The sequence below is a fragment of the Oratosquilla oratoria genome, chromosome 41 (genome assembly GCF_046742065.1).
Source record: "Oratosquilla oratoria isolate Oo_2021 chromosome 41, ASM4674206v1, whole genome shotgun sequence".
NCBI lineage: Eukaryota > Metazoa > Arthropoda > Malacostraca > Stomatopoda > Squillidae > Oratosquilla > Oratosquilla oratoria.
In genome coordinates, this window is record NC_134817.1 from 27,323,490 (window position 1) to 27,395,578 (window position 72,089).

The 72,089-nt window shown below is 38.6% G+C and overlaps 1 protein-coding gene across 2 annotated transcripts; it reads right to left on the bottom strand.

Moving 5' to 3' along the window:
* Window positions 1-6,894: 6,894 nt before the first annotated feature.
* LOC143021072 (two pore channel protein 1-like) lies at window positions 6,895-46,404 on the bottom strand. Of its 2 annotated transcripts, XM_076178313.1 has the most exons (16): window positions 46,043-46,403; window positions 39,480-39,667; window positions 31,727-31,891; window positions 29,871-29,999; window positions 28,802-28,932; window positions 28,236-28,418; window positions 23,494-23,593; window positions 22,276-22,456; window positions 19,463-19,681; window positions 18,173-18,292; window positions 17,060-17,228; window positions 13,972-14,142; window positions 13,668-13,816; window positions 11,546-11,698; window positions 9,800-9,915; window positions 6,895-9,084 (listed from the first exon to the last, which is right to left on the bottom strand). In XM_076178313.1, the coding sequence occupies exons 1-16, from the start codon at window positions 46,131-46,133 to the stop codon at window positions 8,860-8,862; spliced, it is 2,490 nt and encodes an 829-aa protein (XP_076034428.1). In that variant the 5' UTR covers window positions 46,134-46,403; the 3' UTR covers window positions 6,895-8,859. The 2 variants fall into 2 exon arrangements, with proteins under 2 accessions (XP_076034428.1, XP_076034429.1); XM_076178314.1 differs by lacking the exon at window positions 28,236-28,418 and having other exon boundaries at window positions 46,043-46,404.
* Between the last annotated feature and the right edge of the window lie 25,685 nt (window positions 46,405-72,089).

The window sequence follows — 72,089 nt, forward strand, 5'->3', positions numbered from 1 at the left end:
AGGCATTTACTTGCTTCTCTCAATCTACATTCTACCTCCACCTCCATTCCTCCCTTTCCCACCACATTTGTACCCAAGTATCTAGAGTTATCCACTTCCTCCAGTCTCTCTCCCTTAACACTCACTTCCAATTTGCTGTCATCCTCTCCCCTTGTACATCTCACCACCTTACTTTTAACCACATTTATCTTCAACTTGCTTCTTTCGCACACCTTCCCAAACTCCATCACTAACTTCCTTAATCCTTCCTCTGATCCTACTACAAATGCAGTGTTGTCAGCAAACAACAACTGGCTTGTCTCCCTTTTTTCTCCATTTTCTTCAACCATCTCCAATCCATGGCCCATTACTCATGCATTTACCTCTCACACCAACCCATCTATGTATACATTGAACAGCCATGGCAACATGACACATCCCTGATGAAGTCCTACCTTTACCTCAAACCACTTGCTCTTTCCATTTCTAATTCTAACACAGGCTCTACTACTCTAGTAAAAACTCTTGACTGCTCATAACAGTTTTCCTCCTATCCCATATATCTGCAATACCTCCCACAGTGCCTTCCTGTCCACCTTGTCATAAGCCTTTTCCAAATCCATAAAGCCCCAAAAAACATCCTTGCCTTTTCCTAAAGCCTTCTCATATTATCTGCTTCACCACAAAACTCTGATTTACACAACCCTTTCCTGTCCCAAACTCATACTGTTCCCCACCAATCACTCCTCCTGCTCTTTTCCCAATCCTCTCAATCGAGACCCTCCCACAAGCCCCCCAACCACACTCAACAAACTGATCCCTCCAAAACTACCACACTCACACTTGTCCCCCCTCCCTTGCAAAGCAGAACCACACATGCACCTCTCTAGTCCTCCGGCACTCCACACTCTTTTAGACAAACATTAAACAACCTCACCAGACAGTCCACCATCACTGTACCTCCCTTCCTCAGACACTCCACATGACACCCATCCAATCCACGTGCCCCACCTGCTCTCATCATCTCAACAACTGCCCTAACTTCATTCCTTACTACCTCTCCTCCATTTTTCTCACTCATCACTGTCATTTTCTCAGCACCTCCCACTGTAACCACTTTACCCTCCCCATCCTCCCCCACACCTAGCAACTCCCCAAAATACCCTGCCCATCCTCTCACACTGCCGTCTCCCCATCTGCACCTTTCACCCTTCTCCCCTTGATTTGCCTCTCCTTCTTCCCCCAACTTCTTTCCAAAACATCTTTTTATTACTTTCAAAACCTCCTCCCACACTCCCACCCCACTCCACAATTGCTCTCCTTTCCACCTTCCCATCCCTCTCCTCTTCCCTCCTTGCACCTCTCAAATGATTCTTCCCATTCTGCAACCAACCTGTGAATGCTCACTTCCTCTACTTTTCATTATCCCACTACTCATCCCTCCATCTACCTCCTCCTGTCCTCCCCATTCCACATGCCATCCCTGCACACCTTGTGACCCCCTTCCCAAAACATCCCCACTCCTCCAATCCTAGTTCTACTCTATCCTTCACTCCCTCCCACTCTTCTTTCAGCTTCTTCTTGCACTCCTTTTCTTCTCATTTAACATCTTCAATACGAGTCAAATTCTCACCCACAGCATCGGATGCCTGAGGTACGATGATTGATGCATCACAATACTCATGTTATAAAATAGAAAGTCACTGCTGTATTACTCCTCTTTCACTGAGTAGAAATGTGATAAAGCCAGTTCACAGAATTTGAGGGTCACTCAGCTACAACTACAAAATAAAATATCAAGATGCCGACACCAGCATCCTAATAAACCCACTTGTGCCTCATGACACCTACATAGGCGTTATTGTATGGAAGAAATTAAGCAGTTTATTCCAAGCACCTCCCCATCTTCTGTCCATATATATGTATGTATACATACATAAAACATACATATATTCTATCTATATACCAAGGGCCTCATTCCCCTTATAAGGGAGGTACCCACCCAAGGCAATCCACCTCTACCCATTCCACTCCCATCCACCACCCATTTGTTTTCATCTCATCTTGGCTCCTTGTGGATGAAGGGTCATCCCTGTCTCCTGCCCACTGCCCAGGTCAGAAACAATGCAGCAAGACACAGCACATCCACTGCAAGCCCAGCCATTTCATTAAATGGTAAAGAGTTCGAAGCTGAATTTAATATTGCGGGATTTAAACACTTTCATCAGGATAGAAACCACAAGAAAGGTGGGGGTGTTCTATTGTACGTTAAAAACAATGTTCATGCTTGTGTTTTAGAGAAAGTGAAACAGGATGCATATGACAGTTTGTGGGTTGAGTTAACCCAAACAAATGGACAAAAAATGAATATAGGTGTAATATATAGGCCAAAGACATTATCATTAGCAGACGACAAACTGTTATTTCAAGAACTGTCTAGTTTCTGCAACCGGGATTTATTGATAATGGGTGATTTCAATTTTACTGACATTGATTGGATGACCCTTGAACATGGCCATATAGGTAGTCGCTTGATTGATTTTCTTGGTGACAATTACTTAATTCAGCATGTAAAAGAGCCCACAAGATATGGAAACTTACTCGATCTTTTGATCACTAGCCGCGAAAGCATGGTAACTGATGTAGAAGTTGGTGAATCTGTTGCAAATAGCGATCACAACTTAGTCAGATTCAAACTCCTAAACAATTTTAGAATAGATACTTGTGCTTCTAAAATACCCGATTTCAGTAAAGCTCAGTTCATAGGACTACGTCAGGAGCTTCAGCTTACAGATTGGGAGGCAAAATTAAACGAAAGGCCTGTAGATCAGATGTGGGAAATATTTCAAAATACGCTCACTAAGATGATTCAAACTTACATTCCTTTTAAGGACAGATGTCCCCCAAATCAGGCTCGCCCAAAGTGGCTCGACAAAGAAACTGAAAAAAGTATTGCTAAAAAGAGACAGGCTTATAAGAAATATAAGTGCTCGGGTGCACATAATGACTATGAAAGTTATGTATCAATACAGAGAGATTTAAAAAAGACAATAAGAAAAAGAAAACGACAATACGAAATGAACATCGCTGATAAATCCAAAGAGAATCCCAAAGAATTCTATAGTTACATTAGAGATAAAAAGGTTGTTAGGAATCACATTGGTCCACTATTATCTGCTGATGGTCAACTTGAATATTCAAATGAAGGAATGTGTAATATCTTAAACAATTATTTAAGCTCGGTATTCGTAAACGAAACACCTCAAGTGAATTCCAACCTGAAACCTGTGAAAAGTCTGGGGTAAACTTACTCACTACGGTAGATATAACAAAAGAAAAAATTAAAAGGTGTATAGACAAACTCAGTTAATAAAACACCAGGGCCTGACGGTTGGCATCCAAGAATCTTAAAGGAAATGAAAAATGAGATTGTTGTTCCATTAGAAATTATTTTCAAGAAATCCATCATATCCAGAGATGTCCCAAGAGAATGGAAGCTAGCTAACGTTACTCCCATATTCAAAAAAGGTGACAAAAAGAAACCAAATAACTATAGGCCTATAAGTTTGACTTCAATCATAGGAAAAATAATGGAAACTATCATCAGAGATGCTATCGAATATCATTTAGAAAGTAACCGTTTGATAAATGATAGCCAGCATGGTTTCAGACGGAAACGTTCTTGCGTGACTAACTTACTCGAATTCTACAACACAGTTATCTCGAATTATGACAAAAGAAACAATATAGATTTAATATATCTAGACTTTGCAAAAGCTTTTGATACCATCCCACATGAAAGACTACTTACTAAATTAGCTTTGCATGGAATAAGTGGTAGCCTATTAGGTTGGACTAGTAATTGGTTGAAAGGTCGAAAACAGAGAGTTGTTTTAAATGGAAAAACTTCTGGATGGAAAAGTATTGCAAGTGGAGTTCCTCAGGGTTCCGTTCTTGGGCCACTTCTATTCATAGTATATATAAATGATATAGACCATGGACTATAATCTACTGTTTCCAAATTTGCTGATGATACAAAACTGTGCGGAGTGGCAAATGATCACTTAAACCAATTAGATATTCAAGAAGATTTAGATAAATTACAGCAATGGTCTGAAAAGTGGCTAATGAAATTTAACACAAGTAAATGCAAGGTAATGCACATAGGTAAAAATAACAGTAAGTACGATTACAAGTTATTTGGAAATTCGTTAACAAAAGTGGATAATGAAAAAGATCTCGGCGTAATTATCAGTAACGACCTCAAATCATCCAAGCAGTGTATTTCAGCCTCTGAGAAAGCAAATAAGATTCTGGGATTGATTGCGCGATCTTTTGATTTCAAAAGTCCATCACTCATTGACAAGCTATATAAATCGTTAGTTCGTCCACATTTGGAATATGCTGTTTCCGTATGGTCACCGAATCTCATTAAAGACATTGACAGGCTGGAAAAAGTACAACGGCGAGCCACAAAACTGATTCCAAATATCAAAAATAAATCATACGAAAATCGACTTAAGCACATGAATCTGTTTTCCCTAAAAAAGCGTAGACTCAGAGGTGACTTGATACAGGTCTTTAAGATTTTAAAGGGAATTGACAACATCAAAAGTGACAAAATTTTCACATTGAATGAGAATCAGACAAGAAACAATGGTCTCAAACTGTCCGGAAATAGATTCAATTTGGAAGTAGGTAGAAACAACTTTGCCAACCGTGTAGTTAATGAATGGAATAAACTTCCTGCACAGGTAGTGCAATGTATTTCAGTTCGAAGCTTTAAGAATCATTTAGATAAATACCTAAGTAAGATGCTGTAATGATTATAATTTATCTTATATTATTTGTTTTTGTTTTGTTATCATTTGTCTGTCTGATTTTCATTTATTATTAGTTATATGTCAATTTATTATCATTTACTATTTACCTGTTTGTTTATTATTTTAACTATACCTATGCATTTATTTGTGTATTTTATTTGTTATTTACATTATTATAGTTTTTATTTATTATTTTATTATTAATATGATTTTTTTTTTTTTTTTTTTTGCATCCGACCTAGATATGGATCAAAAGGTCTCCTGTCAGCATGCTCCGCCTTTGTAATCCTTTGTAATCCTTTACACAGCAACCCTCGCTCCTTATCCCTTCATGCAAAAATAGAGGTACCATCTCATCACTCCCAACACTCCCCAGCAAAGCCTCTCTTTCCTCTTCTTTTTTTCTCATTACCAGGACCATATGCCATCACAAAAACCCACATCTCTCATTCCAGTTTCATCTTCACCCACAGGAACCTTAAAAATATTTCCTCCACTCCATCATGCACTTTCCTATTTCTTCACTTACCAACAAGCTACTCCTTCCCTCCCTCACTTCCTTATCACTCCTGATACTCTCCCCACCATACTCCCAAACTCTAAATCGCCTCTCCCTTCTTAGTTACACTTAATGCTAACACATCCATCTTCCTTCTCACAAACATAATGCCTATCTTCTCTATTACTCTCATCTGCACTACAACCATGGACATTTAATGACCCAAATATTTAGGTTCTGCTTGGAGCTTTCCTCTTAGACCCTCTTATGCCTTGACTTCTTGTAGGATCAACATACTGAGAGCATGATCTCTAGTTCCATCATTCTGTCCCACTTTGTTGCCTGTTACAACTCGCATGGGAATCACAGTGGCAGAAATAACCCAACCCCCCACCACAGGGGATAAAATGTTTAGCTATGGAAGTGATAAAGGACAGTTTCAAAGGAACAGCATAAAGGAGGGACAGTTGTAGTACAAAAGGCATTAAACTCATCACCTTGTATTGCCCCCACCTTAGTCATACCCAGTCAAAAACACAATACAGTCAAACCTCAGTTTTCATACACATTTTCATTCAATTTTGTTTTTGACAACATTTTTCGCCAAAATTGTCATCATCAAAAACTAAATTATATGAAAAAACTGGGCATACAAAAACTGCATTTGACTGTATTTCTTTCATGAGTGACTTAATGGGCCAATGTGGTGGCCCTTCACCCTATCAACCACATTCTTGACTTATGTCTTGATCATTTTATCATGTGAAGAAACCTTTTATTTCATCCACATACATGAGGTGTCTGAGAAGTATGGTGGGGGTTACTAGGCTAGATAGAGTGAGAAATGAGGAGGTGAGGAGGAGAACAGGGGTGAAAAAGGATTTGGGAGATAGGGTTGATGAAAGAATATTAGGATGGTTTGGACACATGGAAAGAATGAGTGAAGAAAGACTAGTAAAAGAGGTATGGAAGGCAGATGTGGAGGGAGTGAACATGAGGGGACGTCCTAGGATGAGGTGGATGGATGGGGTGAAGGGGGCTTTGGGGAAGAGGGGAATGTCTGTTGAGGAAGGAAGGGAGAGGACGGAAGACAGAGGTGAGTGGAGAATGGTTGTATATGGATGATGTTGTGACTGCATGAGGAGGAATGGGCGGGGAAGTGGGGGGTGGGGTACTATGTGTGAGTAAATTTTGACGCAGCCCGAAGGGATTTCTCCCCGTCCTCGCCTTATATGCAAAGGGGGACGGAGAGGGGGGGGTCGCCGATTAAATGAAGCGGCCTCGCTGTGGATGTACTGTGTCTTGCGACACTGCTTCTGACCCAGGGCGGTGGGCAGGGTGCAGGGATGACCCGTCATCCAGGAGGTGCTCAGATGAGAGGAAGGGTGGGAGGGGTGTGGAGTGTATTTAGGGATGAAATGGGTGGGAGTGTTTTTATGCCTTTCCCTTTTTGGCTACCTCCCAAAAATGGGTGATGGATGGGTGGGGGTGGGTGCATGCCTTGGCTGGCTCCTCCCTTATAACTTTTGTACAAAGCTATAAACTGTCATTAGATGGATAAGTACATTATTGTATGTAATCAATATAGGTAGCTATGTAATGTAATTTATTATAGTCATTTGTAGAGTATAAATTCAATATTTTTGCATATACAAAATGGATAAAGAAATTATTACATCACTTCTAACCTCATCACCCAACTCTGATACTCCTTAACCTCTTCAATAAATCAAATATTCACCCGCACATTGGCTGCCTAACGTACATTGATGCATCATAATACACACATTATAAAATATAAAGTTACAGCTGTTATACTCATTCTCTTTCACCCAGAATGTTTGTAACCACTGAAAAAGTGATCAAGCCTGTTCACAGAATAAAAGGGCCACTCAGCTACAACTGCAAAATAAATATGATCAGGAAGCTGACACTGGCATCCTCATATACTCACTTGTGCCTCATAAAGCTTACGTAGGCGTCATTGTAATCAATAATGTCTTTCAAAAATTGCATAGATGGAAGCACTACCTGCTATCAACTAATTCTCAAGCAGCCATCAGGAGGATGCCAAAGGTTGCTGGTTAAGGAGTAGTGACCAAATGATAAGTGCAGTACTCTTTCAAACTCAGCTGGACAATATTTTTCAATAACTGTTTATATGGAAGCACTATATCATCAGTTATGTCTCAAGCACCCCCTATATTGAGCTAAGGGTTAGAAGTATATAGCACCTATCACACCTTTTGATAAAAGATGAACTTACCCTTAGTTACTATGACCACCAGAAACTGTCATTTGTATGAAACTGTGTCAGAAATTGTTTCAGTATATTCCCTGCTCAGTTATGTGGTTGAATAAGTAAAGAATGATGTATGCTTCATTTGAATTCCATGATTTAATATATTATTTAGAATCCCATCCCATATTATAAGGAAAATAGGCAGTCCCCTTGTCAACTTTCTTAATGAATAACAGTGATCACCTTGATAAAACTTTGACATAAATCATTAATGATGTGAAGGTGGTGGTGGTAGTGGTGGTGGGGTTTACTATATCATATGCACATTATTGTCATTTGTAATCAAACATTATAAAATGGGTAGTGGCAATAGTAATCCAGCATATCAAAATTATCATAGTAATATCAGTTAGGAAAAAAACAAACACAAAAACAAAAAATCTCATATCATCAGAGAGCTCAACAATTTCAATTGTGAGGTCAAATTGTACACCAGAACTAACAACAGGTACCTCCATATGGTGATCCTGTGAGAGATGTCAGAGAAAAACAGCTCTGCCATCTGTCTCAAAACCTGTCAACATCCTCATCTTCATCTGGAGGTGCAGCCCTGAGGGACTGACACTAATCTTTGGACCAAGCCCAAGATTTCTCCCAATCAACTTAGTATTTCTTTTATCTTTTCACACAAGAAAGCTGACAACTGGCAAGTGTTCCACTCCTATTATGGCTATAAGCCAATGACAATGAAACAGTCCCCTACTAGTACAAAAGACAATAATCAAATGTTTGTTGCCAGAGATCTATGGGAGGGCCCAAGGACCAATGCCAAACATGGTGGGCTGTAGGTTTACAGTCAGTGAAAATTGAGGCAACAATTATTATCATAACTCACTGATCAACCTTGATTTGTTAAAGATTACCTATCAAATAATATCACAGATAACTATTCCTATAAATTATATATACATATACATATACATATATATATATATATATATATATATATAAATATAGATATATATATATATATATATATATAATGTCTCAGTGTCTCAACAATGTCTGTGATCAGTCCTAAAACTTGAGTAAAGATGCTTTGGTCTTAGTTATACTCATTCAGTGATAAACTCTGGTTGCTGATCATACAGACTGGTGGCCAACTGCTGTGCAGAGTGTAGTTTACATTGAACATCTGTGCCTTTTAGTATAATCAAGGCATTTTGGTTGCAATCAGACCTTTGACTGGATAGACACTTGGCCTATGCGTTACAGCCTCCTACTGGATGACAGCAACAGAGATCTAATTACTTTAGTCACACAGAAACACTTCTTGGATCTGATGCTGCACCACCAGTACTGATATAATCACTCCTTCTACTGCTTGTTGAGGAAAACCGCCGTGGAAATGTAGCATCATGCCGTTGTCTCTGATCTTCCTCCTCTGCTTCCCGCAGCCACTGTCGTATCTCATCATGGTACATGCGATGCTGCAATAACATCTTTGTACGTCGCCGTATCCCCTCATACCACACAGGTCCCTGAAAAGAAATGATAAATAAATAAAATAAATTGTCTTTGTCAAAGAACATGCTACATGCATGTAATCAATCAATTAATCATTGTCCCAGGTCTCTCCTGCAGGAGACCTATGGTTCCCATGTAATCAACACAGGACTGGCCCATAGGTCACTTAGGGAAGAAATATTGTGTTGTTGTCTAGAGATAGTAAGTGTGGATCAAGGTAAGATGGGATTCTCAGTATCCTGTGTGGTGGTTAATCCATCTACAGCAGTTGGATTCTGGGGCCACCAGGCCTATTCTGTAATGGTACTGTCTTACAGCTGGATGGTGTCCTGAACACCATATAAAGGAGAAGCCAGGGGATAAGGGTGAGTGGAGAATGGTTGTGTACAGATAATATTTTGATGCAGGTCAAATGGATTGCTCCCCATCTTCTCTATTTACCATTTACCGCATGAGGGGGGGTGGAGGGGGGATTGCTGTATGAGTGAAGAGGCCCTGCTGTGGTTGTACTCTGTCTTACTGCACTGCTTCCACCCCAGGCAGTAGACAGGAGACAGGGATGACCCTTCATCCACAAGGAGCTGAGATAAAATGGAAACAAGGGTGGTGGGTGGGAGTGGAATGGGTGGGAGTGGATGTGCGTCTTTGGCTTGGATGCCTCCTTTACAAGAGGGAAGAAACCTATGATATACAGATAAATAGACAGAACTTCATGATGAATCCACTAACCTCATTTTGCAAATCTGTAGCATACTGCTGTAGTGCTGAGTATGATGTTGCACTGGAATACATAAAACTCAACTCTTCTTTAACCACACTGACCTCAATGTGGACATTGTCTTCATCTGGAAATAAATTACGTCTACATTTGCAAGAGCAATTTCTGAAACATTAATAGTAGCTTGTAAAGTTAAACACAAATATTAATCATGTCACCAATCCCATGCTTTCATAATTTTGCTACATCTAGCTACACTGAAATGAAAATTCCACTAGGTCACATAAATAGACAATAATGAATAGATAAATCTATCTATATCTATAGATAGATTTATTTATATAGACTTATACATACATACTAATGGCTTTTTTCCCCCTTACAAAAGAGGTAGCCAAAGTCAAAGGTATAAATCCACTCCCACCCATTTTATCCCCACTTATTCCACTCCCATTCACCATCTCTCCCTCCCTCTTTTCTTGGCTCCTCCTGGATGATGGTTCATCCCTGCATCTTGCCCACTATCCTGGATCAGAAGCAATGCAGCAAGACAGTGCATTCACAGCATGGCAGCTTCATTTAATCGGTGACCCTCCCTCTCCAACTTCTCATGCAGAAAAAGAGAAGATAGGGATAAATTCCTTCAGGCTACATCAAAATATCATTCACACATACTACCTAACTGCCCTCCCATCCCCCACTCACTCCCTTCCATGGATCACAGCATCATCCATACACAACCATTCTCCACTCACTCCTATCCTCTGATTTCTCCCTTCCTTCTTCAACCCTCTTTCCCAACGGCCCTTTCACCCCATCCATCTATCTCATCCTTAGTCCCTACACCTCTGCCTTCCACACTTCTTTTACTAATTTTTTTTTTTCACTCTTTCTTTCCATTATTCCAAACCATCCCAATACTCTTTCAAGTCTTTCATCAACCCTACCTCCTGACTCCTTTTCTACCCCCGCTCTCCTCCTCACTTCCTTCTCAGATATTTCATCTCAAACACATTTAAACTCTTTCTCTCTTATGTTCCATGTTTCTGCCCCATACATACATATACCAAAGCCTTTTTTCCCCTTACATGGGGGGGTAGCCAAAAAGAAAAAGGCATAGAAACCACTCCCACCCATTCCATTTCCTATATATTCCACTCCCCTCCACCCTCCTCCCTCCCTCTTATCTTGGCACCTCCTGGATGACGGGTCATCCCTGCATCCTGGGTCAGAAGCAGTGTCGCAAGACCATAAAGTGCTATATAGGTTTAGATAATGATTTTACTATATTTAGCTACACTGAACTGACAATACCACTAGGTCACATAAAAAGTAGACAACAGTAGATGAATAGACAAACACATAAATGAATAAATGAGTAAATTACTAAAAACACATCCACTCCTAGCATTATACACTTTCAGTGTGTAATTTTGCCATTCAGCAATGTTTGCCCAAAAATGCTGCCCCCCAAGTGCTCATGCACAGAAAACTCAAAAGAATATATACAGACAGTGAACACTTCACAGAAAATATAAAACAAGGCATATGGCAATGATTGTGATTACAAAGGATTATAAAGGAAGAGCATACCAACAGAAGAACTTTTGATCCATAACTAGGTCAGATGCTAAGAATAAATAGTGAACACTAAAGTACTCTGTGTGGGTAAAATATTCATTTTTGAGCTATTATTGCAACAAGTACAATACAGTTCCTGATTAATATTTGGAAAAAGTAAGCAATTGGACATTTACCTTCATCTGATTCCTGAACCTTCTGATTGTACTGCATGCGGAAAGTGAATGCCTCAATGATGAAAGCTACCACAAGGGACATAACAACCATCATCACTAGATAAAAGAACATGAAGTAGAGACGTGACCAGTCATTGGTGACAGCTGTGTAACCTGAATTGAAAGATAAATAAATGTGATTAGAGTTGTTGTTGTTATCATTCCCTAGGCTAAGCACTCCTGTCTCCCTGAGGAACGCTATGGCTGGAACAAGGTTTCCCCACAATTCATTATAGTGTATAGTGTTGTTGGCAGGCATGATTGTGTACAATGCAGTCTTCCATAATGTATTGTATATATGGGGTGAAGTGTTACATTCTGGAGTTATCTGTGATGCAGTCATCCAGCCATTTTTGGTAACCTAGAAGGGATGCTGCCTTAAGGGTCACTGGTTAGAAACCCAAAACCCTGCAACAGCCAACAATGAACTCTTATTCATCACTCAGGGAAAAAAGCACTGGACTGCTGTTTGTATTGTATAAGTGTGGGTCTATTTCTGTGTCACTAGCTAGTAAGTAAAAGGTAGCATCCACTGGTTGTTAGCTCACCTTATGTGACCAAGTGGAGAAAAAAATAGTTAAAGTTAACAGAAAAATCTGGAGCCAGTCTAGTGGCTGAGTGCCAGCCAGATGGTGGTGAGGGTGTTGATGGGATTTTAAGATGGGTGGCATGGAGATTATTCTATATAATGTCCACCTCAGGAGACCACCATGAGCAGTTACAGGGAAAACCTAATTGGCTCAAAAACATGTTCACTCTGGAGAAAAATTCTATATTTTCATTGATAACTGGTAAAGGTTGAATTTAATTAGATGGGGTCATGATGACAGGGGTCAGGGGACCAGAACAAGTGGACCTGGTGAAAGAGATTACAGATACATTTTGAAAATAGGAGGTGGGTTGGGGGTGGGTGGTAGAGGGGGGGGTGTCAACTAATTAATCTAATCAACTGTTACCCTGAATTTTTCAAGGACTGTGGCCCTTTCTGTAGATCTCTCCACAAAGAAACACTGGGATGCTGCTATACTGTGAGGGTGGGCCTGCTTAATTAGGAGGGATGGTCAGATTGAGAAATGTGGTGAGGAAGAGGACATGGGTGGCTTGAGGGTATTTCAAAGAGTGTTAAGAGGTTTGGGCATATAGGAAGAATGAATGAAGAAAGATTAGCAAAGAGTGTGGACAACAGAAAAGGGTGGAGTGAACTTAGATATGATAAACAAAAATGAGATAGATGAGGTTATAGAAAGCTAAGGATGCAAGATAATTGTCTGTTGAACAAGGAAGAGAGTGCAAAAGGTAAAAGTGAATGGGGAAAATTGTGAATGGATGAAGGAATGACACAATCTGAAGGAATGTTCTTGTCTGCTCTGTGTATGTATGTATGTATGTGTGTGTGTATATATATATATATATATATATATATATATATAAATATATATATATATATATATATATACAATTTAGTAGATGAGGGGAGATGTTGCCAATTTACAAAGCAGTGGGAGAAAACCATCTCTAGCTATTAATGGGTGAGGGATGGGAGTGGAGTGGGTTTATGGTTTTATTCCCCCCACCAACCTTACAAGGGGGAGAAGGCCTTTTCATATGCATTGTACTACTGTATCATTACTCTTTTCAACCAATGAATACCCAATTTAAATCCATTCTCACTATTCTCACCTTTTAAAAATTGTAACCTGTCACACTGTGTTGTCGACAGTCCCACCTTCAATGGAGAACTTTATGAGAAATTTTAGGACTGAGTGTTCTCTTCTAACACACAGACATGGCTCAGAAATGCCTGCGTGGATACAGAGAAGGCTCAAGTGTAAGGGTAATGTACATGTAGAGGGCAACTGTTGGGATGACTTTGTTTATGTGTGTGTATTTTCTGTATAAGGCATCAGTCAAGCCTGACAAGTTGCAAAAATATATACTAATTATGTATAAAGTACTTGTTATAACACTTTAGTTAACTCTGGCCACTTGAACATGAAATGACAATACTACCCAAGATATTTGGGGTTTGTCATATTTGGACATATCCACTCATGCTTGTAAAGTAAATGGAAATTAAGATTACCTTCCATAATGATAAACCAGTTATTGACAACTGTGAGTTCAAAAAGTGTTACACCTGCCATGAAGAGGTTACCATAATTATTCAGGTAGTAGTAGTTACTGAAGACCGTTGTATTATCATCTTTATAATACTGCTCAACTGTTGTATTTCTGGGGAAAAAATATATACCTATGTATTCATACAACATAATAAATTATGGATATCTTTCACTAGTTAGTATAAAATCTATGAAAGACTAATTATTATATAATAAATTTTCATATAAAATTCATATCTTCAGATCACTAAATACTCCAACACTTACATACAGCAGTTCTTCATGTCATATTGTGCAAAAAGCTCCATACCAATGATGGCAAAAAAGTAATAAGTTAAGATGATGACCACAATGGCTGACATAATTCTTGGCAAGAGAATGACCATGGTCTGGAATACATCTCGATAACGTTTGTGCATGCGGAACAGCCGTAGTAACCTGTTCCGAAAAAGAAAAAATAATAAAAAATACATATACATGTATATATATATATATATATATATATATATACACATATATATGATAATGATAATACCGATAATTAATAGAGGAAGGGGAGCCGAATCAAGTAGAGAAGAAAAGGTGAACAGTGCAGATAGGGAGGAGATGATAATGGAAGAGACAGCAGTAAGAGGAAGATGGACAGAGTATTTTAAGGAGTTGTTAAATGTGAAGGAGGATAGGGAGGGAAAGGTAGTTGCAGTGAGAGGTGCTAAGAAAATAACCGTAATGAATGAGGAAAATGGAGAAGAAATAAGAAAAGATGAGGTGAAAGGAGTTATTAAGATGATGAGAGCAGGTAATGCACCTGGGTTAGATGGGTGTCATGCGGAGTGTCTAAAAAATGGAGGTACAGTGATAGTGGACTGGCTGGTGAGGTTGTTAAATGTTTGTCTACAACAGGGTAGAGTGCTGCAGGACTGGAGGAGTGCCTGAGTAGTTCTGCTTTACAAGGGAAAAGGGGACAAGTGTGAGTGTAGTAGTTTCAGAGGGATCAATTTGTTGAGTGTGGTTGGAAAGACTTATGGGAGGGTTTTGATTGAGAGGATTAGGAGAGCAAAAGAGGGGGTAATTGGTGAGGAACAGTGTGGGTTTAGGAAAGGTAGGGGTTCCATGGATCAGATTTTTTTTGGTACAGCAGATATGTAAGAAAAGTTTAGAAAAAGGTCAGATTTTTTTTTTTTTTTTTTTTTTTTTTGGGGGGGGCTTTTATGGATTTGGAAAAGGCTTATGACAGGGTAGACTGGAAGGCAATGTGTATTGCAGATACATGGGATAGGAGGAAAGCTGTTAAAAGCAGTCAAGAGTTTTTACGAAAGTAGTATGTGTGAATGATATTTTGACAGTCATTTCTCCCCATCTTCTCTTTTTCTGCATGAGGGGACAGAGAGGGGCAGGGGGTGTTGCTAATTAAATGAAGCAGCCTTGCTACAGATGTCTGTTTTGCTGCATTGCTTCTGATCCAGGGCAGTGGGCAAAATGCAGGGATGACCTGTCATCCAAGAGGAGCCAAGAAAAGAGGGATGGGTAGTGAATGGGAGTGGAGTATGTGGGGATGAAATGGGTGGCAGCGGATTTATGCCTTTGACTTTGGCTACCTCCTTTGTAAGGGCAAAAAAAGACCTTGATATATGTATGTAATAATAATAATAATGTATGTAATAATAATAATGAGAGCCTTACTTGCTCTCATCATTCTAATAACTGCGTTCACCTCATCTTTTCTTATTTCTCCTCCATTTTCCCCATTCATCACTGTCATTTTCTTAGCACCTCCCATTGCAACTATCTTTCCCTCCCTATCCTCCTTCACATTTAGCAACTCCCTAACATACTCTGCCCATCATCCTCTTACTGCTGTCTCTTCCACTATCATCCTTCCATCTGCACCTTTTACCTTTTCTTCTCTATTTGATTTGCCTCCCCTTCCTCTCTTAATTTCCTTCCAAAATATATTTTATTACTTCCTTTTTGCCTCCTTTATCTTATGCTTTACTTCTCTTCTCTTTTCTTTGTACCTCTCATATGATTCTCTCATCCTATTTTGCAACCAATCTGTGAATGCTTATTTCTTCTCTTCAACAACCTTCTTTGCTTCATCATCCCACCACTCACTACCCTTCCTTCTATTTCCTCCCATCCTACTTGTCCCATACACCATCTTTGCACACCTTGTGACTCCCTCCTTGAAACATCCCCATTCCTCCTTCACTAATAATAATAATAAATAGATAAATATATCTATATACCATGGGCTTTTTCCCCCTTACCAGGGAAGTAGCCAAAGTCAAAAGGCATTTACCCACCCCTACCCATTTCACTCCCATCCACCACCCTTTCCTCCCTTTCATTTTAGTTCCTCATGGATGACAGGTCATCCCTGTATCCTGCCCACTGCCCTGGGCAGTGGGTGGTATAAATAAACATAAATATCATAATCACTTTTTACATTATCAATTTTTTTTTTGTCAATCTATTCACTACATTTACTGATTTTAAAAGTCTATCCTCACCCCTTGAACAAACTACAATTTTGTAGTTAACCTCTTCCATACGATGATGTCTACATAGGTGTCATGAAGTGTAAGTGGGTATACAAGGATGCCGGTGTTGGTGTCTTGATTTTTTTGTAGCTGTAGCTGAGTGACTCCCGAATTCTGTGAACTGGCTTGATCACGATTTCTGTGTTCATTATTACTCAGAGTGAAAAAGAACAAGTAATACAGCAGTACCTTCATATCTTATAATGCGATTAGTGTGATGCATCATAAATTAGGCATCTGATGCTGCATGCAAGACTTTCACTTGTACTGAAGAAGTTAATGGACCGAGTTCCACATTATCTTCTATGATTAATATCATACAGTCTGTTCATCCCCCAAACCAAAACGAGGCCATGGAACCACAAGAGTACAGGATGCTAATACTGGCAAAAGGGTTAACTGATGTAAGCTTTATCCTTTTGCCGCACAAGTGACTTCCCTTTGCTGAATAAAATAACTTGCCAGAAACCAGAATAACTCCAATAGGTTTAATTCTTTCACTGCAGAGGGAGTTTCCTTTGACGGAATAAAATTGCCTGGTTACAGCTCGACCACATATACAAGTTGTTAATAGTAATGAAAAGGTTAATCAAAATGGGTTTAGCCTTTTCACTCTACAGGGAGTTTCCTACTACCAAACAACTGTACATATGAACATCACTGAAAGATCTAATCAAGAGTAGTTTAGCCTTTTCACTATTGAGTGGATCTCCCTTGGCTGAATACAATAATTCAGCAGCAGCCAGAATATACATAAAATTTATGAATAGCACTGAAAGGGTCAAACCAGGTAACCCCTAATGAAGCCTTACCTTAGTGGTCGAAGAATAACAACATAGAAGAAAGAGCTATCAAACTCTTCGGCAATTATACCCCCAACTGCAAGAATTGTAACCACGAAGTCATAGATATTCCATCCTGAGTGAAAGTAGCGTTGTATACCAAGACCAATTAACTTAAGATTGGCTTCCAGTACATAAACTGAAAATGAAATATAAAGAGTAAAATGTAAGATTATAATAAAATTTGGGTGAGCTGAAGAGATAATGAGTATTACACAAAGAAAAAAGTACTCAGAAAAAAAACAGACCAACCTCATTTGTGTAACTCCTTTCCTGTGCATTACAATTAGATGAATACATTTTTATGTGCATACGCACAATGACAAAAAAAGACTATTGATGAACATAAAATGTCTTTTCACTAAATGGACAAAACAAAAAAAATCACAGAATACCTGATCTGCCCTGGACTAGAATATCAAGAGTAGTGTGATCTATACATTAAGTGAAGGATATAAACAATTAATACATACAAATGGCCTTTGCCCTCTAATGAGTAGGGGTGACCAAATTACTTTTAATCTGTTTCCCCATTTTCTTTTTCATTGTTCATCTACCTTCCCAAAGTTGTATCTTCCCTGTCTGTACAACTCATCCCTTTGTTCTGCATTTCCCAGTCAAATGAAACTCCATTATCACATGATTACTTCTCTCTACAACATGCTTGGTATATCCCCCACCTCATCCTTGTTGGTTCTGCAATCCACTGGTAATTGTTCTCCTCTTCCTATTACTACAAGCAAAAGATACAGAAATAGTCCCACACTAATAAAATACAGACATAAGTCCTAAGTTTCTTTCCAGAGAGATCTATTGGAGAACCCAAGGACAGATGTCACCTGATGTGAGGCTGTGGGTCTCCAGTCAGCAGAACTCAAGGCACTAATAAATTAATTCCACTGTCATTACTTCAATTCTGCCTGCTTCCCAATCTTCCCAATTCACCTCTCTGTGGTTGAAGTCACCTATCAAGATAACACTCACTTCTCTCAACTGTTTTCATCAACTGTAATCCAATGTTCAACATCTAATAAACTTCCTCATGTGCATGTACCACAATATGAACCCCAATAATTAACTTACATGCCACAAATGCAATCTGGTCCCACGTAACATGCAGATCATGTGAAGCTGGCTGTCCTTTAGATGAAAGAAGTATTGTCTGTGTCAAAAGTGTGATTCCATTCATCAATATAACAAAATCTGAAATAAAAGATTGAAAATCATGACTTACATGTGTGTGTGTGTGTGTGTGTGTGTGTGTGTGTGTGTGTGTGTGTGTATATGCATATATATATATATATATATATATATATATATATATATATATATATATATATATATATATATATTATATTATCAACCACATAACTATGTACTGGGGACCATTCAGTGTGTGTGTTGTAATATATATGTATAAACAATTTCTGACAGTCACCCCAGGAATCGAACCAGAGTTTTGCTAGACACAAAACCAGTGCCTTACCAACTGAGCCATAGGAGCTTTAAAAGGACTCTAACTTGAATATGAACTAACTCCTGAAGGTTCTAGGTAGACTGCTAACTGCTGTCCTTACCTAATTTTCACAAAGTCCCTAAGCTCAAATCTAGGAGAACCAGGAAGGCTGGTACGAAACCTTTATGGGTTTTTGTCAATGTAAATACCTGAAGTGAATCACTAGTAACAGCATACATCATATAAATAATTTTTGACAGGCGCCCTGGGAATCAAACCGGGGTTTTGCTAGATGCCAAACCGATGCCTTACTGACTGAGCCATGGGAGCTTCAAAAGGACTCTAACTTTAGGTATTTGCAATGACTAAATCCCATAAAGGTTTTGCACCAGCCTTACTGATTGTCCTAGAGTTGAGCTCAGACACTGAAAATTAGGTAAGGATGGCAGTTAGCAGTCTACCTAGAATCTATGGGAGTTAGTTCAATTCCAAGTTAGAGTACTTTTAAAGCTCCTATGGCTCAGTCAGTAAGGTGTTGGTTTAGCATCCAGCGAAACCCCAGTTCAATTTCTGGAGCAACTGTTGGAAATTATTTGTATGATATACACTGTTACTAGTGATTCACTTCAGATATATATGTCTACATATATCTATTTACCAAGGGCTTTTTCCCCCTTGCCAGGGAGGTAGGCAAAGTCAAAAGACATTTACCTATTTCCATCCATTCCACTCCCATCCACCACCTTTTCCTCTTTCTCATCTTAGCTCCTCATGGATGACAGGTCATCCCTATATCCCACCCACTGCCCTGGTTATTGAAATATATATATACACATACACATATTATACAAATAATGTATATATACATATACACATATGCATTCACATGTATCCATGACATATGCACTGAAACTTACAAACAAAATAATCAAACCACTTCCAAGTGACAAGTTTCCTGATGAGATAAAATAGACTTCTGACGGGAAAAGGTAATTCATCAAACCATGGCTTAGCTGGTTCTTTGGGGCGCCAAGTGAATCCTGCAACTTGGTAAACATTATAAAATTCACCAAGTGAAAGAAGGCCTGAGCAGGACCGATTGAGGGTCTTAAACATCAAGTACACGTCCCAACGTCCTGCAAGAAAAAGAAAATCATACAGGTGGAACATATGAAAGTTCAGTGCTTGGGTCAGTTTTAGGTAAATTTCTCAATAATAAAGGTAGTCAACCCCACCATCAATGGGACTGTCTAGACCCTAAAAGGAAAAGAAAGAATTTTAAGTGTCCATGCCCCTCCTAAAAATACTATAAATTCAAACATCAGGCTATACTCCCTTCTCTAGTCACACCTCCTTCGAGAGACTTCTGTTATATTTCCTCCATCTTTCCTTCCCTTCCCATTCATTTCCCTCACCCTCCTCCATGTGCATCTTCCTCTTATCCCAACCATACACCAGCACATTCACCTCCTCCACTATCTTCATAAAACACTTATTCTTTCATACCCCTTCAGTCTTCCTTTCCTTTTCACTTTAGTTTTGCACTTTTTACTAGTCTGTCTCCTATTCTTTTCATGTGAACATACAAGATCCCTGTCCATATTTCAAATGCATCTTCACCCACATTTTTACCTGTTCACTCTCTACACCACATACAACTTGCAAATTTTCCACATCCACTGCTATAACATTCTCCCACAGAAACTATAGATGTATCTAAAACTCTCTATATACCCAAAATATTGCAAATCTTTTCAAGAAGACCTAGACAAAGTAAAGAATAAAGTGAATTTCAACATTAAGAAATGTAGTATAATGGAATTTGGAAAAAGTAAAAATAGAATATCTGGTCAATACAAAATTGGAACAAAGGAAGTTACAAAAGTAAACTCAGAAAGAGACCTAAGAGTAATTATCTCAAATGACATGACACCAGACAAACATGTAAACAAAATAGTTGGAGAAACCTACAATTTAATAAGATCAATGAAAGTGACCTTTGACTACATGGATGAGGAAATGGTAAAGAGAATACTAGTTACACTGATAAGACCAAAATTAGAATATGCAGCATCACAATAAAAAACATAGAAACTAGAAAGAATTCAAAGACCATTGACAAAGATGGCACCAACACTTAGCAAGTTGACATACAAACAAAGATTGGACAAACTAAGCTTACTAACTCTGGAGCAAAGAAGAGAAAGAGGTGATTTGATAACCATCTACAGAATTATGAAAGGGATGGAAATCCTTGATAGGGATGATCTACTTAAATGGGACAGAAGAAACACAAGAGGACACGAGAAGAAACTTAAGAAGGACAGTTACAGAAGAGATCTGAAAAAGAACAGCTTTCCACACAGAGTAATAGATACATGGGATAAATTGAAAGAGAAAACAGTGAGTGCTAAAACTATACAGGACTGGATGAGGAAAGATACAACTGCGGGTCACTACAAGCATAGCTCTTCTCCCGCAAAATACAACTAGGTAAATACATACACACTCAGATCTTTAAACAAGCTCTTCAAGACAGACCACCATATTCAATACTCCAACAACCCAAAGACATAAGCCTCATAGAAAAAGCCCTCCCATGCCTTACAAGAACTGTACTTGCATGTCTGTACTCAGGACACCATCCAGCATTAAAACAATACCAACACAGAATAGTCCAGGCCACAGATTCTAAGTTCACCAAATACAACCACCACACAGAGGACACATAACACTTCATATTACTAGACAACAACACAATATATCTTCCCTGGGTGACCTGTGGACACACCTGGAGGCTGATGCTGGTTACCTGAAAGCCACAGGTCTTCTGCAAAAGAGATCAGAGGCAATGGATTGACTGATTGATATCTATATACCAAAAGGCTTCTTCCCCCTTATAAGGGTGATAGCCAGTCAAGGCATGTGCCCACCTCCCACCCATTTGTCTCCCTTTTATCTTAGCTTCTTGTGGAAAAAGGGCCATCTTTGTCCTCTGGTGCTATGAGTGGCATAGCACCACCAAATATACGACACGAGGATGCCATACAAAAACAACACCAACGCAAGGACAACCTTCCAGCAGATATACCCCTCAAACAAATAATGGAGGAGGCCCCAGTAACAACGAGGCTAAAATCAAGAAAACCTTTCTTTAAAACAAAAAACAAAAATTTCAACCTAAAAGCCTGGCAAGAAGAATGGACAAGGAAACTACCCACTGGGAACTTAGTAACAGACCCAACCGAAATACTACCTGGATTTTCCAACCTAACCAGAAGAGAATGGACACAAGCCAACAGGCTGATATCACAACAAGGCAGAACAGCCGTTAACCTGCATCGCTGGAGCTACAATGACTCCCCAATGTGCCCATCTTGTCATAACTCACCCCAAGATACAGACCATCTCATACTGCACTGCCCAATCACAGCAGTGCCTGGGGGTTACCAGACTATCTACGAAGCAAATCAAACATTCATAGACTGGCTAGCAAATACAAAGTTGGAGGTGTAAGAAAGCCATACGATACTACTACTGTCCAGGTCAGAAGCAGTGCAGCAAGACACAGCTCACCTATAGCAGGGGGTGACAGCCTCAATTTTGGTTATCCTGGTTTCTTACATTTACAAAAGTATATCTCAATGCTTTCAGTACTTTCCCATGTTTAATGAAATCCCCCATATTACATGATTATATCTTCATGATTAAAGGCTCAATTAACACTTACCTGCTTTAGGTTTAAAAAACTTCATAAGCCCTTCAAAGTGCCTAAAAGTAATCCTGTTTGGTTGTGAACGAGTAACAAGAAGTCGGAATGCATACTGGCATGCATGACGTTTATGGAGAAGTAGCTTGCGAAACTTATCCTTCTCAATGTTGCTGAAGACTACAAATATGACAGCAAGCATCTGTCCATGGAGAGATGAATATTTCAAATGAAGATATCTTTTATCATGAAATAAATCATGAACTCTATTACAATTTTTGTAAGCAAACTAAAACATATTCCCTCCTTCAAAAAGTACTCTGCAAAGTGAATCCATCCTAGTCCTCTCATACACAAAGAGAGAGATAGGAGGATTGGAAAAAAGGGGGCAGGGGTCACTACTGTGGGAAATCTGTGGCTAGATACACCCTTCATAATTGAACTAAACAGAATGCAAATGATAAAATTGCTCCTGGGGGGGATCCACTGTACATTTATTTTATCTATTTTTACCTATTTATTTATTATTATTATTACTATTATTATTATTATTATTATTATCAACCATTATCATCATCATCATTATTATTGTTATCATCATCATCATCATTATCATCCTGGACAATATATTGTTTTGGGATTCTCTGCTTTCTCTTCCCACTAAGTTTATTAGCTATTTTCTTGTAATTATTGTGGATATCTGTCTCAATAATCTTTTTGGTTGTATGGTGGTTTTATTTTCATTCTGGTTGCCACCAGGCTATTTTATTGATTTCTTTGGTACTACTTAGTATTGAAGGTGTTAAAAAAAATTCTGCAGTTTTGTGTCTAACAGATTTTTTTCATATCATAATGATCCCAAATTAAAGTGGAAATTATGTCTTTTAGTAAAGTCATTGTGATGAAATGGGCTGGCATTCCATCACTGACATGAAGTAAGGCAAAGCTACTGAATTACTGGTGGGACAAGGAAGTTCACTCATGGTGAGACATAGCCATCACCCAAGTAATTTACCAAAAAACAACGACAAATTCCTGAGATGAACAGTCCCACACCAATACAACAGTCCATTGTTTCTTCACAGAGATCTGTGGGAGAACCTGTAGACCACTGCCAGTCACTGAGGGATGGGTTTCAGTTAGTGAAATTTGAGGCAATAACTTTAACTATAGTTATTATCATTATTAATAACATAATTGAAAAAAAAAAAAAAACATTGAAGATTTAATACAACATACCAGATTCATTATGAAATACAGATTGATGGCCAGGAATGCAATGAAAAAAGCAGCACTCCATCGGTTTTTGGCATATGCAGGCATCATGACATCAGGGTAGCTGTAACCAACAAGAATAACAATGACAGAATACCATGATTAGTTGATTTTATATAGGGAATTCAGAATCACAACCTGAAGTGCCAAAAATAAATGTATGTATTTACTAATGGCCTCTTCTCTTGTAAGGGTGGTGCCTGAGTCAAAGTATGTATAAACTGACAAAAACTCAACGCAAATTTGTCACTAACCTCTATGCATTAAAATTTCCTTTGAATAACTGATCTCTGTTTTATTTCTTTGTGAAATATAAGAGGGTGCATTGATAAAATTTCTGTAGTAAGGCAACTATAAAAGAAGTGTTTAGAAAAAAGATATGGATGTCTTCTGTGTTTTTATGGATTTTGAAAAGGGATATGACAGGGTTGACAGGAAGTTGCTGTGGGATGAGATGTAAATGTATGGTATAGAGCTGTTGAGGACAGTTAAAAAAAATTATACGAGTAGTAGAGCTTGTGCTAGGGTAAGAAATAGAGTGGAGATGGTTTGAGGTGAAACTGGGGCTGTGCATGGGTTGTGTATTGTCACTATACTTGTTCCACATGTACACAGATTGGTACAAGAGATAAATGTGAAGGTGTTGGGTGGAGGTTTGGAATTGGTAAGTGAAAGTGGAGGGAAGTGGAAGGTGAATCAGTTGTTATTTGTGGATGACACTAATGGTGGTGTTTGGGAGGGTATGTGAGAGAAGAAAGCTGAAAGTAAATGTAGGTGATGAGATGTATAAAGGGAGAAGGTGGTAGTGAGACTGAGGTGTCTTCAAGGAATAGCTGGAGGAAATGAAGAGCTTTAAGTATCTAGGGTCATATGTAGCTGGGAACAGAGGAGTCAAGGTAGATGCAAATCATAGAGTAAGGGAAACAAGTAAATCTCTGCAAGGGATTAAATGTCATGAGAAAAACCTGGGGATGAATGCAAAGAGAAGACTGTATAAATGGTTAGGTACCAATGATACTATATGGGATAGAGACTTGGAATTTATTTATGGAAACCAGAAAGTTTATTTCTCTCTTTTTTCTATTCTATTTATCTATATAGTGTCTTGCTGATGGCTTCTGACCCTGGCAGTGGATTGGGGACAGGGATGAATGTTCATCCACAAGGAACTAAGATAAAAGGAAAATGACTGATGGGTGGGGGTGGGTGCATGTCTTGGCTAGTACCTCTCTTGTAAGGGGAAGAAGCCTTTTACTGATAGATAGTCTGTGATTAGTTTCCTTCTGCTGACTAAAACCCTTGCTTGCTACTGGCAGTGTTGCTGCTGATGAAGTGCATTCTTTACATGAATGAAGTGGGAAGGAGTTAAAGGAACAGATATGATGGAAATGGAAGAGATGAAGATGTCCCATTCCTATGTTCTAATCTATCTATATGTATGAAAGTGGCAGTTGCCGTCAAGTCTATTAAAATAAACACCATGTGAGGATGGATCCTTTATTAGTACAACGTTTCGCTTGTTACAGCTTTTTCAAGTACATAGTCATAATACACATGATTGAGATTGAATAAGAGGAATGGGGGGAACAGGGGGGGGAGGGAGGGAGGGAGAGAGGGAGGGGGTGTCATTGAATAATGGGAATGTTTAAGGTGGACCAAATGTCTGGGAACAGGAAAGGTTAAGGATAAGATGGAACAATTGATTGGGTGAAGGACATTAGTTCACAACTGAGGAACAGGAAGAAGAAAATAAGAAGGGTGAACAATTGTCTACTAAGGGTGGACAATGACCTTGGGAGGTAAAAGGGGAGTTTGGAAGGCAACTAGGGATAGATACAAATTTTGTGGGCAATGGGTATTAAAGGAATTAGGTGGGGTGGGATATTGAACATATCCCTATTTTGTTCAAAAGTGTTGGTTCCTTATATGATGGCTACTTCCAAACATTTTCTGTGGATCTTGTCGGGGTCACATACCAGAAGTTCTGCATTCTCCTGGTCCATCAGAAGAATGCTGGTGTTTATCAGATTCTGTGCTCAGGATATGAAAAATCCTACATTGGGGAAACATCACATGATCTAAAAACCCAGATCAAAGAACACTGATATGATGTCCACCATGATGTCACCACCAATGCGTGTGTTGCACACAGGAACAGAAGCAACCACCTGATGGACTGGGAGAATACAGAATTTCTGGTATGTGAGCCTGACAAGATCCATAGAAAATGTTTGGAAGTAGCCATCATACAAAGAACCAACACTCTTAAACAAAATAGGGGTATGTTCAATATCTCACCCCACCTGATTCCTTTAATACCCATTGCCACAAAATTTCAAGTTATCCCTAGTTTCAATATGAGTCAAATTCTCATGCGCAACATCAGCTGCTATATGTATGATGCATCACACTACTTACATTATAAAATATAAAGTCACTGCTGTATTACCCATTCTTTTTTACTCTGAGTAATAATAAACACAGAAAACATGATCAAATCAGTTCACAGAATCCAGGGGTAACTCATGTACAACTACAAAAAATATATATATAATCAAGACATCGATGCCCACTCACACCTCATGACACCTATGTAGGCATCGTGATACTGAAGAGGTTAGGTTGTTGTCCATCGTTTGTAGACAATTGCTCACCTTTCTTATTTTCTTCCTCCTTTTGTTCCTCACCCAGTCAATTGTTCCATCTTATCCTTAAACTTTCCTGTTCTTAGATATTTGGCCTACCTTCTCCTTTCCTAGTATTCAGTGACACCCTCCCTCTCTCCCCCTATTCCTTTTTATTTAACTCCTTGAATATGATGACACCTATGTGGGAGTCATGTGGTGCGAGTGAGTATGTGAGGATGCAAGCGTCGGTTTCCTGATTATATTTATTTCGTGGTTGTAGCTGAGTGACTCTCTTATTCTTTGAACAGGCTTGATCAGTTTTTCAGTGGTTACAAACATTCTGGGTGAATGAGAACAAGTATACAGGTAACAGCTGTAACTTTATATTCTATATTGCGTGTATTGTGATGCATCATTGTACGTCAGGCAGCTAATGTGCACGTGAATATTTGACACGTATTGAAGAGGTTAATCTCAGTCATGTGTATTACAACTATGTACTTGGAAAAGCTGTAACAAAAGAAACATCATACTAATACAGGCCCCATCCTCATATGGTGTTTATTTCAACGTCTGTCTATACACCAAGGCTTCTTCCCTCTTATAAGGGAGGTAGCCAAGTCATGGCATACATCCACTCTCACCCATTAGACTCCTGTCCTCCACCTTGTTTCCCTCTCATCTTAACTCCTTGTGGATAAAGGGTCATCTCTGACTCCTGCCCACTGCCTGGGTCAGAAGCAATGCAACAAAACACAGTGCATCCACAACTGGTCCGCTTTGCTTACATGGTAACCCTCCCTCCCTGTCTCCTGACTTTATTGGTAATGGCTGACCAGATGAGTGTTATTCAACTATGGCAACAAAATGGCTTATTTAAAAAAGCCATGCATTTCAGTAAATCATGCTGGGTAGGAAGCCAATCAGTATAAATTTTGAGGGTCAGCCTGGATAATCTACTGAAAGATTACTCTATGTTAGACTATGATATATACATACACAACAAAAAACCTTGGGAACTAAACCAAGTTATTAGCATGGAAAACATGTACTAAGTTATAACATAAAAAATGGAGGAGACTGCAAGAGAGCCTATGGCCTACACTACGTAGTTCCATTTTCCTTATCATCTGTCATCCCTATTCATAGTTACCTAATCTCTTAAATCAACCAAGTGTAGCCTTCACCACATAGTTACTAAGTTTGGTCAATTTGTTAATCACTGTTGGTAAACCAGTTTTTACCTGTTCCCTTGTTAAACCTAAATTTGTCCAATTTAAATCTTTTACTATGAGTCCTACCCTGTTGTCTTGATATGATGACCTTGCCTGTATCAACCCCTTCTCTGGATTACTTCATCAACCTCACCCACAGCATGCCTATATTTCTCAGCTTGGTGATTAAAGCCAGGGACATGACCAAATATTAGGAGTGTTATGTTATGAAAATATACAGGGAGAAATGAAAAATAACTTAGTACACATTTTCCATGCTAATAATTCGGGTAAGTCCCAAGATTTTTTGAGGTGGCTGTGGCACTGTTATTGCTTATCTTTGGGATAAGCTGAGCCTAATGTTATGAAAAAATTAAAATAATTAAATAAATAAAACAAAAGTACTTCAAAATGCAGACATTAATAATTAAACAAATTCAAACTCTGAGATATGCAATGATTGTTTAAATGGTATAGTAGTTTGAAAGATCAGAAACAGTATTTTTCTCCTGTTTGTGTCAATCATTTCCCCTTACTCAGGCTTTTCTTTTCTGGATTAACAGAGAAACAATAAAACTACAAATGATCATTATTAGTTGCAAAGGCAGTGGTGATCACTATGGCTGCACACACAATTGTAAACATAAAACTTACCCTTACATGAAATTCCACAACCAGACTCTGCACCTTTCCTAAGTTGAAGGAGGATTCAGTTAAAGTGACACATAAAATGCCATACCAGCTAGTGTCGAGAATGATAAGTTATGATTCTGAATGCCTCATATCAAAGTCAATAAAGAACTTTTATTTATACAATAACATCTGTGTCATAATTCAAATGAACTACAATAATAACTTGACTCACTTAGCTGTTGTAAGGAGGACATATAAGGACACAAAGCCTTGAGAAAACGAGGTGAAATATGGGTTCTTCGTGTCTGGACTAAACAAGTAAAAGCCAAGGGTGGCAAATATGATGAGAAAAAAAAGAAGAAGACCCAGAACCTCCAAAATAGGAGGTATTGACTGAAAAATCTGCCTTAAGAATCTGAAAATAAGAAAACACTAGTGTAATGCATTTGTGCATTAATATTTTCAAGTGTAATGAGAGAAAACTGTATGATATAAACATTATATAAATTCATGTACAATGCTAAAATGAATAGCATTATTTGTGTAAGAGTCACAGTAGCTTTATACTTTACAATGAGTATCAAAAAAGCAATATATGCTAGGGGTATTCATAATATAGATTAAATCATGCATTTACTGGGTACTCATATGAATTCTGTGAATTTTTTTTATGATTATTTATGAGTCAATCATATCAAGAAAACTATACTAAATGTTTTGGATAAAATTAACACTTTCAGGCTGGTGATGGTCACTGATGTCACTGAATAATTGGATTAATAAGCACATTGCTATTACCTTCTGACTCCTCCAAGGTATCTACTGTCAACCAAGAAAATGGGTCTAATTGCTCGGGTAATCCGAAAATGGGTTGTATTGCGAACTAATACCACTATTGCCTCCATCAACATGATTATCCATGTTGATGTCTGAAAATAAGAACAATTTTGATCATAAAATAAAAACTGCATGAACTTCTGTCTTTCAACATGTGAACATAACTAATACTCATTTGCATATCAAACAAAAAACATGTAAGGAAAAAGACAGCCATAACCATGAATACACATGAACTTGTACAAAAAACAAAATTAAAAGGTAACTGCTCTAAATTACTCAATGTTTCCATTAATTTGTTGGATTGATAGAGAGCACCTTCCTGTAGCGACCTCAACCAATCTGAGGCCACACTAGTAAATCAATCAATCCATTAACCCAGATATCTCTTGTAGGAGTTTCACAGCCCCCAAGTAACCAACAACAGCCAATGGATTAGCCCAATTCACTTAAGGAAGAAATATTGTTGTCCAGATATGGCAATATCCACTGAACAACACATTTCACCTTATCCTTCACCCAGAGGTAAGAAGGTATCCTGAACATATACTTATGTTTCACTCTCTTCTTATTCACCATCACCAGCTCCCTTTCCAAACTTATTTTCAACATCATCTCTCTGCTACAATTCTTACTTGACTCACCAAATCTTCCTACTATTCCATCTATTGGCTCATCTCCTACAGCTCCTCCCTGCATTGAGATCCCTCAACACCACTATATTTACATTCCTCACTCATTTAAACTGATCCAAAAAGCCTCCCTTTCTTTTTCAATTCTCTCACTACCAGGACCTCATCTATATACCAATGGGATTTTCCCCCTTATAAGGGAGGTAGCCAAGTCAAATGGCACACACCTACTCCCACCCATCCCACCCCCTTTCCTCCCTCTCATCGTAGCTCATGCATTCATAAAAAACCATATCTCCCATCCCAGTTTCACCTTTACCCACATTATCCTCAAAGACATTTCCCTCCACTCCACCACACACTTGTCTGATACTGAATTGCACTCACTTTTACCCTACCTTGACAACTGATCTCTTGTGTCTGATGAATGTTCTCCAACCCAGCCAACGAAGCTGCATCAGGATGGAAATACCCAAAATGGCAAGTCCAAAGAGCTCAATAGATCCATGAACCCCAACTGGCACATGCTGCAAGCAAGACATTTTCAAACATTAATATTATCAGCTATGTTGTATATATATACAGTGCACCCTTTATAAGTCAAATTTGATTTTTCACTTTATTACTAGAGGGGAAAAAATGGAGAAAGGGATAAAACATATATACATACATACATACATATATATATATATATAAATATATATATATATATACATATGTATACAGTATATACACACACAGACATACATATATATCAATCCCCTGCAGAATATGTTACTATACACTCAAGGAAGTAAAACTATACATGGTAGCAGACAACCAAAAAACATTTTATTTGGGATAACATTTTGGAATGTGAGTGATTTGAAATTTTGCCATGAATAAAGGGGAACTTAAGCCAAAATTCTCCTGCCTCAAGTTAAGTTACTTTTGTTTATCTATTCTTACACGTGTCTTATCTATATACCAATAGGCTTCTTCCCCCTTATCAGGGAAATAGACAGCTAAGGTATGCACACTCTCCCAACCCAACTCCCACACATCATTCATTTCCCTTCTATTTTAGTCCTCATGAATGAAGGGTCATCACTGTCCCCCACCCACTGCCTGGGTCAGAAGCAATGTAGAGATACAGCACATCCACAGCAGGGCCAGCCACTTCATTTATACAGCCTCCCTCATTGTCCCATCAACAATGGCTGATATCTTCAATTCAGCTTTATGTAAAAACTCCTTATCTTTGGAACAAAGATTATGTAATATATGTGCTGGCCCACTAAAACTGCTCTTACTAAAGTTTATAGGTAAAAAAAAAAAAAAAACAGACAGAACAGTTCAGACACAGTGGGTAATGCCTCTATAATTCCCACCTTCTCTTCAATCACCTTTCTTTGGTATTTCCATAATCACCCCTTATTTCCATTTCTCTGGTATAACCATACTATCATATATTTTAACAGAGTATGTCATGTGCTTATATCCATAGACCATGAGTGAGATGGATAGACAGGGTGACAGGGGCATCAGATGCAAGAGGGTTTGAACAAGGAAGAGTGCAAAAGATAGGAGTGAATGGAAAGTGGCTAGAAATAGATGAAGAAATGAGACTTTCAAAGGATGGTCATATTTGCTCTGTAAATTTTTCCAACGGATGAGGAGGGAGGAAAGTTGCCATATAATGAAGCAGTGGGAATAAACCAGCTGTGTCTGTTGGGCCCTCTTGTAGCAGTGCTGTGTTTTGCTGCATTGTCTTTGACCCAAGCAGTGTGCCAGGGGATAAGGATGACCCTTCATCTATGAGGTGCTAAGAGGGGATGTTTTTAGATCAGTGTGGGATGGGTGTACGGTGGGAGTACAATTTGACTTGGCCACCTCCCTGCTAGAAAGAAAAGGGTTTAATGGTACAAGTATAACAAAACAAAGAATCAACCTCCTCCATATAATGACACCTATGTAGGCATCATGAGGCACATGTTGGTATATGAGGATGCTGGCATTGGTGTGTGACCACTGAACTCTGTGAACTGGCTTGATTGCATATCCTGTGTTTACTATTACTCTGAGTGAAAGAGAATGAGTTATTCAGCAGTGACTTTATATTTTATAAGGCGTATTTTGTGATGCATCATTGTACATTAGGCATCCGATGCTGCACATGCGCATTTGACACATATTAAAGAGGTTAATCAATTAAACAATCCTAAAATTATACAAACTTTCACATTAAATTCACTTCTTGCTTACATAACCTTACCTGAAACATGGGCACAGCTGGCGGTTCAATCAATGCCAGGCCCATGAGAAGAAGGGAAGCAGCCAGATCGAGGGTGTAGAACCAATGGTTATGAACCACCAAGTAGGCTGGCAAGGCATTACGGTCTCGTGGATGCGAGTTAAATTTATCATTGTTTTCACCTTCCTTGAATTAGAGAAAGGTCAATGAAAGAATAATAAAAAAAAAAAATTATGAAAATGACAAAATGATAATTGGGATGACATTTATTTTATCATGTAATTTTTCCAACTTTATGCTTGAAAACTTTACAGTCCTTATCACACGCAAAACTTATAGTGGAACCAATGATGGGTTACTGCATGTGATGTTCCTGTAAATTGGATGTCGGAAAGTATCATCTCCCAACCTTTCACTTCTCTCAGCATTCTTTCAGTGTCTAATATATCTCATTAGGTCCTAAGGCCTTCCTTGCTTCCAATCTTTCTAACAATCTAGGCACTTCTACCATTCTCACTATTATGTCATTCATAATGTTTACACTCTTTCTATTCTTTTCTCTTTCAAACTCTTCATCTCTGTTGTGTACTGTCTGAAAGCTTTTATCAATCATTTCTGTTTCTTTCTTTTTTTTGTGTATGTGTATTTACCTAGTTGTATTTTACGGGAAGGGGAGCTATGCTCGTGGGGTCCCGTCTTCATATCTCATTTTATCTAAACTATTTTTAAATTCATGTATTGTTTTTGCACACACCACTTTCTCATCTAACTTGTTCCAACTGTCTATTACTCTGTGAGGAAAACTGTTCTTTTTCAAATCTCTTCTATAGCTGTCTTTTTTTATTTTCTTTCCGTGTCCTCTTGTATTTCTGTCATCCCATTTTATCAGATTCTCTCTATCAGTAATTTCTATGCCTTTCATGATTCTGTAAATAGCTATCAAATCTCCTCTCTCTCTTCTTTGCTCTAGTGTCTGTAGTTCAAGTTTTTCTAGTCTCTCTTCATATGATAGTTTTGAGAGTGTTGGTGCCAGTTTTGTAATTGCTCTTTGTATTCTTTCAAGTTTTTTTATACATTTTTTTGTACTTGGTGACCATATCGTTGCTGCATATTCCAATCTTGGTCTTATCAGGGTGATTAGGATTTTCTTCACCATTTCTTCATCCAGGTATGTAAATGCAACTTTGATTGTTCTTATTAAATTACAAGTTTCTCCAAAAATCTTATTTATATGTTTCTCAGGTGACATATTATTCATAACAATGACTCCCAGGTCCTTCTCATTTTCTACTTTTTTTATTCCTTCTCCCAATTTATATGCTCCTGTTGTTCTGTTTTTGTTTTTTCCAAATTCCATTATACTACACTTTTTTGTATTGAACTCCATCTCCCACTTCCTACTCCATTCCTGTACTTTATTTAGATCTCTCTGTAGTGATTCACAATCTTCTTCAATTTTCACTCTTTTCAGTAGTTTATAGCAAACATTATTGGGGCCAGAACTGTCCCTGCGGAACACCGCTTAGTACTTCATCCCATTTTGAGTGCTGGTTTCTTATCACTACTCTCATTTTTCTTTCTTGCAAAAAGTCTTCCATCCAATTTAGTAGTTTGCCCTGTATTCCTCCTTCAGTTTCTAATTTCTTAAGCAACTTCTTATGTGGTACTTTGTCAAAAGCTTTCTTTAGGTCTAGAAATGCACAGTCCGCCCATCCATCTCTTTCTTGTACAGTCGTACCTCGGTACTCGACCGCCTCTATACTCGACCAAATCGGTGCTCGACCAAAAAATTCGAGTAGAAAATGCATCGGACCTCGAACAGATTTTCGGTACTCGACTAGCTCGAACAGCGGGTAAGCGTCAGTTCGACTCAGACCGCCAGCGGAGTAAGACGTACGCAGTTTGTTCGATTTTTTATTCCCAGATTTAAACTTTTTTGTGTTGCTCTAGACATTAATAATGGGTCAAATTAAAGACAGTGATAAGGGGAAAATTGGTTTCGGTGTTCGAACAAATCAGTGCTCGACCACCACCTCAGAACGGATTATGGTCGAGTAACGAGGTACGACTGTATTATATCTATTAGCCCTGAATAGAAACATATTAAATTGGTGACGCATGATTGTCCTTGTCTGAATCCAAATTGCCTTGGATTTAACACTGTTTTTTTCTAAATATTTTACCCATCTACTTTTGATAATTCTTTCACAAATTTTTGCTATTGTACTTGTTAGAGAGACTGGTCTATAGTTGGTAGGTTCTTCTTTATTTCCTCATTTATATATAGGTACTATATTTGCTTTTTTCCAATCTTCTGGAACTTTTCCTTCTTTCAAGGAACTGTTTAGTATGCTATGTATTTTGTCTGCCAGTTCATTCCTGCATTCTTTCAGTATCCAGTTTGCTATTTCATCTGGTCCATGCGATTTTCTGACATCAAGATTACTCAAGTGTGTTAATATTTCATTCTTTGTTACTTCTATTTTATTCATTTCCCTTTTTATCCATACCTTTTTATATTGTTCACTTGTTGCTAGTTTCCCTGTTTTGGATAAGATATTCTCAGCCGTAGTTTGTGACCTGAATTTAATCTTAATTGGTCTGGTCTTGTCTGTACTATATTTCCCTAGCCTGAATTTCTCTTCGATTTGTTTCATTATTTCTGGTTCATCTTCCTGAACTAATTCTAGTAAATTTCTTACTTTTTCATTTTCCTCTTTGATTCTTGTGGTTCTATCTGGGTTATGTTTCTCTTCCATTCCTAATATAATTATACATTTCTTTCTGTCTGCTAAGTCTCTTACTATATTCTCCTTCTGTCTCATCACTTTAATAACTGAGTCTTCAGTTTGTTCATTCATTTGCTGTCTGATTATGTCAGTGAATGCAACTTTGCTATTTTCTTGGATTTTTTTCCAACCCTCCTTGTTCTCCTTATTATTCTCCTTTAAGACTTTATTCTCTTCTTTTACTTCTTTTAACTGTTTTTTTAATTCTTCAATTTCCTTAGTTAAGTTTTTGTTCGCCTTCTCTAGTTCTTCCAATTTTTCAACTCTCTGCACAATGTTGTTAACGTGATCGAACTTAAATTCCCAGTGCTCGATCATCTTATTGAGTTTCTCTTCTAGTCTTGTTAATCGGGGGGGGTTTGTGTCCCCCCACCCTCTTTAAATCCCTGGAAAATATTCTCATCTTCTACTGTATTGCTCTTATCTATACTTCTAATCTTTACATTTTTGTTAGACATTTCATCATCGCTAAATTGGTCCGGCCCTCGTTTGTTTAGATTTCGTCTGCCTGCCTGGGCCAAGTCCTCACCTTCCTCATTTCCTTCCATTTCCCTCAGTAATCCCTCCCCTTCTCCTTTTTCCTTACTTTCCCTACACCACGAGCAATTTCACCCCCACCCTGCAAATACAATCTAGGTACTTCCTTTGCTATCCACGAAATTTCACTTTTTCTTCAGAACGTCGTCTATGCCGTCCGTTCGTTGAAGTGTATTTACCTAGTTGTATTTACCTAGTTGTATTTTACGGGAAGGGGAGCTATGCTCGTGAGGTCCCGTCTTCATATCTCATTTTATCTAAACTATTTTTAAATTCATGTATTGTTTTTGCACACACCACTTTCTCATCTAACTTGTTCCAACTGTCTATTGCTCTGTGAGGAAAGCTGTTCTTTTTCAAATCTCTTCTATAGTTGTCTTTTTTTATTTTCTTTCCGTGTCCTCTTGTATTTCTGTCATCCCATTTTATCAGATTCTCTCTATCAGTAATTTCTATGCCTTTCATGATTCTGTAAATAGCTATCAAATCTCCTCTCTCTCTTCTTTGCTCTAGTGTCTGTAGTTTAAGTTTTTGTAGTCTCTCTTCATATGATAGTTTTGAGAGTGTTGGTGCCAGTTTAGTAATTGCTCTTTGTATTCTTTCAAGTTTTTTTATACATTTTTTTGTACTTGGTGACCATATCGTTGCTGCATATTCCAATCTTGGTCTTATCAGGGTGACTAGGATTTTCCTCACCATTTCTTCATCCAGGTATGTAAATGCCACTTTGATTGTTCTTATTAAATTATAAGTTTCTCCAAAAATCTTATTTATATGTTTCTCAGGTGACATATTATTCATAACAATGACTCCCAGGTCCCTCTCATTTTCTACTCTTTTTATTCCTTCTTCTCCCAAATTATATGATCCTGTTATTCTGTTTTTGCTTTTTCCAAATTCCATTATACTACACTTTTTTGTATTGAACTCCATCTCCCACTTCCTACTCCATTCTTGTACTTTATTTAGATCTCTCTGTAGTGATTCACAATCTTCTTCAGTTTTCACTCTTTTCAGTAATTTTGCATCATCTGCAAAGAAGCTCATATAGCTTTCAATTCCTTCATCCATATCATTAATATATATAGCAAACATTATTGGGGCCAGAACTGTTCCCTGCGGGACACCGCTTATTACTTCATTCCATTTTGAGTGCTGATCTCTTATCACTACTCGCATTTTTCTTTCTTGCAAAAAGTCTTCCATCCAATTTAGCAATTTACCTTGTATTCCTCCTTCATATTCTAATTTCTTAAGCAACTTCTTATGTGGTACTTTGTCAAAAGCTTTTTTTAGGTCTAGAAATGCACAATCAGCCCATCCATCTCTTTCTTGTATTATATCTATTAGCCTTGAATAGAAACATATTAAATTGGTGACGCATGATCGTCCTTGTCTGAATCCAAATTGCCTTGGATTTAGTACGTTGTTTTTTTCCAAGTATTTTACCCATCTACTTTTGATAATTCTTTCACATATTTTTGCTATTGTACTTGTTAGAGAGACTGGTCTATAGTTGGTAGGTTCTTCTTTATTTCCTCCTTTATATATAGGTACTATATTTGCTTTTTTCCAATCTTCTGGAACTTTTCCTTCTTTTAAGGAACTGCTTATTATGCTATGTATTTTGTCTGCCAGTTCATTCCTACATTCTTTCAGAATCCAGTTTGCTATTTCATCTGGCCCATGCGATTTTCTGACATCAAAATTACCCAAGTGTGTCAATATTTCATTCTTCGTTACTTCTATTTCTTCCATAGGGGGGACTTTTTCCTTCCACTCAATCTCTTCAGGTTGTATATTTTCCCTTGTAAACACTGATTTAAAATGTTTGTTCATAATTTCTGCCATTTCCATTTCCTCAGTGTATTCAACTCCCCCTTGTCTTAATTTCTCCAAGTCTTGTTTGTTTTTCAGTTTATTGTTTACAAATCTGTAGAATAGTTTTGGTTGATCTTTACACTTTTCTATAACATCTTTTTCATATTTTCTTTTTTCCTCTCTGCACTTTTGTACATATTCATTTCTATAACCAGTATATATTTTCCATTTTTCAGGTCTTCTGTCTTTTTTCCATCCGGTCCAGGCTTTGTCTCTTTTGTCTTTTAACTCCCTACAACTTTTGTTGTACCAGCATTTTACATATTCTTTTTCTTGTTTTTGTCTTGGGACATACTTTTCCACTCCTTCTTTGTAAATTTTTGTCAAAATATTCCATTTCTCTTCCACTGATGTTTCTTCTTTGTATATTTCTTCCCAGTTTTCTTGTTGGAAGAATTCTCTTATTTTATCAAAGTTTGTTTTTTCATACATCATTCTTCCTTTTCTATATTGTTCATTTCTTTTCATATATTTTTCTTCATTAAGTTCCAGTTCAATCAATATGTGGTCACTTTTACCTATTGGTGTTTTATATTCAATCTTGTCCACTATTCTAGGTTCAGATGTAATTATTAAGTCTAGCCTCGATGGTTCTTCTTCATTTCTATACCTAGTGTTCTCTTGTATCCATTGTGTCATTGAATGGTCAGTAATCATCTCAAGTAGAGCATTTCCCCATGAGTCATCACCACTCTTTACTGTCATTTCTTCCCAGCAGATTTCTTTGCAATTAAAGTCGCCCATCATAACTATTCTTCCTCCGTCTTCCATTATCTTAGTTAATGCTATCTTTGTGTCCTCTAACATACTTTTATGTTCATTCTCCTCCCATGAGGCTGTTTTCGGAGGCACATAGTTGATCACAAATTTTCTGCTCTTCTTATCTCGGTCTTCCACTTCTATCATAATCATCTCTACTGTATTCTTTCCATATATGACACCTTTCACGTTTATATCCTTCTTTGTCAGGAACATAACTCCACCCCCTTGTTTTTTCTCTCTGTTTCTAATCCAATAATTGTATGTATCATGTCCTACACTTTTGGGTGGTAGTGGGCCTTTTAATTTTGTTTCTACAATTCCCATTATGTCCGGTTCTTTTTCTTTCAAATAATCATTCAGTTCATTCAATCCTGTTATCAATCCATCTATATTTGTGTAAGACACTCTTAGTTTTCTGCCACTTCCATTGTGTTCTCTGTTTCCCTTATGTTTTTCTTTAGTATGTCGAACTGCTTTATTTTCATGTTCACTACTCTCCAATAGAATCTCTCTTTCTCTGACTCCGTTCTTTTCTCGTTTTTTGCCTTAGCTTCAATTCTTTTCTGCTTTTCTGCCTCTCTTTCCTCCTTATTCATTTCTCTTTTTATCCATACCTTTTTATATTGATCATTTGTTGCTAGTTTCCCTGTCTTGGATAGAATTTTCTCTGCCGTTGTTTGTGACCTGAATTTAATCTTAATTGGTCTGGTCTTATCTGTACTATATTTTCCGAGTCTGAATTTTTCCTCAATTTCCTTTATAATTTCTGGTTCATCTTCCTGGACTAATTTTAATAAACTGCTTACCCTTTCATTTTCCTCCTTGATTCTTGCGGTTCTATCTGGGTTATGTTTCTCTTCCATTCCTAATATAATTATACATTTCTTTTTGTCAGCTAATTCTCTTACTATATTCTCCTTCTGTCTCATCACTTTAATAACTGAGTCTTCATTATGTTCTTTCAATTGCTGTTTGACTATGTCAGTGAATGAAACCTTATTCCCTTCTTGAGTTATTCTCCAATTTTTAGCTTCTGTAGCTATTTTCTCACTGTTTTCATTACTATTCTTCTTCAATTTCTCATTCTCCTCCTTTACATTTCCTAACTGTCTTTTTAGGTCCTCTACTTCTTCAGTTAAGTTTCTGTTAGCCTTCTCTAGTTGTTCCAATCTTTCAATTCTTTGTAGAATGGAGCCTACATTACCTAACTTACGTTCCAAGTCCTCGATCACCTTATCAACTCTCTCCTCTAGTCTTATCAGTCTGGGGGGGGTTGTGTCCCCCCCACCCTCTTTAAATCCCTGGAACATATTCTCGTCACTTTCTACTGTATTTCTCCTCTCTATACTTCTAATCTTTACATTTTTATTTGCCATTTCGTCATCCGGTGGTCGTTTCATGTTGATCTTCCGCCCGTCTGCCTGGGCCAAGTCCTCCACATCCTCATTATCTTCCATTTCCCCAGTAATCCCTCCCCCTCTCCTCTTTCCTTACTTTCCCACTACCTCACGAGCAATTCCCCCCCCCCTGCAAATACAAAAAGGCACTTCTCTTTGCGTTGGTATCCTCAATCTGCACTTTTCTTCAGAGCGTTCGTCAAGCCGTCCGTTCGTTGAAAGTGTGTGTGTGTGTGTGTGTTTACTTAACTTCACTATACAGGAAAGGAACAATGCTTGTGGAATGTCTCTTATTCTCAAATTTATCATATATGCACACATACATACATACACACAAACACACATATACATTTTGGTAATGGTATGTATAATATAACTAGGTAAATACACATAATCCCCAACTCTTACCTCAAGAAATATGGAAGCCTCATGATAATTCATCTCCCATTTTGAAGTAACTTGATCCTGTGGCACATTTTGGTCAGCTTCATGCAGTTCTCTGTAGTTGATGCTATCAGACTCAATACTTGTATTTCCATACTCATTAGGAATATCATTCTCACCAGTGGTGTCACTTAAACATCCACCTTCTATAACTGTTGAGAGATCAAAATGTTCAAAAGTCTTTGATATCACCATATTATTATTAAAATACTTGAACACTCTATGTAGGTTTTCCATTTTCTATTCTACTATTCACATGCTTGTTTCTGTGTTGAGCAACTGCTCAACCTCTCACTGATACTAAACCACAAACTAGATATGAAGATTACCTGTGCAGCTTTTCTTTCATTAGCTGCCCATTACTAAGAGTCATATCAGTGACATCCATAAATGAAATGTCATTCTAGCTGACACTATAAAGAGGTAGCTCTCCTTTATGTCTTACATGAAGTTTTACTTTATGAAATCACAATCTAAATTCAGTAAAACAAAAAATAAAAATAAAAAATTGTAAAGAATGCAATTTTATGGAGTATGATTTTAAACAAATAAAAAATTACATTCCATAAAACCGAGGGCATAAATATTCCATGACAATGTCTGAAGTGACATTTAATGCATTATGTATGCTAGTATATGTGTGTGTGTGTGTGTGTGTATATATATATATATATATATATATATATAATATATATATATATATATATATATATATATATATATATATATATATATATATATATATATATATATATATGGTTGAAGAATATTGCTGTTTCTGCATTAATGATCTTTTGAGTTTTTTTGTTTTGTTTTTTTGCAGACTTCTGCATAGAATTTAACACTGAGAGACTTGTGCCAAAAAAGTGAAACAGTTTTTCAGTGTTGAATTCTAACCAGAAGTCTGAAATCAGATTAACAGAAAGCCTCATTGAGATCATTAATGCAGAAACAGCTGTATTCTTTAACCCAGTAATGTTTACAGGAAAACCTGCAGCCCCCCCCCCAAAAAAATATATGTACATTTACACACATACATACATATATATATATATATACATATATATATATATATATATATATATATATATATATATATATATATATATATATATATATATATATATATATATATATATATATGGCGTGTTTTCAAGTAGGTACCGTTTTGAAATAAAAATGAAACAAGTAGACTTTTTGTAACAATTTTATTTTTACATGAAAGCCTGTACTGTAATCTACTTTTCAACATAATTATGTTATCATCTGACCATGTTTAAGTTTGTTTGTGAGTGTTTGAAATGCCTCCTCCGATTGAGAATGCCGCCAACTGTGAAATACGCACTATGATTTGTTTTCTTACTGCTAAAGGTGTGAAAGCGGCTGAAATTCATTGTCAGATCAGTGAAGTGTATGGAGAAAACATGAGTGATGGGATGGTGCGGAAATGGGTGAGAGCTTTTAAAGATGGCCGTACAAATGTGCATGATGAGGAACGAGTGAATAAGTGAAGGTTGTCCACTTCGTTCCTCATCATACACATTTGTACAGCCATCTTTAAAAGCTCTCACCCCTTTCTGCACCATCCCATCACTCATAATGTTTTCTCCATACATTTTACTGATCTGACGATGAATTTCAGCCGCATTCACGCCTTCAGCAGTAAGAAAACAAATCACAGCGCGTATTTCACAGTCGGCGGCATTCTCAATCGGAGGAGGCATTTCAAATACAAACAATCTTAAACACCATCAGATAATTCCATAATTAAGTTGAAAAGTAGATTACAGTACAGGATTTCATGTAAAAATAAAATTGTAATGAAAAGTCTACTTATTTAATTTTTATTTCAAAACAGTACTTTAAAAAACATGCCTCATATATGTGTGTGTGTGTGTGTGTGTGTGTGTGTATATATATATATATATATATATATATATATATATATATATATATATATATATATATATATATATATATATATATATATATATATATACTGTACATATACTGTCAAGAGTTTTTACAAGAGTAGCAGAGCTTGTATTAGGATTAGAAATGGAGAGTGAATGGTTTGAGGTAAAGGTGGGACTTCATCAGGGGTGTGTTATGTCACCCTGGCTGTTCAATCTTTACATGGATGGGTGGTGCGAGAGGTGAATGCAAGGGTAGTGGGTCAGGAGTTGAAGATGATTAAAGAAAATGGAGAAAAGTGGGAGGTGAGCCAGTTGTTGTTTGCTGACGACACTGCGCTTGTGGCAGGATCAGAGGAGGGATTGAGGATGTTAGTGACAGAGTTTGAGGTGTGTGAAAGAAGGAAGCTGAAGATAAATGTGGGTAAAAGTAAGGTGATGAGATGTACAAGGGGAGAGAGTGACAGCAGGCTGGAAGTGAGCATTAAGGGTGAAAGACTGGAGGAAGTGGATAGTTTTAGATACTTGGGTGCGAATGTGGCAGGAAAGGGAGGAGTGGGGGTGGAGGTAGAATGTAGATTGAGAGAAGCGAGTAAATGCCTTGGTGGATTGAAAAGTGTAATGAGAAATAGACACCTGGGAATGGATGCTAAGAGGAGGTTATATGAAGGAGTGATTGTGCCAACAGCATTGTACAGGGCAGAAACATGGAACATGAGAAAGGAAGAGAGAAGGAGTTTGAATGTGTTTAAGATGAAATGTCTGAGAAGTATGATAGGATTTACTAGGTTGGATAGCGTGAGAAATGAGGAGGTGAGGAGAACAGGGGTGGAAAGGGAACTGGGAGATAGGGTTGATGAAAGAGTATTAGGATGGTTTGGACATATGGAAAGAATACGTGAAGAAAGATTAGTAAAAGAAGTGTGGAAGGCAGAGTTGGAAGGAGTGAATAAGAGGGGGCGTCCTAGGATGAGATGGATGGATGGGGTGAAAGGGCATTACAAAAGAGAGGAATGTCTGTGGAGGAAGGACAGGAGAGGACAGAAGATAGGGGTGAATGGAGAGGGGTTGTGTATAGATGATGCTGTGATGCATGAGGGGGAGAGGGTGGGGATTGGGGGGTGAGGAAGTATGTGTGAGAAAAAATTTGACACAGCCCGAAGGGATTTCTTCCCGTCTTCTCCTTTTCTAAATGAGGGGACAGAGAGGGGGGGTCACTGAATTTATGAAGCGGCCTTACTTTGGATGTGCTGTGTCTTGCGACACTGCTTCTGACCCAGGGCAGTGGACAGGATGCAGGGATGACCCGTCATCCAGGAGGTGCCAAGATGAGGGGGAGGGAGGAGGGTGGAGGGGAGTGGAATATATAGGAAATGGAATGGGTGGTAGTGGTTTCTATGCCTTTTTCTTTTTGGCTATCCCCCGAGTAGGGGAAAAAAGCCTTTGGTATATGTATGTATGTATATATATATATATTATATATATATATATATATATATATATACAGTATATATATATATATATGTATGTATGTATATATATATATATTATATATATATATATATATATATATATACAGTATACATACATAGATATACCAAGGCTTTTTCCCCCTTACCAGGGAGGTAGCCAAAAAGGAAAAGGCATAAAATCATTCCCACCCATTCCATCCCCGAAAACACTCCACTCCCCTCCACCCTCCCTCCCATCTTAGCACCTCCTAGATGACGGGTCATCCCTGCACCCTGTCCACTGCCCTGGGTCAGAAGCAGTGTCACAGGACACAGCACATCCACAGCAAGGCCGCTTCATTAAATCGGCGACCCCCCCTCTCCGTCCCCCCATATAAAGGAGAGGACGGGGAGAAATCCCTTCGGGATGCGTCAAAATTTTTGCTCACACACACTACCTCACCCCCCATTCCCCCGTCCATTCCACCTCATGCATCACAACATTTTCCATATACAACCATTCTCCATTCACCCCTGTCTTCTGTCCTCTCCCGTCCTTCCTCAACAGACATTCCCCTCTTCCCCAAAGCCCCCTTCACCCCATCCATCCATCTCATCCTAGGACGTCCCTTCATGTTCACTCCCTCCACATCTGCCTTCCATACCTCCTTTACTAGTCTTTCTTCACTCATTCTTTCCATGTGTCCAAACCATCCTAATACTCTTTCATTGACCCTATCACCCAGCTCCCTTTCCACCCCTGTTCTCCTCCTCACCTCCTCATTTCTCACCCTATCTAGCCTAGTAACCCCCATCATACTTCTCAGACACTTCATCTCAAACACATTCAAGTTCTTTCTCTCTTCCTCTCTTATGTTCCATGTTTCTGCTCCATACAGTGTTGTTGGCAAAATCACTCCTTCATACAGTCTCCTCTTAGCATCCATTCCCAAATTTCTATTCCTCATTACACTTTTTAATCCACCAAGGCATTTACTTGCTTCTCTCAATCTACATTCTACCTCCACCTTCACTCCTCCTTTTCCTGCCACATTTGCACCCAAGTATCTAAAACTATCCACTTCCTCCAGTTGCTCTCCCTTAATGCTCACTTCCAGATTACTGCCACTTTCACCCCTTGTACATCTCATCACCTTACTTTTACCAACATTTATCTTCAGCTTCCTTCTATCACACACTCTCCCAAACTCTGTCACCAACTTCCTCAATCCCTCCTCCGATCCTGCCACAAGCGCAGTGTTGTCCGCAAACAACAGCTGGCTCACCTCCCACTTTTCTCCATTTTCCTTAACCATCTCCAATCCCTGACCCACTACCCTTGCATTCACCTCTTGCACCACCCCATCCATGTATAAGTTGAACAGCCAGGGTGACTGATGAAAAATGTAGTAATACATTTATAAATCACAACTGACACCACAGTTGGAACAGAAGAATAGACTTGAAATAGGAAGTCTATACATTTCAAAAGCTCACTGCAGTCCTCTTCAATAGTACAGAGTGGGAGAGAGATGCTATTTTTAAACAGCACCCTCTTTCAAAGAGGAGAAACTAGATAATGTACAAAGACAGCTACCCTTACTCATTAATGACCTGATTTATCATGTGGTTTGAGGTCGTGAAATATGTTTATTGATGGTGTTAGTGAACATGAATCCATATATAATATCCTGAGACCCTTGCCCCTTTGAAATATTCAGATTCATAAATTAGATTGGCTCTGTCCCAATCCAGACAGTGAATTAGTTGATTCACATGCTGGAACATGTTTTGTGATGTGTGTGTCTCGGAGAGGAAGGGAATCATAATCAGATTCTGTGCTTGGCAATTGCTAATTACATACATAATCATTCCTCCTTTTGTCAGAATATTTGTATGACACCCACCTAGTCCAGGAGTTTTACCAATTTTCATCACTTTCAAAGCTCTTCATACCATATCCTTTCCTTTGATTTTCCTCTCCCATCAGCCACCTTCCTAACACCTCCCATTGCCAGAACTAATCCCTCCCTAATCACCCCCAAATTCAGCAATTCTCTAAAATACTCTACCAATCTTCTCTAATGACAGGTACCTCCATGTGGTGGTCTGTGCAATGGACAGGAAAGCTATCCATTTTCAAAACCCATCAATTTCTTTACCTCACCAGAATTGATTAAATAAAACTATATCAATTTCTGACATCCATAAGTGAAAAGTAAATCATCTTATTCAACCCAACCTAATCTAACCCATGTAAACACTGAAAAATTTGCAAGCACATATTTCTACTCTTTTGTTTTTTAAAACTTTCTATGATGTTTTTTGTCAATACAACATTGCTGCAGAAATAATATCAGCACTATTCAATTTCTAATATCACATTCAATACCTGACTTCCTCACCTCTGCCATTATTGTTTACATTGTGACTGTCAACAATAGGTGACAAAGGTGAATATACATACAGCCATACAAAATTTATATAATAAAAAACATAAACTGGCAGATATTAATTCAAGATGAGTTGATGTAATTAATAAGGTCAGTTGACCTATAATAAGAAAATTATGAGGAATATGGTATACCACAGCAGATGCAATACTAACATTGGGTCATAATTTTTCATTTGTGACAATTTTTTGTTGATAGTAAGTTCGATAGAAGAACAAATCTCTCAAAAACAAAAAATGAAATCCCCTCAATGTATACTAATACTGGGAAAATAGTACAGAAAAATATTGATAAAGAAGCTTAGTAAAAGTTCAGGTCAATAGAGATAATTATCTTTAAAATAAGTTGGGGGAGGAATCTTCTCTGTGGTGTCCTTGTTACACAATAGCTTATGAATCCCTACTTTGCATCTGAGGGGCAAAGAAATTGTTTGTGTTTGTGGACACTCCAGGATTTCTTAGCCCTCTGAACAGATGCCAGAACTTTGAGTACATGTTTGTTAAATACTGGCAATAACACTGTAGTAAGTACTAGGAATCTTTCCATACCACATCAATACGACTAGTCTAGTATGCTTTCATCCTTATACTATACAGCTTTCTATGGTAAAGTAAATACAACAGCAAGCATGACCATGGCATGTATAGGTTATTTCCTTTTTAAACATTTTAGTCACCAATATATATCAGTACTCAAACTTGCATCCTTACCAGTATCTTCTGCAATTGATCCTGTCTCATCGGCCAGAAATATACTTGCAAATGATTCTCCCCCTGTGGAAAGCGAATTTGGGGTGGCCATGTAGGCGGTTCAAGGTCTGTTCTTCCTTACCAAAGCAACTGTCGAGGCACTGCACTGTTAGTCAAATAATTTATTGAAACTCTACCTTAGGTCATGAAAATAAATCATAGATTCATAAATTCCTAATCTACTGCTTTGTTGCTTTCGACATTTCATTGTAAGATAACAGTCGCAACACAATATAAACGAATGTATGTGGTCGAAATTATTCAGGTATAGGTAAAAGGTTGCGTAGTGCCACCTCTACGCATGCGCCTGTTTACTATCTTTGTTTACAATTTTTGCAATTGGTCATATACACAAACATTATTATAATGCATGTCTTACACCTATAATTCTTCATGCATAAATAATTGAAAAATAGATATGACGTATAAGTTGTACAGTGCTGCAAAGTATGACATAATAGTAAAATATTAAGGCGATAAAGAAAGAGCTAAATTTTACTTTAACAATATGAACAGGGTTTCAAACACATCAAAGACTTTGGAGTGTGTCACTCCAAATTTTACCACTGGTGCTCCCCACCCGCCTACAACAATTAGTTAATTATATTATCATCAAGGCTAACTCAGATGCAAATAATAGCATATGTAGACAGACAGGCGCAAAGGTGTACGGATCTATATTAGCAGGGGCTACATCACCCACTTCGTTTCCTGCTATTGAGCCCATTATTTGTGTATTTGTACGGGTGGGAGGGTGTAGGTATACGTGCGTGCGTGCGCGCGCGCATTTAAATGCGTTGTGTGCCTTCCCCCCTTTTTTCATTTGGGAGTGAAATGTCACTCCCACGGGCTTTGTTTGAGCCCGTGCGGTGGTGTTTATGTAAGACACACCTTGTAGAGGGGAAGTGGGATGGTGTAGCTAGTCAGAGGAGCAAAAGGGGGCAGTGTAATAAGAGAGGCTACAGCTGTTAGAGCGGTGGCGGACGCTCTAGTAACTGACAGAGCTCATAGGGGCTTTGGAGGCGGCTCACAAGACCTTCAGGGGGTGCCAGTGGTACTCGTCTGAGGAAAGAGGTGGTGGGGCAATCGAAGGTAGTGGAGGAGGTCGGCATTTCCTGAGCGGCAGTGGTTGCACCAGCGATCTTCCATGGTGCTCTGGGGATCAAGTTGCCAGAAACAACGGTCCTCGAGACGCAGCCTGAAGAGCAGCTTTTCTACCCTTCTGGGAGTGGAGCGGAGGAGGACTAGAAGTTCATATGTTGTCACCTTTGTGTACCACCCCGCCCGTTGGGAAATCTGTACCTCCAGACTGTGTTGGAAGTACCACTGCGCGCGTGCTAATGCCCTAGTTCGAGGTTTGAGCTGGCTCCTGCTGGGAGGGGCCTGGACGTCGACCCTGGGGCGCTGGCGAGCAGCCGTTGCTGTCGCGTCGGCAAGGTCGTTTCCATGCACACCGACGTGACTTGCCACCCAGTTGATATGTGTGCCCATGTGATTCACCATGGTCTTGGATCACGTGTTGGACTCGTGATCGACAGCTATTTCCCTCCCGAAAGAGAGCTCATATATGTGCGTTTGTGTGTGTTTTTCTAGTTGTATTTTACGGGAAGGGGAGCTGCGCTCGTGATATCCCGCCTTTGTATTTCATAGTGCCTAGTTTGCTCTTAAATTCGTGAATGGTTGTTGCATACACTATTTTTTCGTCCAGTTTGTTCCAAGTGTCCACCATTCTGTGTGTAAAACTGTTCTTCCTCAGATATTTTCTATAATTATATTTTTTGAGTTTCTTTCCATGTCCTCTTGTGTTCCTCTTGTCCCAATTTAACAAGTCCTCTCTATCAAGTATTTCTGTGTGCATTTACCTAGTTGTACCTAATTGTATTTACCTAGTTGTATTTTACGGGAAGGGGAGCTATGCTCGTGGTGTCCCGTCTTCATATCTCATTTTATCTAAACTATTTTTAAATTCATGTATTGTTTTTGCACACACCACTTTCTCATCTAATTTGTTCCAACTGTTTATTACTCTGTGAGGAAAGCTGTTCTTTTTCAAGTCTCTTCTATAGCTGTCTTTTTTTATTTTCTTTCAGTGTCCTCTTGTATTTCTGTCATCCCATTTTATCAGATTCTCTCTGTCAGTAATTTCTATGCCTTTCATGATTCTGTAAATAGCTATCAAATCTCCTCTCTCTCTTCTTTGCTCTAGTGTCTGTAGTTCAAGTTTTTCTAGTCTCTCTTCATATGATAGTTTTGAGAGTGTTGGTGCCAGTTTTGTAATTGCTCTTTGTATTCTTTCAAGTTTTTTTTTATACATTTTTTTGTACTTGGTGACCATATCGTTGCTGCATATTCCAATCTTGGTCTTATCAGGGTGATTAGGATTTTCTTCACCATTTCTTCATCCAGGTATGTAAATGCAACTTTGATTGTTCTTATTAAATTATAAGTTTCTCCAAAAATCTTATTTATATGTTTCTCAGGTGACATATTATTCATAACAATGACTCCCAGGTCCTTCTCATTTTCTACTTTTTTATTCCTTCTTTTCCCAATTTATATGCTCCTGTTATTCTGTTTTTGCTTTTTCCAAATTCCATTATACTACACTTTTTTGTATTGAACTCCATCTCCCACTTCCTACTCCATTCCTGTACTATATTTAGATCTCTCTGTAGTGATTCACAATCTTCTTCAGTTTTCACTCTTTTCAGTAGTTTTGCATCATCTGCAAAGAACCTCATATAGCTTTCTATTCCTTCATCCATATCATTAATATATATAGCAAACATTATTGGGGCCAGAACTGTTCCCTGCGGAACACCGCTTATGACTTCATCCCATTTTGAGTGCTGGTTTCTTATCACTACTCTCATTTTTCTTTCTTGCAAAAAGTCTTCCATCCAATTTAGTAGTTTTCCCTGTAGTCCTCCTTCAGTTTCTAATTTCTTAAGCAACTTCTTATGTGGAACTTTGTCAAAAGCTTCCTTTAGGTCTAGAAATCCACAGTCCGCCCATCCATCTCTTTCTTGTATTATATCTATTAGCCTTGAATAGAAACATATTAAATTGGTGACGCATGATCGTCTTTGTCTGAATCCAAATTGCCTTGGATTTAACACTTTGTTTTTTTTTCTAAATATTTTACCCATCTACTTTTGATAATTCTTTCACAAATTTTTGCTATTGTACTTGTTAGAGAGACTGGTCTATAGTTTGTAGGTTCTTCTTTATTTCCTCATTTATATATAGGTACTATATTTGCTTTTTTCCAATCTTCTGGAACTTTTCCTTCTTTCAAGGAACTGTTTAGTATGCTATGTATTTTGTCTGCCAGTTCATTCCTGCATTCTTTCAGAATCCAGTTTGCTATATCATCTGGTCCATGCGATTTTCTGACATCAAGATTACTCAAGTGTGTCAATATTTCATTCTTTGTTACTTCTATTTCTTCCATAGGGGGGACTTTCTCTTTCCATTCAATCTCTTCAGGTTGTATGTTCTCCCTTGTAAACACTGATTTAAAATGTTTGTTCATAATTTCCGCCATTTCTATTTCCTCAGTGTATTCAACTCCCCCTTGTCTTAATTTCTCCAAGTCTTGTTTGTTTTTCAGTTTATTGTTTACATATCTGTAGAATATTTTTGGTTGCACTTTACACTTTTCTATGACATCTTTTTCATATTTTCTCTTTTCCTCTCTGCACGTTTGTACATATTCATTTCTATAACAGGTATATATTTTCCATTTTTCAGGTCTTCTGTCTTTTTTCCATCTGGTCCAGGCTTTGTCTCTTTTGTCTTTTAACTCCCTACAACTTTTGTTGCACCAGCATTTTACATATTCTTTTTCTTGTTTTTGTCTTGGGACATACTTTTCCACTCCTTTTTTTGTAAATTTTTGTCAAAATATTCCATTTCTCTTCCACTGTTGTTTCTTCTTTGTATATTTCTTCCCAGTTTTCTTGTTGAAAGAATTCTCTTATTTTATCAAAGTTTGTTTTTTTCATACATCATTCTTCCTTTTCTATATTGCTCATTTCTTTTCATATATTTTTCTTCATTAAGTTCCAGTTCAATCAATATGTGGTCACTTTTACTTATTGGTGTTTTATATTCAATCTTGTCCACTATTCTAGGTTCAGATGTAATTATTAAGTCTAGTCTCGATGATTCTTCTTCATTTCTATACCTGGTGTTCTCCTGTATCCATTGTGTCATTGTATGGTCAGTAATCATCTCAAGTAGAGCGTTTCCCCATGAGCCGTCTTCACCCTTTACTGTCATTTCTTCCCAGCAGATTTCTTTGCAATTAAAGTCGCCCATTATAACTATTCTTCCTCCATCTTCCATTATTTTATTTAATGTTATCTTTGTGTCCTCTAACATACTTTTATGTTCACTCTCCTCCCATGAGGCTGTTTTCGGAGGCACATAATTTATCACAAATTTTCTGCTATTCTTATCTCTGTCTTCCACTTCTATCATAATCATCTCTACTGTATTCTTTCCATATATGACACCCTTCACGTTTATATCCTTCTTAGTCAGGAACATAACTCCACCCCCTTGCTTTTTCTCTCTGTTTTTAATCCAATAATCATATGCATCATGTCCTACACTGTTGGGTGGTAGTGGGCCTTTTAATTTTGTTTCTACAATTCCCATTATGTCCGGTTCTTTTTCTTTCAAATAATCATTCAGCTCATTCAATCCTGTTATTAATCCATCTATATTTGTGTAAGACACTCTTAGTTTTCTGTCACTTCCATTGTGTCTACTGTTTCCCTTATGTTTTTCTCTTGTATGTCGAACTGCCTTAGTTTCATATTCACTACTCTCCAATAGAATCTCTCTTTCTCTGACTCCGTTCTGCTCTCGTTTTTTTTTTTTCTTAGCTTCAAGTCTTTTCTGCTTTTCTTCCTCTCTTTCCTCTTTATTCATTTCCCTTTTTATCCATACCTTTTTATATTGTTCACTTGTTGCTAGTTTCCCTGTTTTGGATAAGATATTCTCTGCCGTCGTTTGTGACCTGAATTTAATCTTAATTGGTCTGGTCTTATCTGTACTATACTTTCCGAGCCTGAATTTTTCCTAAATTTCCTTCATAATTTCTGGTTCATCTTCCTGAACTAGTTTTAGTAAACTGCTTACTTTTTCATTTTCCTCATTGGTTCTTGAGGTTCTATCTGGGTTATGTTTCTCTTCCATTCCTAATATAATTATACATTTCTTTTTGTCAGCTAAGTCTCTTACTATATTCTCCTTCTGTCTCATCACTTTAATAACTGAGTCTTCAGTTTGTTCTCTCATTTGCTGTTTAATTATATCAGTAAATGCAACTTTACTGTTTTCTTTTATCGACTTCCATCCCTCTCTGTTTTCTTTACTATTCCTCTTCAATTCCTCATTCTCCACCTTTACTTCTTTTAACTGTCTTTTCAGGTTTTCTATTTCATCAGTTAAGTTTTTGTTCGCCTTCTCTAGTTCTTCCAATTTTTCAACCCTTTGTAGAATATTGTTAACATGACCGAACCTACGCTCCAAGTCCTCGATCATCTTATCGACCTTCTCTTCTAGTCTTGTCAGTCGGGGGGGGGGGGTTTGTGTCCCCCCCACCCTCTTTAAATCCCTGGAAAATATTCTCATCACTTTCTACTGTATTGCTCTTATCTATACTTCTAATGTTTACATCTTTATTAGACATTTCATAGTCGCTCAGCTGATCGGGTGGCCGTTTGTTTACCTTTCGCTTGTCTGCCTGGGCCAAGTCTACTCCTTCTTCATTTCCTTCCATTTTCCTCAGTAATCCCTCCCCTTCTCCTCTTTCCCTACTTTCCTACTACCCCACGAGCAATTTCCCCCCACCCTGTAAATACAATAGGCACTTCTCTTTGCGTTGGGATCCACAAAACATCAATTTTCTTCAGAACGTCTTCTAAGCCGTCCGTTCGTTGAAGTGTGTGTGTGTGTGTGTGTGTGTGTGTGTGTGTGTGTGTGTGTGTGTGTGTGTGTGTGTGTGTGTGTGTGTGTGTGTGTGTGTGTGTGTGTATTTACCTAGTTGTATTATACGGGAAGGGGAGCTATGCTCGTGGTGACCGTTTTTGTATCTCGGAAGTGTGTGTGTGTGTGTGTGTGTGTGTGTGTGTGTGTGTGTGTGTGTGTGTGTGTGTGTGTGTGTGTGTTGGCATGGGCAAAACTAGTGCATTGATGATTAGAGTGAAAAGTGGGTGCACACTCCACAGTCCACTACCTTGGCAGTCCATTAGCTGTTCCAGTGGCAGGTGGAGACCATGACGACTGGACTAATAAACCGCTGCAGAGGTGTGCCAATAGTCCAGTCTGTCGGACTTTGCCTGTTGCGTCACCCCGGCGCAGATTTTCTCTCAGGGTTTGCTCCCCTAGCCCAATGCCAACCAAGGATAACCCACCGGGCTGTGGGGCAGGGGTTGGTGTGAGACCAGGGCGTGTCCACACATCGGTGGGCCATAGGCTCACACCTCTGGGGCCCCCTGCTGCTCCGAGATCCCCTGCTGTTTAGCCTGGAGCCGCGAAGCAGCCAGTTACCGTGTGTGGCCACGAGGAGGCACAGCAGAAGTCTTGGTGTTAGAGAGGCTATGTACTGGCAGGGGAAGACTTACGCACTCGGCTTCCCTGTTCGCTAAAGCAAGCTAGCCAGCGGTGGTACTGAAAGCAAGAGAGCACAAGCAAAGCATGTAACTTACACTAAGGAGCATGCAGAGCATACGACCAACTGCCCAATGACCACACTAGACGCTTCATAACACCCTGTGTACAGTCACACATACACACTTGCCCATGCCAACTTTCTTATCTCCTACTCAATACTTCATCTATCTCCACCTACAATTAAAAAGTCCTCCGGCGACGGGGAGGGAGTGGTGAGGGCAGGCAAAGGTTGTTGCTGGCAGCCCTTAGCTCCAACCCTGCACGAGAGGCGGCCCTGGGGTGATGGTCGCTGGATGGCTGGGACTGGAACAGCAGCCTCCTTCGGCAGCTCCCAGGGTGACTGGGCGGCCCTCTTCAGGATCCACACCGCCCACCCTGAATTGGGAGGGGTCTAGAAAAGGTGACCTAAAAATTGTCTGTTCCATTTCCCACGGACAGGTAGCCGAGCCTCGTCGTGGCAACCCATACCTCGGCACCAATAACACAAGAACAAAGAAAATCATTATTGGCACATGGAATGTGCGCACACTGCTCGACCTAGACAACAATGAAAGACCTCACCGTAGAACCGCTCTTATAGCCTATGAACTCCAAAAGTATGACATTGACATAGCGGCACTCAATGAAACCCGCTTTTCAGATGAAGGCTCCATCACTGAATCTGGGGAAGGTTACACCTTCTTCTGGAAGGGCTTGAACGAAGGGGATCCTCGCATCCATGGTGTTGCTTTTGCAGTTAAGACCAAATTACTCAACGACATACCCCACAGCCCAACAGGTCATAACGAAAGACTCATCAGCTGGCGTATCCCCATAACAAACAGTCGATATGTAACCTTAGTCAATGTCTATGCACCAACCTTAGTTTCTGATGATGAAATAAAAGATCGTTTCTATGCCCAACTTAATGACATCATACAGGCAATCCCCAGAGAAGATAAGATCATTCTTCTTGGGGACTTTAATGCAAGAGTGGGCAGCAGTCATCATCTTTGGGAGGGGGTCTTGGGACGCCATGGAGTTGGTAAGTGCAACGACAACGGCTCACGCCTTCTAACATTCTGCTCCCAACACCATCTAACCATCACAAACACAATGTTCCAGCTCCAAAACAAGTTTAAAACCACCTGGATGCATCCAAGATCCAAAATATGGCATCTGCTTGATTACGTAATTGTGAGACGCAATGACATTAAAGATGTAAAGATTACAAGAGCTATGAGGGGAGCTGATGGGTGGACAGATCATCGACTTGTCCGCTCAATACTTCATCTTAAAATTCGGCCTCCAACTCGCCGACAAGCTCCCAAAAAACACTTTGACCTCAAAGCTCTGAACATTGTTGCAACTCGCTCTACCCTACAAACCGAATTATCAGCTCATCTCACCTTGCCAGCCCCTACAAAAGATCCCATATCAACAGAATACCTAACAGAAAAGTGGGATAGCATCAGTGAAGTCCTTCTCAACACTGCCAAGGATGTTCTGGGCTTCTCAAGAAGAAGGCATCGAGACTGGTTTGATGAACAGTCAGAGGGAATACACCAACTAATAGATGAGAAAAACCGGGCACATCAGGCAGTGATTGTCAACCCAAATCCAACAACACGTGGCAAACTAGCAGACCTCCGCTCCAAAGTCCAACACGAAACTAGAAAAATGCAGAATGAATGGTGGACCAACCTCGCCACTGAGATCCAAGGTTTCGCGGATACAGGGGACCAACATCAATTTTACAACGCCCTTAAGACAGCATATGGCCCACGAAGCAATAACCTCTGCCCTGTCCGAAGTGCTGATGGCTCCACACTCTTCACTGAGAAGACCGACATCCTCAGGCGATGGGCTGACCATTACCAAGAATTATTGAATAGACAAAATCCTACTGACCCTACTTTTCTCGACAGCCTTCCCAACCTTCCTGTAATTCAAGAATTGGATGACATACCAACCATCCAAGAAGTGAGCCATGCAATCAACAGCCTCAAGAACAATAAAGCCACTGGTCCTGATGGCATCCCAGCTGAGCTCCTAAAGCATGGTGGGCAAGCTGTTGTGAACTGTCTCCACAATATAATTCAAGAAGTGTGGCATTCAAGTTGCTGCCCACAACAATGGAAAGATGCAGATATCATCAGCATTTACAAAAAGAAAGGGGACAGGAACATCTGTGGCAACAGTCGAGGCATCTCCCTTCTGTCAACTTCAGGGAAGGTAGTCACTAGAATACTATTGTCTCGAATTATCAACAACATCATAGAACAAGTATTACCTGAATCTCAGTGTGGCTTCAGACAAGAGCGCCGCACAGTCGACATGGTGTTTGTGGCAAGACAGCTCCAGGAGAAAAGCATTGAGCAACACCAAGACCTCTACATGGCGTTTATAGATCTTGCCAAGGCTTTTGACACTGTGAACCGTCCTCTCCTATGGCAAGTACTTGTAAAATTTGGATGCCCACCAACATTTCTGGGTGTCCTGAAAGCCTTTCACGATGGCTCTATGGCTCGAGTGTCCAGTTCTGGGCTCAAGTCTGAGCCATTCCTTGTTGAGTCAGGTGTGAAGCAGGGGTGTGTTATTGCTCCCATCTTATTCAATTTATTCCTCGCTGCAGTCTCCAACATTGCTAGACAGCAAATCGATCCTGCTGATGGTGTCAGGCTGTCGTACAGGCTGGATGGTAACCTCTTCAATCTACGACGCCTCCAAGCCAAAACACGTGTAACAGATGAAGTAATCCATGAACTGCAGTATGCAGATGACACTGCTTTAGTGAGCTCATCCAAAGAGGGTCTTCAGCGCACCATCAACGCTGTCTCAAATATATATACCAGATCTGGATTAGTCATCAACATAAACAAAACAGAAGTGCTCAGTATCTCTGAGCAACTAGAGCCTCCGGAATTCACCATCAATCAACAACCTCTGAAAAACACTCATGAGTTTACCTACCTCGGCTCAGTGCTCACTGACTCCTGTGACCTGACAAGCGAAATCCAACGCCGCATTGGTTTGGCAGCAGCAGCTTTTGGTAGACTATCACACAGAGTGTTCTTGAACCGCAACCTCACCACCACCACCAAGGTTTCGGTGTATAAGGCAATCTGTCTCTCCATCCTTCTGTATGGCAGTGAGTCATGGGTGCCTTATAGACGCCATTTGAAAAAGCTGGAAGCCTTTCACACCAACTGCTTACAGCGCATACTGGGTCTAAAATGGTGGCACAAGGTACCTCATAGTGTAATCCGTCGACGCACACAAATGGACCCACTGGAAACAGTCTTAACCCAACGTCAACTACGGTGGCTGGGGCATACCATCCGCATGCCAGAAGAGAGACTACCACGCAAAGTTCTCTATGGAGAACTTGCTGAGGGCAGACGCCACCCTGGGGGCCCACGTAAACGACACAAGGACCACCTGAAAGCAACGCTGAAAAAATGTGGCATCGAACCCACCACCATTGAAAATGTTGCTGCCGATCGGGGAGAATGGCGATCCACATGCCAAAACGGCTTAGATACTCTCACTTCCACCTACAACGATCGGGCAGAACATCGAAGACGGCAAAGACATGCGGCACATCAGGCAGAGGGCAACTTTCCCTGTGATACCTGCAGCCGTATATGCAAATCGAGAATCGGACTCCACAGCCATCAGCGAGTTCATCTGGCGTAATACCACTTCTTGGCATGGTGCAACGTCATCGTCGTCAGCGACGGACTACTATAAGCAAGTAAGCAAGTGTGTGTGTGTGTGTGTGTGTGTGTGTATTCACTTGGTCTTTGGATCACGTGTTGGACTCGTGATCGACAGCTATTTTCCCTCCTGGAAGAGAGCTCAGAGCTCGTAGGTCCGATCTATGGGTAATGCTATGACCTTACACGCACACACACACCCAACTCCCCGCCCACGAGAGTCAGAGTAACGACCCGAAGCGCAGCAGTACCGAAATAATTTCGGCCCTGGGTAGGATTCGAACCAAGTACTACGGGCACCACCATGCTAGCAGTTCAGCGCTCTACCAACTGCGCCACCGTGTGTGTGTGTGTGTGTGTGTGTGTGTGTGTGTGTGTGTGTGTGTGTGTGTGTGTGTGTGTGTGTGTGTGTGTGTGTGTGTGTGTGTGTGTGTGTGTGTGTGTGTGTGTGTGTGTCTGTGTGTGTGTGTGTGTGTGTGTGTGTGTGTGTGTGTGTGTGTGTGTGTGTGTGTGTGTGTGTGTGTGTGTGTGTGTGTGTGTGTGCGCGCGCGCACGTGTTTGAGTGTATGCGTGCATGTGTCCCTGTGAATGTGCATGGCATTATATGTGTGTGCACGCGCATTTGCGAGTGTCTGTGTTTACGTGTACGTTTATACACAAACATTTGCTTGAGCGCGATTGCTTACATGTGTCTGTGTGTGTGTGTTGCAGGTCTATTTGATAGACATTACAACACGACGATGAGAATTAAAGGTCGAACACAGTTTTACTGTTTAATGTATATCACACCCAGTTTACACACACTGAAATCCACGCTAGAACTTATTAGCAAGTGCGTGTGTACGCTTACAAACGCGTCACTTAAGATTTCATAATTGAATTTAATTACATCGCACGTTTAAAGTAATCTGGTATTTACAAAAACGAAATGACATGCAATTTAATTATGATATATAATCTTGTGTAAGTTATAAATGTGAATGATGTGTGAATTTTATAAATGCAATGTTACGTAAAGCGTAAATGTTATGGTAATCTGTTGTTCGTCTGTAGAAGAAAAATGTTATTTATAGAAACCTGTGTGGTGGTCGCGAAGTCGAATGCGTAATAATACTCATGCACTGGTCTTATGTATGCATGTATATACGTACGTATGTATATATGTGTGTGTGCGTATGTCTTTAGGTATGGAATGCATGGTTTAAGGTATAACATAAAGGCTTGGCCAGCTATGCGTCGCTGATCTCAGCGATTTGTGTACAGTGGAAGGTCCATGTAACAGAAGAGAGTAAATCGAAATGAAGTAAAATGTGGGTTGAACATGTGTAAAATTCTGTAAAAGAGTATAACCACTTAAAACTAACTTAAAGAGTACATCGGAACTACATGTGAATTAAATTTGAAGTGTATATGAAGTACAGTACATGATAAGTACATACATTCATACATACGACCAGTGCATGAGTGTTAGTACGCACTCGACTTCGCGACCACCACACAGACAAACAACAGATTACCATAACATTTACGCTTTACCTAGCATTGCACTTATAATATTCATACATCATTCACATCCATAAATTACACGAGAGTATATATCACAATTAAATTGCATGTCATTTTGTTTTTGGTAAATACCAAATTATTCTAAACATGGGATGTAAATAATTTCGATTATGGATACATGTGGAATTTTAAGTGACGTGTTTGTAAGCGTACCCACGCACTTGCTAATCAGTTCCTAGCGTGGGTTTTAGTGAGTGTAGACCTGCTAACCACTGGGAGTGATAGACGTTAAACATTAAAACTGTGCTCGACCTCTAATTCTCACCATCATGTTGTAGTATCTTTCAAATAGACTTGCAACATATGGTGGTAGCAGTGGGATGTGGATGAGGCTAGAGGTGCTGGTGACTTCCGCAAAGTATCAACGACGCGGGGGCGACTGGGAAGCGAAGGAGGTTTTAGTGGAGGCTGGAAGGAGGCGTAATGCAGTCTTAACACTAGGCAAAAGCGGTTGTGAAGAGGAGGAGGCTGCGAGGAGGTAGTGTTCACTGTAGCTACGAATCATGGTGCAGCAGGCGAGGTTATGGTAGTTTTCGACGTAAACAGGAAGAGATGGGTAGTAGGATGGCTGGACATGGGACGACTCAGAACGCGTAGCAGGAAGCTTGGGGGAGATACTGCGTAGAGCTGATACGTAGCTCGTCTTGGAGAGGAATGAGTTGCTTTGGAGGCTTGATCGAAGGAGGCAGTCTAATACTGTTGCAGACTAGGCGCAAATAGGCTGTGAGAATGACTGGACAGTGTAGACCAGTGCTTGGGTGAGTGCTGTAGGAAGAGTGCATATGAGTGTAAGCTAGGTGCATAATAGAGACGTAGGAGGTAGTGGTAGGTCTTCTGGTCACGAAGCTGCGTACGTAGAATAACGTCGATAGGCAACAGGAACTAGGAGGTCAAGGAACTGATGGAGTTGGCTCGCACAGTTGGAGACGAAGATAAAGGCGAAGGAGATTGAAGTCTCCAACGGCCACCGCTGTCACTATATGTTGTAATCGCAAATTTAAACTACAACACGTGTGTGATTCACCAAGGTCTTGGATCACGTGTTGGACTCGTGATATACAGATATTACCCTCCTAGATGAAAGCTCAAAGCTCTTATATGACCAAAATATGTATGTATGCGCGTGCGTGCGTATGTATATGCGCGCGTGTACGTATGTGTATACGCATGTATGCGTATGTGTATACACGTATGAACATATGTGTATGCTCGTGTGTGCTTATGTGTATTTACCTAATTGTAGTATACAAGAAAGGAACAACACTAGTTGGGTCCCGTCTCCTATTCTCTCTTATTTTTTTTCCTATCAAACCTAGCCTCAAATTCATGTACAGTTCCAATTTAATCAATATCCTTGATTTCCAATTATTATATTTAGATTTGAACTCATGTATTGTTTGAGCTTGGGCTATATCATTTCCTAAGCTATTCCAAGTATCCGTGCATCTTTATGGAAAACTGTACTTCTTCACATCCTTCAGATATGAAGTCTTTCTTAAATTTGATCCCATAACCTCTTAAAGCCCTCCCATCTTTAATCAGGAGAACTCTTCTGTCAGTGCAATCTACTCCCATGCCCGCATGGGTGTGCGTGTGTCTGTGCATCCTTATATACGCGTACTAATGGTAATACTACAATTACTAGTGCTGCTAGCAGAATTAATACAAGAAATACTATTACTGGCACTAGAAGTAGTAGATATACGAAAACTTTGATTCGTAGAGGTACGAGTAGCCTAGTAGTATATATATGTATATACATACATGCAGACATATATATATACATATATATATATATATATATATATATATATATATATTTGTGTGTGTGTATGTGTAACATATGAGAACCACATATGAATGTATCTTTGGAAGGAGCCCATTTTGAATATCGGCTTTGTTGAAATCTACAGCAGTAATAGTAATATTCAATTTGTATGAAGTATTCTCAATATTCCTTATGAGAAAGCGAAGGTTGAAGCCCAGGGCATTGACAAAATCTCCAAGGTACATGCTGCGTTACTTGAGAAGCCTTTCGACTCAATCAGGAGTCACCTTCAGGAGTTACAGTAACACAATAATGACATCTCAATATCCTCTTATTTAATTAAACTCGACTTCAGAATCTTTCATTTGATGAATTTTTATCCTATCTATTTATTTATTTTGAAAATAAAATGATATTTTATTTATCTGTTTGTTCATTCATTTATTTCCTTATGTAGAGTTAAGACCCCAATTACCCACAGATGCACAAATCGGCAAGCCCTGAGGGTCCGAATTCTACATTTGTTCAATATATATATATATATATATATATATATATATATATATATATATATATATATATATATATATATATATATATATATATATATATATATATATATATCTTCCAACCACACCGACACCCAAGTCCCTCTCCGACGTTCCGCCAGACTCATAGAGAGGACACTTGGCCCTCAACGAACATTTGCCCGACAGTGATAAAATTCCCTGTCATCCCACACATGTAATATGACCTCTCCCCGTGTCTTACGTCGTGACCTCCCCCCGTGTCTTACGTTGTGACCTCACCCACATCCTTTTTTCTATGTTTATTATGTCCTGTACTCTCTGTCTCTATTACATTGAAAATGCTAACTGCGTTTAGCGAAACGTCTGTACATTATTTCTCAACAAAAGTTCCTAATGTCTACTGGAAATTTATTATTCCGTCTGTCCTGTGATAACCAAAAATCTACGTTCAGAAGACTTGAAAGTCTACTTAAGAAGTTTTGTAGCGCCGAATGCGCAGTTGTTTTTAACAAAACAAATTTAAAAGAAAAACTACTGCCAAGATTTACAAACATAATCACACACACACACACACGCACACACACACACACACACACACACACACACACACACACACACACACACACACATATATATATATATATATATACATATATATATATATATACATATGTATATATATGTATGTATGTATATATATATTTATATGTATATATATATATATATATATATGTTAACCACAATGCACCTTAATTCTAAGCCGTCAACATCGGGAGACCCGATGGAGGTAAACATGCAGAAATTGAAACGCAGCAGTCCCTAGTACTTGTCACGGGCTAGCCAGGGTTCGAGTCATTGGCCGTGCTGCGTTTCAATTTCTGCATGTTGACCTCCATCGGGTCTCCCGATGTTGATGGTTTAGAATTAAAGTGCATTGTGGTTGATAAAAATGTATCGCTATTCACTGGGACCCATTCATTGTTGTACACACACACACACACACACACACTTCAACGAACGGACGGCTTAGAAGACGTTCTGAAGAAAATTGAAGTTTCGTGGATCCCAACGCAAAGAGAAGTGCCTATTGTATTTACAGGGTGGGGGAAATTGCTCGTGGGGTAGTAGGAAAGTAGGGAAAGAGGAGAAGGGGAGGGATTGCTGAGGGAAATGGAAGGAAATGAGGAAGGAGAGGACTTGGCCCAGGCAGACAGGCGAAAGGTAAACAAACGACCCCCCGACCAGCTGAGCGACGATGAAATGTCTAATAAAAATGTAAAGATTAGAAGTATAGATAAGAGCAATACAGTAGAAAGTGATGAGAATATTTTCCAGGGATTTAAAGAGGGTGGGGGGGACACAACCCCCCCCCCCCCCCCCCCCGACTGACAAGACTAGAAGAGAAGGTCGATAAGATGATCGAGGACTTGGAGCGTAGGTTCGGTCATGTTAACAACATTATACGGAGAGTTGAAAAATTGGAAGAACTAGAGAAGGCGAACAAAAACTTAACTAAAGAAATTGAAGAATTAAAAAAACAGTTAAAAGAAGTAAAAGATGAGAATAAAGTCTTAAAGGAGAATAATAAGGAGAACAAGGAGGGTTGGAAAAAAATCCAAGAAAATAGCAAAGTTGCATTCACTGACATAATCAGACAGCAAATGAATGAACAAACTGAAAACTCAGTTATTAAAGTGATGAGACAGAAGGAGAATATAGTAAGAGACTTAGCAGACAGAAAGAAATGTATAATTATATTAGGAATGGAAGAGAAACATAACCCAGATAGAACCACAAGAATCAAAGAGGAAAATGAAAAAGTAAGAAATTTACTAGAATTAGTTCAGGAAGATGAACCAGAAATAATGAAACAAATCGAAGAGAAATTCAGGCTCAGGAAATATAGTACAGACAAGACCAGACCAATTAAGATTAAATTCAGGTCACAAACTACGGCTGAGAATATCTTATCCAAAACAGGGAAACTAGCAACAAGTGAACAATATAAAAAGGTATGGATAAAAAAAGGGAAATGAATAAAGAGGAAAGAGAGGAAGAAAAAACAGAAAAGACTTGAAGCTAAGGAAAAAAAACGAAATAAGAACGGAGTCAGAAAAAGAGAGATTCTATTGGAGAGTAGTGAATATGAAACTAAAGAAAGTCGACATACAAGAGAAAAACAAAAGGGAAACAGAGAACACAATGGAAGTGGCAGAAAACTAAGAGTGTCTTACACAAATATAGATGGATTAATAACAGGATTGAATGAGCTGAATGATTATTTGAAAGAAAAAGAACCAGACATAATGGGAATTGTAGAAACAAAATTAAAAGGTCCACTACCACCCAACAGTGTAGGACATGATGCATATAATTATTGGATTAGAAACAGAGTGAAAAAGGAAGGGGGTGGAGTTATGTTCCTGACTAAGAAGGATATAAACGTGAAGTGTGTCACATATGGAAAGAATACAGTAGAGATGATAATGATGGAAGTAGAAGATAGAGATAAGAAGAGCAGAAAGTTTGTGATAAATTATGTGCCCCCGAAAACAGCCTCATGGGAAGAGAGTGAACATAAAAGTATGTTAGAGGACACAAAGATAACATTAAACAAGATAATGGAAGAGGGAGGAAAAATAGTTATGATGGGCGACTTTAATTGCAAAGAAATCTGCTGGGAAGAAATGACAGTAAAGAGTGGAGACGGCTCATGGGGAAACGCTCTACTTGAGATGGTTACTGACCATACAATGACACAATGGATACAGGAGAACACTAGGTATAGAAATGAAGAAGAGCCATCGAGACTAGACCTAGTAATTACATCCGAACCTAGAATAGTGGACAAAATTGAATATAAAACACCAATAAGTAAAAGTGACCACATATTGATTGAACTGGAACTTAATGAAGAAAAATATATGAAAAGAAATGAACAATATAGAAAAGGAAGAATGATGTATGAAAAAACAAACTTTGATAAAATAAGAGAATTCTTTCAAAAGGAAAACTGGGAAGAAATATACAAAGAAGAAACAACAGTAGAAGAGAAATGGAATATTTTGACAAAAATTTACAAAAAAGGAGTGGAAAAGTATGTCCCAAGACAAAAACAAGAAAAAGAATATGTAAAATGCTGGTACAACAAAAGTTGTAGGGAGTTAAAAGACAAAAGAGACAAAGCCTGGACCAGATGGAAAAAAGACAGAAGACCTGAAAAATGGAAAATATATACCTGTTATAGAAATGAATATGTACAAACGTGCAGAGAGGAAAAGAGAAAATATGAAAAAGATATCATAGAAAAGTGTAAAGATCAACCAAAACTATTCTACAGATTTGTAAACAATAAACTGAAAAACAAACAAGACTTAGAGAAATTAAGACAAGAGGGAGTTGAATACACTGAGGAAATGGAAATGGCAGAAATTATGAACAAACATTTTAAATCAGTGTTTACAAGGGAGAACATACAACCTGAAGAGAACGAATGGAAAGAGAAAGTCCCCCCTATGGAAGAAATAGAAGTAACAAAGAATGAAATATTAACACACTTGAGTAATCTTGATGTCAGAAAATCGCATGGACCAGATGAAATAGCAAACTGGATACTGAAAGAATGCAGGAATGAACTGGCAGACAAAATACATAGCATACTAAACAGTTCCTTGAAAGAAGGAAAAGTTCCAGAAGATTGGAAAAAAGCAAATATAGTACCTATATATAAAGGAGGAAATAAAGAAGAACCTACCAACTATAGACCAGTCTCTCTAACAAGTACAATAGCAAAAATTTGTGAAAGAATTATCAAAAGTAGATGGGTAAAATATTTAGAAAAAAAACAAAGTGTTAAATCCAAGGCAATTTGGATTCAGATAAGGACGATCATGCGTCACCAATTTAATATGTTTCTATTCAAGGCTAATAGATATAATACAAGAAAGAGATGGATGGGCGGACTGTGCATTTCTAGACCTAAAGAAAGCTTTTGACAAAGTACCACATAAGAAGTTGCTTAAGAAATTAGAAACTGAAGGAGGAATACAGGGCAAACTACTAAATTGGATGGAAGACTTTTTGCAAGAAAGAAAAATGAGAGTAGTGATAAGAAACCAGCACTCAAAATGGGATGAAGTAATAAGCGGTGTTCCGCAGGGAACAGTTCTGGCCTCAATAATGTTTGCTATATACATTAATGATATGGATGAAGGAATTGAAAGCTATATGAGCTTCTTTGCAGATGATGCAAAACTACTGAAAAGAGTGAAAACTGAAGAAGATTGTGAATCACTACAGAGAGATCTAAATAAAGTACAGGAATGGAGTAGGAAGTGGGAGATGGAGTTCAATACAAAAAAGTGTAGTATAATGGAATTTGGAAAAAGCAAAAACAGAATAACAAGATTATATAAATTGGGAGAAGAAGGAATAAAAAAAGTAGAAAATGAGAAGGACCTGGGAGTCATTGTTATGAATAATATGTCACCGGAGAAACATATAAATAAGATTTTTGGAGAAACTTATAATTTAATAAGAACAATCAAAGTTGCATTTACATACCTGGATGAAGAAATGGTGAAGAAAATGCTAATCACCCTGATAAGACCAAGATTGGAATATGCAGCAACGATATGGTCACCAAGTACAAAAAAATGTATAAAAAAACTTGAAAGAATACAAAGAGCAATTACAAAATTGGCACCAACACTCTCAAAACTATCATATGAAGAGAGACTAGAAAAACTTGAACTACAGACACTAGAGCAAAGAAGAGAGAGAGGAGATTTGATAGCTATTTACAGAATCATGAAAGGCATAGAAATTACTGATAGAGAGAATCTGATAAAATGGGATGACAGAAATACAAGAGGACACGGAAAGAAAATAAAAAAAGACAGCTATAGAAGAGATTTGAAAAAGAACAGCTTTCCTCACAGAGTAATAGACAGTTGGAACAAGTTAGATGAGAAAGTGGTGTGTGCAAAAACAATACATGAATTTAAAAATAGTTTAGATAAAATGAGATATGAAGACGGGACCCCACGAGCATAGCTCCCCTTCCCGTAAAATACAACTAGGTAAATACAACTAGGTAAATACACACACACACACACACACACACACACACACACACACACACACACACACACACACACACACACACACACACACACACACACACACACACACACAAAAGATCGAAGAAAACTTAGGTGGGGACAGTATCCAGGAAATTAAGAAGTGGAAAGAAAATATTGAAAATAAAGAAATTGCTTTCAAAGAAATAGTCAAGCAGCAAATGCAAGATAATGCAAAAGACACAATCATTCAAGTGATTAACGAAAAAGCAAATTGGGTCAGGGACACAGTAGATAGGAAGAAATGTATTGTGGTTTATGGGCTTAAAGAAAAACAAGGATTGGCGAGGTACATGAGAGAAAAAGAAGAAAAAGAGACAGCAGTAGAAATCCTTAATGAAATTCAGGGGGGAGATAGTGATTCAGGCACAGACTTAGAAGAGACTTACAGAATTGGTCGCTATACTAAGGATAGGAATCGACCTCTAAAGATAAAACTAAGGTCACAAGTGGTAGTAGAAGACATATTTGAAAAAGTAGGTAACTTGGCAAAGAGTGAAAAATACAATAAGATATGGATAAAAAGAGAAATGAGTACTGAGGAATTAGAAAAAGAAAGGGCGCTAAGAGAAGAAGCAAAGGAAAAAACTTGAAAAGATCGGAGACAGAATGCAAAGAATTCCAGTGGAGAGTAATAGACTTGAGATTAAGACAATGGCGCTTCAAAACGAACAAAACAAGGGAAGAAGAAACCAGGGAGAAGGAAGAAAATTAAAAGTGGCCTATACCAACATTGACGGACTAATTTCGGGACTGAACGAACTCAATGATTATCTGTTAGAAGCAAAACCAGACATAATGGGAATTGTAGAGACTAAACTAAGAGGTGAAATACCATCCACTGTTATCGGACAAGGTTTATACAACTACTGGATAAAAAACAGGGACAAGAAACAGGGAGGGGGAATCATGTTCTTGGCCAAGAAAGACCTAAAGGTGACAAAAATTGCAGAGGGCAAAGGTAATGCTGAATTGATCATGATAAAAGTCGAAGGCAAGAATATGAAAAGTAGAAAGTTTGTGGTGACTTATGTGCCTCCAAAAACAAGCGCTTGGAAAGAAATTGAACATACAAAAATGCTAGATGACACAAGAAAATCACTCAATGAGATACTAATGGGTAAGGGTAATCTGGTAGTTATGGGGGACTTCAATTGCAAAGAAATTTGTTGGGACAGCATGACAGTGCAAGGAGGAGATGACTCGTGGGGCAATGTACTGCTAGATATGACCATGGAGTACACAATGACCCAATGGGTCCGTGAAAACACAAGGTACAGAAATAATGAAGAGCCATCGAAACTAGATCTAATATTTACAACAGAGCCTGAAATAGTGCATAAAGTCCAGTATGAGACACCAATTGGAAAGAGTGACCATGTACTCATCGAAACTATACTAAAAGAAGAAATAGACATAGAGAGGAACGAAAAGCATAGGAAAGGAAGACTGAGGTACAACAAAACAGACTTTACAAAACTAAAGACATTCTTCCGGAATGCAAACTGGGAAATATTTTACAGGGAAGAAACAGCAGTGGAAGAGAAATGGAATATATTGATGGAAAACTACAATGAAGGGGTAAACAGGCATGTACCAAGACAAAAGCGAGAGAGAGAGTACATTAAATGTTGGTTCAACAAAAGATGCAGTGAGGCAAAAGACAGAAGGGACAAAGCTTGGAAAAAGTGGAGAAAAGACAAAAAACAAAGCAAATGGCAAATTTATGTTAACTATAGAAATGAGTATGTTAATGTGAGAAGAGAGGAGAAAAGGAACCATGAGAAGGATATTATAGACAAATGCAAAGAGCAACCCAAACTATTCTATCGGTATGTGAATGGTAAACTTAAAAACAAACAGGAATTGGTGAAACTATGCCAAGGAAACATAGAATACACAGAAGATTTAGAGATGGCCGAAGTCATGAACAATCACTTTAAATCTGTTTTCACCAGAGAGAAAATACCGAATTGTGACATAGACAAAAACAAGAAATCTCCCCTCATGAATGAGTTTACAGCATCACTAAAGGAAATATCAGAACATTTATCAAGGCTGGATGTCAGAAAATCACATGGCCCGGACGGTATTGCAAATTGGATTCTAAAGGAGTGCAAAGAAGAACTAACAGACAAAATACACATCTTAATAAACAGCTCACTCAAAGAAGGAAAGATACCCGAGGACTGGAAAAACGCTAACATTGTACCAATACACAAAGGAGGAAACAAAGAAGAACCCACCAACTATAGGCCAGTATCACTAACAAGCACCATTGCCAAAATTTGTGAGAAAATAATCAAGAATAGATGGGTAAAACATCTGGAAGACAATGACATATTAAACCCAAGACAATTCGGATTCAGACAAGGAAGATCATGCTCCACAAACTTAATATGCTTTTACTCAAGACTAATAGACATAGTGCAAGAAAGAAATGGATGGGCTGATTGTGCATTCCTAGACTTGCAAAAAGCCTTTGACAAAGTACCACACAGAAAACTACTAAAAAAACTGGAACACATAGGAGGAATACAGGGAAACCTACTAAAATGGATAGAGGACTTTCTGACTGGTAGAAAGATGAGAGTAGTGCTCAGAGAAAAATATTCAGACTGGAAAGAGGTGATCAGTGGAGTACCGCAAGGATCTGTGCTGGCACCAATAATGTTTGCTATCTATATGAATGACATGGATGAGGACGTGAACTGCTACATGAGCTTCTTTGCCGATGACGCCAAACTGCTAAGGAAAATAGAAACTGATGAGGACTGTGAAGCACTGCAAGAAGACCTAAATAGGGTATGGAACTGGAGTCAGAAATGGGAAGTGGACTTTAATACTAAGAAGTGTAGCATAATGGAGTTTGGAAAAAGCAAAAAACAGAATATCAGGAAAATATACAATTGGAACCAAAGAAGTAAAGAAAGTAGGATCCGAAAAAGATTTGGGAGTAATTATCACGAACGACTTGTCCTATGATATACAGATTAACAAAATTGTCGGGGAGACTTACAACTTGCTAAGATCAATAAAAGTGGCGTTTACATACTTGGACGAAGACATGATGAAAAAAATATTGGTTACATTGATAAGGCCTAGATTAGAGTATGCAGCGACATTGTGGTCCCCCAGTACCAAAAAGAATATAAAGAAAATAGAAAGAATCCAAAGAGCAGCTACAAAAATGGCACCTGCACTTGCAAACCTATCATACGAAGAGAGATTGGCTAAACTGGAGTTACCGACACTGGAGCAAAGAAGAGAGAGAGGTGACCTATTGACCATCTACAGAATCATGAAAGGCACAGAGGTACTCGATAGTGAGAACTTACTTAACTGGGACAAAAGAAACACAAGAGGACATGGAAAGAAAATAAAAAAACATAGCTATAGAAGAGAACTGAAGAAAAACAGTTTTCCTCATAGAGTTTTGGACACTTGGAACAAACTGGACAATGAAATAGTATGCGCAAAAACCATTCATGAGTTTAAAAACAAACTAGACACTGCAAGATACAAAGGCGGGACAACACGAGCATAGCTCCCCTTCCCGCAAAATACAACTAGGTAAATACACACACACACACAACACACACACACACACACACACACACACACACACACACACACACACACACACACACACACACACACACATATATATATATATATATATATATATATATATATATATATATATATATATATATATATATATTTAATGCAATAAATACCACGGTTAACGTTCTTTTGATTTCCCCGTGGTTTCTGAAAATGCACACACACACACACACACACACACACACACACACACACACGCGGTGGTACAGTTGGTAGAGCGCTGGAATGGGAAGCAGAAGTGCTCCTAGTACCCAGTTCGAATCCTGCCCAGGGCCGAAATTATTTCGGTATCGTTGTGCCTCGGGTCGTACTCTGACTCTCGTGGGCGGGGAGTTGGGTGTGTGTGTGTGTGCAAGGTCATAGCATTACCCATAGATCGGACCTACGAGCTCTGAGCTCTCTTCCAGGAGGGAAATAGCTGTCGATCACGAGTCCAACACGTGATCCAAAAGACCAAGTGAATACAAGTGAATACACACACACACACACACACACACATATACATATATATATATATATATATATATATATATATATATATATATATATGTGTGTGTGTGTGGGTGGGTGGGGGTGGGTGGGTGGGTGGGTGTGGGTGTGTGTGCGTGTATAATATATGTATATATATATATATATATATATATATATATATATACAGTATATATGTATATATATATATGTTGAGACATTCTGCGAAACTAGTCAGGATTAAACTCAAGACTAAGACTCCTGTGTTTCCTACTCCGCTGTGTATGTATATATTATATATATATATATATATATATATATATATTATATATGTATATATATAAAGTATATATGTATATTACACACAGGAACCCACAGTCGGAGAAAGAATAAACTTCGAATAAAGAAAAATCCTATATTTCGGCTATCAACTGTAGCCCTCTTCTTTCCTGTAGCCGAAATATATTATTTTTCTTTATTCGAAGTTTATTATTTCTCCGACTGTGGGTTCCTATGTGTAATTTACAAATGTGCTACTACATTTCTGTTTAGAAATATATGTATATATATATATATATATATATATATATGTTGAGACATTCTGCGAAACTAGTCAGGAATAAACTCAAGACTAAAACTCCTGTGTTTCCTACTCCGCTTACGTATATATATATGTATATATATACATATATATATATATATATATATATATATGTATATATATTTATATATATGTATATATATATATGTATGTATGTATGTATGTATTTGTACAACACTGAATGGGTACCAGTGATTAGAGATACATTATATATTGAGACATTTCCTACTCCACTTACGTCATATATATATATATATATATATATATATATATATATATATATATGTATGTATGTATGTATGTATGTATATAGGTATATATGTATGTATATATACACGTGTGTGTATGTATGTATGTATGTATGTATGTATGTATGTATGTATGTATGTATGTATGTATGTATGTATGTATGTATGTATGTATGTATGTATGTATGGCAAATACCGAGATATCTACCACGGTTGAAAAATGCCCTGCCTTTGGTCGAAATACCTTGGCACTCTTGTCGGTAAGAACGGGAAGGAAGGAAGGAACGACCGGAGCAGGACTTTCGAAGGAGGACCTCAGTCCTCGTCATTGCGCCGAGGGTGAGGCCTCTTCGGTGGTTCCTACCTCGTCTGCCGGCGACAGCGGGGACGGCCTGGGACTTCGAGGGCGAGCGAAGAATCAGTGGCGTTGCCGTGGGTCCCCATCAGTGAATCGTGGGGACCCAGTTCCCGTCAGGCGGAGGGAGTCGGGACATACTTCCTGACTCTTCTTGCAGTCCGGGTCGCCCTTGAGGTGCGAGCAAAGAACCTTCCATCTATAGGGCGACCCCTCCTTCCCTCAGCTGAAGAAAGTGGCCAGGTTGAAGTCAGAATCAACATGATTCATATATTGTAAAGGCCTAATCAGAGACTGTGCCAAGTGAGAAGGTTCTGCCAGCTTAATCAAATCTTCTGGCAGTAGACAGGATGAGTCTATAAGATGACAGGAAGCCAATCGGTTGATTGAGCTTTGTTTTACCCATTATTCCAATTACTCAAATTCTCCCAATTGACTAAGTTCATCCGATTGTAACCAGGATAAACATATGACACTCGAGAACGAATGAATTGCTGTATTACCTCCTGACATTCTTCAACAGTCTTCATTAATGAGCAACATATTGAAGAAACCTAGGAAGTAAAAGTACAATATATATATATATATATATATATATATATATATATATATATATATATATATATATATATATATATATATATATATATATATATATATATATTCCCATCAGAAGTATCCTTTCACACCTGTGGCTATACTTCGACCATAAAAAAATGTCCTATGATCATGATGATACTTATGACCTTCAAGAACATCCTTGCGACCTTGAAGCACCTCCCTTTTACCCTTGTGGAAATCCTTATAACCCTTAAGGGTAACCTTGTAACTTTCATAAAAACTTCATGTGATCCCAACGAGATCCTTGTAACACCAAGAAGTCCCTTGTAACCCTAAGAGAGAACCATGTGATTCCTTATAAAATTCTTTCTCGATCCTCAAAAAGCTCTTTGTGACCCTTACAGGGATCCTTGTGATCCCTAACAAAGTTCCTTTCTCAACCCTCAAGAAACTCCTTATGATCCTTAATGAAGTTCCTTATGACTCTTAGAGAAATACCTGTGGTCCCTAATTAAAATCTGCTCTCGACCCTTAAGAAACTCCCTGTGACCCTAAGAGAGATATTTGTGGTCCCTAATGAAGTTACACTGTCGACCCTCAAGAAGAAAAAGAAGTAGAAGAAGGAAAAGATAAGACCCTCAAGAAGAAGAAAAAGAAGTAGAAGGGGAAAAAAACAGAAGAAGAAGAAGAACAACAACAACAACGATAGGAAGAAGAAAAAAGGGGGAGGAAAAACAGAAAAAAAATAAGAAACAGAG

What these genes read in the sequence shown, in the direction of transcription:
- LOC143021072 (XM_076178313.1), bottom strand. Translation starts at nt 46,133, where the DNA reads ATGGCCACCCCAAATTCGCTTTCCACAGGGGGAGAATCATTTGCAAGT. An exon ending in ATCAATTGCAGAAGATACTG is followed by an intron (nt 39,668 to 46,042) that starts GTAAGGATGCAA and finishes ATCTCTCAACAG; the next exon opens with TTATAGAAGGTGGATGTTTA. An exon ending in CAGCTGTGCCCATGTTTCAG is followed by an intron (nt 30,000 to 31,726) that starts GTAAGGTTATGT and finishes TCTTGCTTGCAG; the next exon opens with CATGTGCCAGTTGGGGTTCA.